Source organism: Spermophilus citellus (assembly GCF_964194105.1).
Source record: "Spermophilus citellus genome assembly, chromosome: 3".
Taxonomy (NCBI): Eukaryota; Metazoa; Chordata; class Mammalia; order Rodentia; family Sciuridae; genus Spermophilus; species Spermophilus citellus.
In genome coordinates, this window is record NC_138184.1 from 13,204,273 (window position 1) to 13,276,361 (window position 72,089).

At 39.6% G+C, this 72,089-nt stretch overlaps 5 protein-coding genes across 5 annotated transcripts; all 5 read left to right on the forward strand.

Moving 5' to 3' along the window:
- Positions 1–4,275: 4,275 nt before the first annotated feature.
- LOC308643281 (olfactory receptor 7A5-like) lies at positions 4,276–5,205 on the forward strand (the record flags this gene model as incomplete). The annotated part of the gene is made up of 1 exon (XM_081283188.1): positions 4,276–5,205. The coding sequence occupies one exon, from the start codon at positions 4,276–4,278 to the stop codon at positions 5,203–5,205; it is 930 nt and encodes a 309-aa protein (XP_081139314.1).
- Positions 5,206–15,475: 10,270 nt separating this feature from the next.
- Positions 15,476–24,956, forward strand: LOC308644085 (olfactory receptor 7A5-like; the record flags this gene model as incomplete). Its single annotated transcript, XM_081284780.1, has 2 exons — positions 15,476–15,761; positions 24,355–24,956. 2 exons carry the CDS (start codon positions 15,476–15,478, stop codon positions 24,954–24,956), a joined length of 888 nt encoding a protein of 295 aa, XP_081140906.1.
- An 11,331-nt stretch (positions 24,957–36,287) lies between these two features.
- LOC308643282 (olfactory receptor 7A10-like) lies at positions 36,288–37,253 on the forward strand (the record flags this gene model as incomplete). Its single annotated transcript, XM_081283189.1, has 1 exon — positions 36,288–37,253. One exon carries the CDS (start codon positions 36,288–36,290, stop codon positions 37,251–37,253), a length of 966 nt encoding a protein of 321 aa, XP_081139315.1.
- A 7,570-nt stretch (positions 37,254–44,823) lies between these two features.
- LOC308643283 (olfactory receptor 7A10-like) lies at positions 44,824–45,753 on the forward strand (the record flags this gene model as incomplete). Its single annotated transcript, XM_081283190.1, has 1 exon — positions 44,824–45,753. One exon carries the CDS (start codon positions 44,824–44,826, stop codon positions 45,751–45,753), a length of 930 nt encoding a protein of 309 aa, XP_081139316.1.
- Positions 45,754–61,608: 15,855 nt separating this feature from the next.
- On the forward strand, positions 61,609–62,538 carry LOC308643284 (olfactory receptor 7A10-like; the record flags this gene model as incomplete). The annotated part of the gene is made up of 1 exon (XM_081283191.1): positions 61,609–62,538. The coding sequence occupies one exon, from the start codon at positions 61,609–61,611 to the stop codon at positions 62,536–62,538; it is 930 nt and encodes a 309-aa protein (XP_081139317.1).
- Positions 62,539–72,089: the final 9,551 nt, after the last annotated feature.

The window sequence follows — 72,089 nt, forward strand, 5'->3', positions numbered from 1 at the left end:
CATATTGGTGAGAAATATCCAGATTTAGTAATTTCTATAAGTAAATTCCTTCAGTAGAAAATCATGATATAGATATTTTATGGAATCTTCTTCCTTTTTGGGTATCCACATGGAAAATGAACTAACTTAATAAGTGAAGACGAGTATGTCAAAGAGTTTTACATTGCAAGTATTTCACAACCTGTCAAGATTATGTCAACAGGATGGCCGTCGACCTCTCTATTTCAAATTATTAAGATCCTTTGCTAAGAATTGGAGTGTATTCCCTCTCATTCTATATTTTTTTAATTCTTTAGAGGTTTTTTTTTCACAGATTTTGCATGGTGTCCCTATTTTCATTTACATATGAACAGCACAAGTGGAGATGTATCTGTGGGGAGTCTCTGAAAGTCTACAGATTCTAATATTTTCCAATATACCAGAGTTTGTTATTGGGTTCCTGGAAGGTTTTTCATTCTAAAAGATGTGACTCAACAGTCGCACATTTCTTGACTTGTGAATCCTTGCTTTAAGCCAAAATGCTGGTGAAAGTACTTCTGCACTCCTTGCACTAATAAGTCAACTTTTCAACATATTTCCAACTTATTTTCCTATCTCTCTTACGTCTCTGTGCCTCTTGATTTTCCATGAAGTAGAAATGTAGCCATTGCTCCTCATCATTTTACTGGAGATCATATCCACCATACACAAGTATATTGGAGTTTGTTTATCTTTAGATAAGAAAGATTCAATCATAAGTTTTTACTCTAATTCCTTCTCTTTTATTTTCAATGCTCAAGCACTTTATTTTTACATTTTCTTGCTGGTACCCTTTTTTGATCATTGTGCAATATTCTCATGTATCAAAACATCACAATATGCCTCATAAATATATATAATTATTATGTCTAACAAAATAACATGTATAAAAAATTTTAAAAAGCCCCAAACCCAAGAACAATCATGAAATAATGCCACACAAAAAAACAAGCAAAGTAATGGTAAGAACTTAAGGAGATTGAAACACTAATTACCCTGATGTGATTGTCACACACCACATACATATATGTAATGATCATTTATGTACTCAGTGAACAGGCACAATGATTCTGTATGAATTTAAAAATAGTGAGAAAAGACCTGCCTTATCTGCGACATAACTAGGGACAAGCCAATAGTTCAGGTGAAAGGGGCAGAACTAGGGAAGACAGATCTGCTATTTCATATTAAAAATTCCCCACTTTGCTGTAGGTATCTTGGACATCTCCTCTTGTGATTTTCTGATTTTTGACCTTTGGTCATTTTTTTTTCTTTTGAAGTGTATGGTCTGTGAGGTGCCTTGACACAAGGAAGAGGAACAGTGGGAGGGAGGAGAGGAGGGAAAAGGGAGGTACTGGGGACTAACGTGGAGCAAAATAGATTCCATGTATGTGAGATTGTGTCAAAATGACCCTAACAAGACTGGGGCTGGGGCTGAGGGAAAGAGCGCTTGCCTAGCAGGAGTGGGCACTGGGTTCAATTCTGAGAAAAAATAAGTAAATAAAATACAGGTATTGTAACAATCTACAACTAAAAATATTTAATGACCCCCACACTATGCATCACTGTAATGCAATAATGAAAACATTTAAAATGTAGATTGAGAAAATGATGTCACTACTTTGGTGTTTTGGGCAAATTTATTTTGCTGCTTATCTTTTGTGCTGGGCACTCAGCCTGGGTCACTGGGTTTGGAATTCTGCCAGAACAAAGGCAGCCTTTCCCTCCTGGAGAAGAGAAACCTGGGTTTGCAAGGTCCTGTTCCCCTGGGTCCACATCAGCTCGCTCTCTGCCCTCACCTGTTCTTTTTCTGTCCACCCCATTGCTTTCTCTCTCCTTTTCTCTCACTCCTCACCCTTCTCTATTTCTCTTTTTCCCTCTGTTGGCTGCACAGATTTTCATGCTCCTTTTCAGACACAGGGAAGAAGAGGAGCAGCATTCTTGTTTTTATTTCTTTCATACATGACAATAGTGAAATGCATTAAATTCATAATTATCCATTCACAGTACAATTTTTCATAACTCGGTATACAAAGTATGTTCACACCTAATTATGCCATTATGCATGAGCTCTCATTGATTTTTTAATTACAATTCTTAATACACCTTTATACCACAATTTATCATATCTCTGTTTGTATATAAGGTGGCTTCACTCATGTGTTCATGGAAAGAGTGTCGAGTGGAATCTCCAGATACCTTTCCACATTCCTCAGAGAAAAGACAAACTCAGCTTGTTTTGTTGAAGCTCACCACCTTGTCAGGGTGACTGGGGCAGAGAGGCCATGGCAGAAATCAGGCTATGAGAGTGTGTGAGTGTGTGTGTTTGCCTCATGGAGGGCGCAGAAAAGGCGAACTGATGTTATATATTCCAGGGTGATTCTTAGCAGCTAGAGGCCAGAACTTAACCCTCAGGTGGTAGCAAGGGGAATACTTTTGCAATCCACAGAATGTGTTTGCAGCAAATCTAAGGGCAAGAGGTTCAGGGTGTGGATGAAGGACTCCCTGTACCTTGTAGCCTCAGAGAGCAGTGAGGCCAGCTCATTCCTTAATATTCTCTGACACCATCTCTCATCACTCTCCATCTTTTTCCTCCTCCTTGGCAACAGCTTTCTTTCATGCCTCAGTTTTTTGAAACAAGCATGTTCCCTGGGACCTGTGAACTCACTGCCCTCCCAGTGAAAACCACTCCACTGAGGATGACTTGTGGTTCTGCCCTGCCTTCCTTGTGGTCTCTGCTTGGATGACCCTCTTCCTGCTGGCTTTACCTGCATTGGTATAAAAGTACACTACCTCTTACTCTTCCTTTTTCCTTTTAGTACCCATCACCATGGGACATATCAGGTGATTTTAACCATTTTTTCTTATGTTCTTTCCCTCTCTTTGGATAATGGGGACTTCTTTGTTTTATCTCATACAGATTACTCATCCAATGTGTGGAACATACCTGGTACTCAGTAATTAGTTATTGCTTTATTTTTAATTGACATATGATTATACATGTTCACAAAATTTACCTTATAAATACAAACATGTATAAGTTGAATAATAATTGAAGAAGTAAGATTGGCTTAATTTTCTGAAACATTTATCATTTCTCTGTGAGAAACATTCAAAGTCCTCCCCTCTATCTATTTTAAAACCGGTAACATGTTATTTTTAACTATAGTTAGCTTACTGTGCAATACATCACCATAAGCTATTCCTCCTCTCTTGTAATTTTTTTCCTATTGAGGAGCTTCTCCTCATCCATTTGGGCCCAGAATGCACCTCAGCTTCTGTGACCATCATGCTATGCTGACATTCTGTGAGATCAAATTTCTCAGAATCCACACAGGAATGATATCATACAGCTGTAGTGTTCCTGTACCTGGCTGATTTCACTTCGTAAGTGTCCCCCAGGTTCATCTATGTTGACCCCAATGATAAGATTCATTATTTTATTAATAGTTGAATATTATGCCTCTGTGTATCTGAACCAATAATATTCCACTGTGTATCTGTATGGCCAATAGTCTTAAGAAATATGCTCAAAATTGCTAACTATCTGGGAAATGCTAATGAAAGCCTAATTCCAGTTGGAAGGGCTATTATCAAAAAGATCAAGAATATCAAGGGCCAGTCAGTATGTGTAGAAAAAAAGGAATCCTGACCTAGAGTTGGCAGGAATGCAAGTTATTGAAGCCATTATGGAAAACACTATGGAGAATCCACAAAATTTAAAATACAGTTATCACATGATGCAGCAATCCTATTACTGGGTATGTGACCAAAAAATAAAATGTGTATTTTGAAGAGATCTGCCCTTCCATGTTGACTGGTGCACAATTCACTGTAGCCAAGACACAGAAACAACCAAAGTGTTCATGAGGGGTGCTCAAATTACTCTTCTCAAAGGCCTGAATAACTTTCTCATTAGAATTCTGAAATGCATGACTTCCTAGTGAAACATTCAGAATGAAACAGGAATTCCTCTTCAGAGGTGGCACAGGACACTTAGAGGACTAGAGCCCACGCATGTTATATAGAAGTTGTTTATTTCCCTTCCTCTTGGCTTTTCCTTTTCTTTTTGAGGTATATGGATGGTACCCAGGGCCTTGCATATGTTAGGCAACCACTGCAACATGAGCTACACACCCATCACGAAAATTATTATTTACAGCACAATATGTATTGTTTCCTTTCAATGATGTGAGAAATACCTGACTATGGGAAAATTAGCTATGCTCTTTTTCTCATTTCTGTAGTCACATGCACATGGAACCAGGGAATGATACTCTACATTTAGAATTCCTTCTTCTGGGACTTGCAGAGGACCCAGAACTGCAGCCCCTCATCTTTGGCATTTTCCTGTCCATGTACCTGGTCACTGTGCTGGGGAACTTGCTCATCATCCTGGCCACCATCTCAGACTCCCACCTGCACACGCCCATGTACTTCTTCCTCTCCAACCTGTCCTTTGTGGATGCCTGCTTAATCTCCACCACCATCCCCAAGATGCTGGTGAACGTCCAGACACAGAGCAAGGTCATTACCTACAGAAGTTGCACCACCCAGATTTATTTTTTTGTACTCTTTGCTGGATTGGATGACTTCCTTTTGACTGTGATGGCCTATGACCGGTTTGTGGCCATCTGTCACCCCCTGCACTATATGGTCATCATGAACCGCAGGCTCTGTGGATTGCTAGTTCTGGTGTCCTGGATTGTGAGTGTCCTACATGCATTGTTACAAAGCTTAATGATATTGCGGCTGTCCTTCTGCACAGACTTGGAAATCCCACACTTTTTCTGTGAATTTAACCAGGTGGTTCAGCGTGCCTGCTCTGACACCTTTCTCAATGATCTGGTGATATATTTTGGTGCTCTCTTGCTGGGAGGTGTCCCCCTCACTGGCATCCTTTACTCTTACTGCAAGATAGTGTCCTCCATCTCATCAATCTCTTCAGCTCAGGGCAAGTACAAAGCCTTCTCCACCTGTGCATCTCACCTCTGTGTGGTCTCCTTATTTTATGGCACAAGCCTAGGTGTGTACCTCAGTTCTGCTGTGACCCAAAATTCACGCTCAATTGCAACTGCTTCAGTGATGTACACTGTGGTCACCCCCATGCTGAACCCCTTCATCTACAGTCTGAGGAACAAGGACATCAAGAGTGCTCTGAGAAGACTCTGTGACACAGGAAGATAAAAGCGTCAATTCTTCGGAGACGGAATAATTGCCCATGACTGCAGGGCTCAGAGCCTCACAACCAGGATCCGGGATTCTTCACCGGAATGTGGAAGCAGTACTGGGTTCTTCTACTAACACAGAGTTTCCATGTTTTGATTTCAACTTCGACATACAATCCCACTACACCATTCACATTATTGCACTCTATGATCACTATGAAATCCAACCCTTTCCCTTGTCATTTCCACGCTTGCCCCAAATTATTCCCATTTTTGATGAGAAATCCTTGAAAATTCTGATTTGTCCCAAAAGGTATATTTTTAGAAATAATCTCCAATGACTTATGTAATGCTAAATAATTGTTCATTTTGCTTAAAATATGCATAATTACTATTCACATGTGAAAAAATGAATATAACAACTAAAGGTAATTTTAATAATTTTATTCTGGAAGTAAATCTGAGAAAATAAAATTTGATACTGTGGATTGAACCCAAGGCTGTTTACATTGAGCCATAGGCACAGCCCCCCCTTTTTTTTTTTTTTTTTTTTTGAGAGAGTGTCTTGCTATGTTGCTTAGGGCCTTACTACATTGCTGAGTAAGGCTTTGATATGTGATCCTCCGGCCTCAGACTTCTGAGTCACTGGGATTGCAAGTGTGCACCATGCATGGATGAGAATTGATATTCAGTTTCGTATTTTTGTTTTTTTCCTATATTAATTCCAAAACTTTCATTTCTGATAAGGTAGGCTTTAATTTACCAAGGTATTACCTGGTCATTAGGTTTTATTCTCACTTTTGGATTGTGTTTCTATTTCGGCATGGTGTCCACAGTGCCAAATATAGTCATGGGCAAAACAGGTCATGTCCCCAGAGATATCTACTCCACCATTTTCCCAGGTGCATATTTTTATGTGCTAGACAACACTTTTGAAATGCTAGCAATATATCAATGTTGAGCAGTTTGATGGTTCTGGGGGGCCAGGTACTGGGCAGGGAGAAAGGTGGATGGGATTGTAATAGGGAAAAACATGGGATCCTTGACTGCTGGAAAATGTTCCATATGTTATTTTTATGAGCATAAATAACTGTAAATATTAAGGAGGTTCAGTGTGATATTCCTACACATGACCATGGTGTACACTCTTCAAATATCGCCATCCATTATCCACCCTCTCCAACCTGATGTATAGTAATCTGTATTCTATATTCAAGTTAGCATTTATTTTATTTTATTTTTATCTTCCTCATTTGAGAGAGACCATGAAGTACTTTTCTTTTCGTATCTGCCTTATTCACTTAGCACAAAGTGGTCTGGTTCCATCCACATTGGCCCAAATGACAGGATTTCATCCTACATAAGGATAAATGGTGATCCATGTTGTATATATGCCACATTTTTTCCCTTCACTTCTCTGGTGATGGGCACTTAGATAGACTCCGTATCTGAGCCTGTGTGAATGATGTAGTAAGACATGAGCTGTGTGCTTCCCCTTGCTCTGTGTGTTCATTTCCTTGTTATCAGCATTGATAACTTGCCTGTGATATTTTGCTCAGTGTTACCATGGTGGAAACTGACTAAAGGGTCTTTGGATTTCTCTCTGTCGTTTTTTTTACTACCACATGTTAATCCACAACTTTCTCCCAAACCAAGTTTCATTAAGAATCATATATAAAAAGGGAAAGCAGAGCAAGCCATTTGTAAATAGTTTAAATGTTGATGTGTTCTCCTTTCATCCTGAACTCATGATTGTTGTTCACTTTCTCCCATGGAATTGCAAGCTGTCATTGCTGTCCTGTTGCATCCTAGGCTTCAAATTACCCTGATGTGCTTTCTTCTAATGAGAGCTGGTAAATGAAAGACAACACCATCTTGATGACAATGTCAACCCAGACACAAAATGTACAAAGACTGTGGTAAAGTCCGCTTTTCATTTGGTGTAAAAATATTGGCTATTGAAATAAACAGATTTGGGACAAAAAGAAATGTTGGCGTATAACATTTCATTGATCTTGATCTCTGCTACATAGATACGAGACATGACATTACTGATAAATATTTCATTTAGAATATGGCTTTTACTTAAGTAAACCTCTTCTACTGCCCCCCCTTCTCCACAAACATAGGAACCACACACTGTTCTGGACTTGCCAGAATCCTGAGTTATCCTATTCTAGCAACCTCATGATTAACATAGCAGTGTCCTTAGCTTCTATCATTCTAGAATTTTGAGTCAGCTACCAGTCCAAAGCCTTTTCTGCATGTGGGTCTAAACTATTGGTAATGTCTTTGCATCATGCCCTGGTTATGCAAGTAAGAATTCTGTTACTATGACACAGTACCTGAGATAATTGATTTATAAGGAGAGAACATTTGTTTTGGATCATAGTTTTCATTATTCCAATCTGTTTTGGATTGGCCCCATGGCATGGCCCTATTGCCATGAGCACATGAAGAGGGGTGGGAAGAATGTGGCCAAGGAAAGCTGCTGACCTCATGGCCTGGAGTTGGAAGAGATAGAGGAAAAGATGGGGGTCCTACAATCCCTTTCAGGGGCAATTCCCAAATGAACTAAGATTTCCCACTAGATCTTCCTCTTAGTATTTCTACCATCTTCCAATAGCACCAAGTTCGGGACCAAGCTTTAACACAGGGCATTTGAGTGACACTTAAGATTGAAACTCTAGCACTGGTCTTGAGGTCTTCCTCAGTTCTGCGGGCACTTTGTTGTCTACATGACCTTGATGTGGCCTTGGTGTCAGCCACATATTGAGCTTCTTTGTCTATAGTCTGTGGAGCAGGGAGTTGGAGGGGTCAGATGGATGGTGCCCCAGTGAAGGCCCTGGCAGGACTCTCCTGAGCAGCAGTGGGCACCACATCAAGGGCCCAAAAGCCAGGCCTCTTCCATCCAGCCCTTGACGACTTCAGCTTTCACAGGTTTTAAATCCATTCTTCCCTGGGGTCTCACTTCAGGAGCTCCCTGTCCCCAGGACTGTTCCTGAGGTTCCACATTGGATCAGCCTTTTAACGTTCACCAGGAAACCTCAGTTGTGTGAACAGAACAGGGCACTTTCCCAGTTATCTACAATAAGGGATTGTCTTCAATTTTAACAAACAAAATTATACCTTTAACACGGAAACTCACAAGTGATGCTCTTGGTGCCTTTTAATCCTGGAAACTCTCTTGCAGAGAGGTGTTCTGAGGTGATGCAAATGAGACAAACTCTGAGGATTTTCTGCCTTTTTGTTGGATCCTCTTTCCTTCCCATCATCTTCAACTTACAGAACATTTCCAATCACACACATTATGAATTCCTAGAAATTCTGAACCCTACCTCATCTGTGCCTGCAACCGTGATGTCTAGTCCAGTTCCTGATAAAGAGTTTGTCCTGTGTGAATTTTAGTTGAATAGAATGAAAATTAGCAGATGGTTGAAGAGAAAGAAGAGAGTGTCTGAGCCACAAAACTACAGATGTGCATATTAGCTTGGATGCAGAAAAATAAATCCAGACTCATGGAGGTAGATCTTGATAACAACAAAATAGAGGGGATGAAATTAGCTTCCAAAGATGTACCTTCACTTCCCAATGTTCCTGGGGCACTATTCACAGTAGTCAAATGTGGTATATTTATAACTGAGTGCTCTTCAGCCTTCAAGAAGAATGAAATCCTCTTATTTACAAGAGAATAATGGTAACAGTTTCTTGTGTCCCATGAAAGAAGCCAGACAGAAGCAAACACTGCATGTGCTCCTATGTGGAGGTGAAGGGAGCCTCAATCTACATACAGAATAGTGGCCCTGGAGGCTGGGAAGGAGGCAGGAGGAGGAGGAGGAGGAGGGAGGCTGGATAACAGGTAGAGGAACACAGGTGAATAGGAAGAACCAGTCCTAGTGTGCCACAGTGAGTGGGGGTGGGTGGGGGCTGCAGTGCCCAGATCTTGTCATGAGTTTTATGAAGATCTGAAGTGAGGAGCGCAAACCTGGAATCATAAGGTAATGATATGGGAAGAGAAATTTCCCATGTACATGTGCTAAAGACATCACGTTCACCCTATGGATATGTACAATCACTTGTCCATAAATATTAAATTAAGATTTTAAAACTCCACTCAGCATTTGCCACTTTGTTGGACCATCTGATACACACTGTCTCTGGAGGTTCCTGGTCACTCCTTTACCAGGTAGCAGGACCTTATGATCACCAGGCAATGAAGTTGAGGTCACCGAGGGCAGGCTATGGTCCCAGGCCTCATGTTAAGATGGCTCTAGAGAAGCTTTACTAAAGTATAAATTAAGCTCAGAGGAAACAAGAGCTTCAGATACAGACTCCTGCTTCTGGGATTCTCCCCAGCAAAGAATCGCTCTGTCTCTGGGTGTTGCAGATTTAGGACTACAGCAAACACCAAGGTAAAATATTCAAAGTCCCCTTGATGATTTTAATGTGATTTTCTCTGTGTACTTATGAAATTGAGCACATTGTCATGTTCCTTAGCCATTTGTATCTATTCTTTTAGGTCACTGACTCAGGCACATTGACCAATTTTTCTTGCATTTCAAAAATTGTAATTGTTTTGAAATAATTTGTATATGTCTATTTTGATATTTGGGATTTCATTTAAATTTAAATTTAAATTTATTTTAGAGTAAATTCTATTGTTCATATTTGAGGTTTGTTATAGGTTAAATGTAGGTAGTAAATCATTACAATAATGAGACAAATATCCACAGCATAAAAATTTTTCCCCTAATTTTTAAAAATTTCTTAACAATTATTTAAATGTATTTCTAAGGAACTTGTTCCAATTCATTATACAAGACATTTGACTGCATGTTGACACATTATACATAAATGGAGTATGACTTCACATTCTTCTGGTTTCAATGATGTAGAGTAGTAATATAGGTCATATAATCATGTATGCACATAAGGTAATAATGTCTGATTCATTCTATTATCTTATCATTTTTTACATGCATAATTTAAAATGATTTATTCAATAGTTATTTTCTTTATTGTACAAATAGAGGATGGCATATTAATTCAATTCATGTATACAGTGTGTAATGATCATGACAGGACAGTCAACATTTCTATTTTCTTATACAATTTCAGAAACATGTGTAATTTACATGCAATAATTGCATGTAGGAATGGGTAAAGTGTAATACTTTAATACTTGTGTGCATTAAATAATGATAAAATGAAGATAATATTGCTTCCATCTCCTCCTAACAACCACTGCTCTGGAGACTTTGACCTCCTCTTTCCTGGTTATTCATAAAAAGATAGAAAACGTTACTATGACCTGTTCCCCTCATGTGCTCAACTGAAGAAGTGTTAATTAATGGTTAACTGTTTTTAAATATAATTGTTATAAAATTGGCATCCTTGATCCTATGGGAGAACCTGAGGTCACTGTGTGCTGGGCAATAAGCCAGGCACAGAGAGACAAGTACGGCAGGACCTCACTCACATGTAGAAGGCACAGAAGTTGCTCTCACAGGAGCTCAGAGCAGAATTCTGGTTCCCAGAGGCTGGAAAGGGTAAGGGAGCAGGAGGGACAGAAGAAGATTGGCCCCAGGATACTGTGTTGTAGTCAGGTATGTGGAATTGGTTCTGCTGTTCTGTCGCAAAGTACGGTCATGATAAGGTCTTGCATATTTCAAAAATGATGGAATCCAATATCCTTTGCAATTAGTGCTTTATAATTATACATAAATTTGGGATTCATTTTGCCATAATAATAAAGCATGGAATACAATTGGCTCCAACTTAACCTCAGTACCTCTCCTTTCTCTTCCTTCTCCTTCCCCTATTTCACTTTCTTTTTTTCTACCAGTCTGGAGTGTGTTCACCACAAAGAAAAGATAAATCTTGAGGAGGTAAATATGCTCACCTTGATCTGGTCATTACCCAGTGTATAAATTTATGGAAACATCATATAATGCACTAAAATATGTGGCATCAAAATGGCACCATTAATTTAATATCAAGAAAGTTAACACCCCCAGTGCCCTTTATTCTGAAATTAATAGAGGGAAACAAGCATGATGTTAGAACAATGTTGTGAGGAATAAATGAAGTTTGTGGAAATACTTTGTGGGTCCACAGAAAGTGGTCATGGTACCAGGTGTGAATACAACATGTATGCCTGTGGATTTCTAATTTTCTTAAGAGTTGAGTCATCCACCCACACATATCTGCAAGTACATACAGAATCACATTTCATTTTGAAATATGAGAGAAGAGATATGAAAAGAGCCAACTGTGAATGAGCATGAAATGAGAAGGGAGCTCAAGTCTTGGAGCCTGAAGAGATTCTTATCTCTTCAAAACCATACTCACATCCTAAAGTAAGAGCCATCATTTGATCCCTCTTTAGAAATATGTGAGTCTATCAGGTGCATGACATTGCAGGTATTGTTGGCAAAGTGTGAGGTGTTGTCTTATGGATTCGCATTTTATACAAAAAAAGAGCTCACTCCTCTGTTAAAGAGGGATAGAAAAAATTTCTGGAGACACCAGAGACTGTGTACCTATGATGAGTCAGGGTTTTGAGGACATAAGATAACTCACCAGGGCAGGTTTCTTAGTTTCACATGTGGAAGAAAACTATAACTCACAGGAGGGGTATGGTGGAAGGAGGTCTGAACTTTGGTAAGATGGGTCCTGTAGATTGGTGGTAATATGCACCTGATTTTACTCTGCTCTCAGGGGAATCTATGCAAACTCTTCCTTTCCTGATTATAGACCAGAGTCCTGCAGGGAATTCAGGTGCTTAGTGGTTGCAGAATAAAGAAGGATATGTGCTTAGTGAGAAGATAGAGAAAGCTGTAGGCTGTGATTGCTCCTGCTCTGAGTGCATGCCCATGGGACATAATTCATTATTCAAGGTCTTCAAATCTGACTTGAGGACCAAAGCTGGACCCATTTCTGTTCTCTTTTCAGGGGTCAGAGCCTCGCTCTGCACCTTCAACATCCAGGGAAGAACTGGTGCATGTTCATGACGACCTTCCCACCAGAGATGCCATCAAGGTGAGTCTGAGAACACAGCAAACACTGCAGGAGAGGACTGAAGAGAATGGAAGCCAGAGCTTTTACCTGAGGTTCCCTGAGAGCCCAACTAGCCTTTCCTGCAGCCCAGACATGGTGGTGTCCTTTTCTAGATTAATTAATTTATTGATGGATTTATAAGATACTAAAAGTGCCCAGAAATCAGCAACACTGGGTCATTGTTGACCATGAACTTATGGTTACAGAATCTCATTTAGAAGATGGATGGGAGGTATGAAGGGTCAAATCAAAGTAAATGTAAGCCTGAGTACCTTTGCAAGGAAGGGGAATAGATCAATCCAGAATGAACAGCAGAGGGATGTACACTGGGGGGAGATCCTTTTTAAAAAAATTACAATGGAACATATTTCAGCACATTTTTAATATTTGTGAGAAAGATCCAGTTTTAGGATATTTTTGTAAAAAAAAACTCTGCATCAGAAATTCTTAATATAGATATATCACAGAATCTTCTTCCTCTATTGGTATTATCCACATGAAAAATAAATTTACTTAATTGGTGAAAAATAGGAATGCTAAAGGGTTTTATATTGTAATTATTTCATAGCCTGTCAAGTAAGTGCATTGGAGTGATTTAGACTTCTCTATTTAAGAGTTTTAAAACTCTTTGCTTTCAGTTGGAGGGTATTCCTTCCCATTTTTTCTTTCTCTTTTATTTTGGCATTTTATTTTTTCAAACAGAATGTTTTTCACTGATTTTGATGTTGTACTTGTTTCTTTTCCATGAGCACAGCACCCATGTGGAGATGTATCTGTGGAGAGTGTCTGAAAGTCTACAGACTTTAATATCTTCCAACAGATGAGTGTTTGTTATTGGGCTCCTATCAGGGCTCTTCATTCTGAAGGATCTGACTCAACAATGTGATATTTCTTTTCTTGTGAATCCCCACTTTATTGAAAATGCCAGTGAAAGTTATTCTGCACTGATAAGTCAACTTTTCTACATATTTCCAAATTATTTTCATATCTCTCTTATGTCTCTGTGCCTCTTGATTTCCTCACTTTGACACAGGTGTATATCCAGAAGCCTCATCACCTTTGGCCAGCTGTTGGAAGGTGCTCCTCTTCATCATTTCACTAAAGATCATGTCCATCATCCACAAGTAAATTTGAATTTATTTTTCTTTAGATAAATCAACGTTATATCTGACTTCCAGTTCTTTTATTTCTAAGAGTCTAGCAATTTATTTTACATTTTATTCCTAGTACCCTGATCTGATCACTATAAAATATTTTCATGTATCAAAACATCACAATATACCCAATAAACTTATACAGTTATTAGGTGTCTAATAAAATAACACTTAAAGAAAATAAAAAAAAAAACAAGATCAACCAGGAATTGATGTCACATACGAAAAAAATGGAATCAATGAACTGGTGATTGATAAAGGAAAGGAGATTGAAAGCTCCTTATCCTGATTTGATCATGGTACAGCACTCACATATATTGGATTATCACCTATAGACTCTGAACAGGCACAATGATGCTATGAGAATTTTAAAACAAGGAGAAAGAGGCCTGCCATATCTGCTGAGAATCTAGGGAAAAGTCAATAGGTCAGGTGCAAGGAACAGCCACCAGGAAGACAGATCTGCTGGTTCCTATTAAAAGTTCCCCACTTTGCTGTAGGTACTTTGGATATCTCCTGTTGTCAATTGTTGATCTTTGACCTTGGGTCATTTTTTCAAATGTGTATGAACTGTAGACACCTTGACATGAGGAAGAGGAAGAGTGGGAGGGAGGAGGGGAAGGAGGGATAGTACTGGGGACTGAAGGGGAGCAAAACAGATTCCCTGCATGTGAGATTGTGTCAGAATGACACCAACAGGGCTTGGGCTGGGGCTCAGGGGCAGAGCGCTTGCCTCTCATGTGTGAGGCCACAGTATTGGATCTTCAGCACCACAAAAAATAAGTAAATAGAATACAGGTATTGTGTCTACCTACAGATATAAATACTTTCAAAAAATAGCCCCAAACTTAATTATCACAGCAAAGCAATAATAAAACATTTAAAAACTAGGTCAAAAAAGAGTCACAACTTTGGTCTTTTAGAAAACATACTTTTATTGTTATGTTTTCTGCTGAACACCCAGCAAGGGTTACAGGGTTTGGAACGCTGCCAGGACAAAGGAAGTCTTTTCCTCCTGGAGAAGAGACACCTGGGCTTGCAAGGTCCTGTTCCCCTGGGTCCAAATAGCTCACTCTCTCTCTGCCCTCACCTCTTCATGTTCCATCCACCCCTTTGCCTTCTCTCTCCTTCTCTCTCTCTCCCCATTCTTCTCTATTTCTCTTCCTCCCTCTGTTGACTGCACAGATTTTCATGCTCCTTTTTAAACACAGGGAAGAGGAGCAGCATTCTTAAGTGGGTCTGCTCATTTGTTCATGGAAAGTGTGTTGAGTGGGCTCTGCAGGTGCCCTGTCCACATTCTGTAGTGAAAAGGTCATTTCAGCTGTGGTGTCGACACTCAGAGCCTTGTCAAGGTGATTAGTGCTGAGAGCCATGGCAGAAATACGACAAGTTATTCCAGTTAGAAAGTCTATTATACAATATTCAAAGATAATAAGGGCCAGTGAGTATGTAGAGGAAAAAAAAACTCCTTATCCAGAGTTCTTTGGAATGTAAATTAATGAAACCATTCTGAACGTAGGTTCTATAAAAATTAAAATTCAGTTATCGCATGATGCAGCAATCACAATATTGGGAATATAGTCAGAAGAAATGAAATGTGTGTAGTAGGAGATATCTGTCCTTCCATGTTTCCTGATGCACTATTCGCTGTATCCAAGTTACAGTAACAACCAGAGTGCACATCAGGAGCGCTCTTTTTATACTTCTCAAAAGCACTATTAATTTTCCCTTTAGAATTTTGAAATACATGACTTCCGAGTGAAACCCTGGGAGTGAAAGAGGAATTCATCAACAGAGATGGCACAGCATCCTTTAGGGGGACATGACAGACACATGCACGTTCTATAGAAGTTAATTACTTTCCATTCCATTGTTTTTTTTTTCTTTTTGTGGGGAAAATGATGGAATCCTGGGCCTTGATCATGTTAGATAAGCACTCCTCCACTGAGCTGCATACCCATATGTAAAATTTAGTTTCTTTCCAGTAAAATATGCATTGTCTCACCTCAATGATGTAATACCTGTCTATGGGAAAATTAGCTATGCTCTTTTTCTCATTTCTGTAGTCACATGCATATGGACCCAGGGAATGATACTCAACATCTAGAATTCCTTCTTCTGGGACTGGAAGAGGACCCAGACCTGCAGCCCCTAATCTTTGGATTCTTCCTCTCCATGTACCTGGTCACTGTGCTGGGGAACCTACTCATCATCATGGCCACCATCTCAGACTCCCACCTGCACACGCCCATGTACTTCTTCCTCTCCAACCTGTCCTTTGTGGACATCTGCTTCACCTCCACCACCATCCCCAAGATGCTGGTGAACATCCAGACACAGAGCAAGGCCATTTCCTATGCAGGCTGCATCACCCAGATTCACTTTTTTCTACTCTTTGTTGGGTTGGATGACTTTCTTTTGGCTGTGATGGCCTATGATCCATATGTGGCCATCTGTCTTCCCCTGCACTACATGGTCATTATGAACCACAGACTCTGTGGATTGCTAGTTCTGGCATCCTGGTTTGTGAGTTTTTTACATGCATTGTTACAAAGCTTAATGATGTTGCGGCTGTCCTTCTGCACAGACTTGGAAATCCCACACTTTTTCTGTGAACTTAATCAGACAATTCAATGTGCCTGCTCTGACACCTTTCTTAATGACCTGGTGATATATATTACGGCTGTCTTCCTGGGAGGAGGCCCCCTCACAGGCATCCTTTACTCTTACTGCAAGATAGTGTCTTCCATCCGTGCAATATCTTCAGCTCAGGGCAAGTACAAAGCCTTCTCCACCTGTGCATCTCACCTCTCTGTGGTCTCCTTATTTTATGGCACAAGCCTAGGTGTGTACCTCAGTTCTGATGTGACCCAAAACTCACACTCCATTGCAACTGCTTCTGTGATGTACACTGTGGTCACTCCCATGCTGAACCCCTTCATCTACAGTCTGAGAAACAGGGACATCAAGAGCGCTCTGAGGAGACTCTGTGAGAGAGATTAAAGTGTCAATTCTACTAAAACTGAATAAGTGCCTGTGATTGCAGGGCTCAGTGCCGCAGAGCCTCAGAGCTCAGAACTGATTTTCTGTATCAGAACCTGGAAACAGAACTTGCTCCTTCTCCTTTACTCCTGCGTTTCCATTTCTTTGATTTCCAGTTCCTCATACAATTCCACTGAGTCATTATTTATATTGCGCATTGTGATCTCTATGAAATTCGATCCTTTTCATTTGTCATTTGTGAACTTACCCAAAATCATTCCCATCTTTGGATGAGAAATACTTGAAAATCCTCATTAGTTAAATAAGATATAATTTTAGAAATAATTTTTATCTCAAATGACATACACCATGTTACTTAATTGTATATTTTGCTAAAAAGAGTACTAGTTTGTATTCACATGTCAAAATAATATTTATCAATTGAGGCTATTTTCATGACTGTGTGTGGAAGGAAGGATGAGAAAAAAATATTTGGAGTACTATGGATTGGACCAAAGGTTGCTTAACCACTGAGCTATATCCATGGACATTTTTGGGTTTTGTTTGATATAGTGTCTTGCTAAGTACTTAGGTCCTCATTAAATTGCTGAGGCTGACCTTCATCTTTCATCCTCCTGCCTCAGCCTCCTGAGTCACTGGGATTGCAAGCATGCACCACCCTGCCCAACAGAGAATAGATCTTCAATTGTGTGTTCATGATTTATTTCCTGGAAGACTTCCAGAATTTCCAGTCTTCATAAGGTAGCCTTTAACATACCATGGTGTTAGCTGGTCATTAGGTCTTATTCTCTACTTTTTGAACCCTGTTTCTTTTTCAGCATGGTGTCCACAGTTCTAACATAGTCATGGGCAAACAGGTCCCCAGAGGTAACTATTTCACCATTTTCCCAGGCACACATTTCTATGTGCTAGACAACACTTTTGAAATGCTAGCAATATATAAGTGGTCAATAGATTAATGGTTTGAAGGTCCAGGCTCTGAGAAGGGAGGGGAGTAGATGGGTTATAACAGGACAAATCTCGGGACCCTTGACTTATGCGAGCTATTCTGTATTTTTTTTATGATCATGAATTATTGTAAATGTGAGGTTCAGCATGACATTTCCACACCTGCCCATAGTGTGCACTGATCAAATCAGGCCTCCCTTTATCCACCCTCTCCAACCCCTTCCCAACATCTATAAATCCCTATCCTTTGTTCAGGGTGACATTTTACTTTTTTTTCAAACCTCTTCTTGAGCCACCATGAAGTACTTGTCTTTCGGTATCTGCCTTCTTCACTTAGCACAATATCCTCCAGGTCCATTCACAGTGCCCCAAATAACATGATTTCATCCTTACATGTGGCTGAGTATGTTCAAGTTGTGTATATGCCACGTTTCTTTCCTCCTCTCATCAGGTGATGGGCACTTATGTGACTTCACAGAGTAGCTATTGTGAATGAAGCTATAATAAATATGGCCATGGACAATTCTCTTTGCTGTGATTTCATTTCCTTGTTATCAGTGTAAATACCTGGCTGTGATATTTTGCTCATGTTACCATGGTGTAAGCTCACAAAAGGGGCCTTGGATCTTTTCCTGTCAGTATTTACTACTGCCTATTAATCTACAATTTTCTCCAATGAAAAGTTCAATTAAAATTATAAATTTAAAAAAGTGATGTACATCTGAGGAAGCCGTTTATAAACTGTTCACATTTTGATGTGTTTCCCTTTCCTCTTGAACCTGTGATTGCTGTTCACTTTCTCCCATGTGACTGTAAGCTGTCATTGCTGTCATGGTGCATCCTGTGCTTAAAATTACCCTGTGTACATTCTTCAAACAAGAGCAGGAAAATGAAAGAGAACACTGACTTGTTGATAATGTGCTTTGGCTTCCTGTTAATCCAGACATAAAATGTACAGAAGACTGTGGTGAAGTTTGCTTTTTGATTGGGGTAAAAGTGTTGGATATTGAACTATACACATTTGGGACAATAAGAAATGTTGGCATCTGATGTTTCATTGTTCTTACTCTCTGCTGTGTAGAGAAGAGGGAAGACGGTACAGATGGAAGTGTGATTTACACTGTGGCTTTTACTATTTAAGAACCTCTCCTACTGACTCACTACTGCGCACACATGGGAAGCCCACACTGTTCTGAGATCTTGCCAGAGTCCTGAGTTCCTCAGTTCAGGCAACCACATTAATAACATAGCAGGGTACTTAGTTTCTATCATTCTAGGTTTTTATCTCTTCAAACTCATTCTCACATCTGAAATCAAGAACCATTATTTGGTTCCTCATTATAGAAATATAAGTTCATTACCAGCATGAAATTTCTGGTATCATCAGCAAAGTGTGATGAGAGCAGGAGGTGCTGTCTTATGTTTTCACATTTCACAAACAAACAAACAAACAAACAAAAACAGCTCACTCCTCTGATTAAAGATGGAATGGAAAACTTCTGAGATGCCAGAGTCTGTGTCCCCAATGTGAGTCAGTGTTTGGAGGACACAAGATACCTAACCAGGGTAGATTTCTTAGTTTTAGACATGGGAAGAAAAGTGGAACACAAAGGGTGGATGTGGTGATGGATGGTGGGACATTGGGATGTGAGGCTCTTGGAATGGTGGTAAAAAGGGACAGATTAATAGCACTCCACTCTGATCTCAGGGGAATCTATGAAAACTCTCACTTTACTTATTATAGACCAGAGTCCTGCAGGGAAATCTGGTGCTTAGAGGTTGGCATAAAAAGAAGGACATGTGCCTAATGAGCAGATACAGAATTCTATAGGCTGTGATTGCTCCTGTCTCCCTGAGTGCACACCCTGGGGCACATTGATTCTTCAGGATCTTGAAATCTGACTTGAGGAACAAAGCTGGATCCATTTCTGTTCTCTTGTCTGGGGTCAGAGCCTCATTCTGCACCTTCAACATCCAGGGAAGAACTGAAGCCTGTGCATGAAGACCCTCCCATCCGAGATGCCGCCCAGGTGAGCCTGAGGACCCAGCAGACACTGCAGGAGGGGACTGAAGAGAAGGAAGGCAGGAGCTTTCACCCAAGGTTTCCTGAGAGCCCAACTAGCCTTGCCTGCAGCCCAGAGATGGTGGTGTCCTTTGCTAGCTTAAGTAACTTATTAATGGATTTATAAGATACTAAAAAGGAGAAGTGACCAAGAAATCAGCAACACGGGGTCACTCTCGACCATTAACTTATGGTGACAGAATCTCAATTAGAAGAGGGATTGGAGGCACTAAGTGATTCAAATAAAGTAAAATGTAAGTCTGCTTACCTTTGCAATAAAGGGGAATGGATAAATCCAGTATGAAGTGTGGAGAGACATGCACTGGAGCGAGCTCATTTAAAAAAAAATTATAATGCAACATGTTTCAACCTATTTTCATATTGGTGAGAAAGATCTAGATTTAGGAGTTTCTATAAATAAATTTCTGCAGGAGAAAATCATGATATAGATATTTCATTGAACCCTCTTCCTCTCTGGGTATCCACATGGAAAATGAACTAACTTAATAAGTGAAGATGAATATGCCAAAGAGTTTTACATTGCAAGTATTTCACAACCTGTAAGATGAAGTCAACAGGATGGCTGTCGACATATTTCAATTTGTTAAGACCCTTTGCTTAGGGTTTGAGTCTATTCCCTCTCATTCTATTTTTTTTTTTATTTTTTATTTTACTTATTTTGCATGCTGTCTCTAGTTTCATTTACATAAGCACAGCACATAAGTGGAGCTGTATCTGCGGGGAGTCTCTGAAAGTCTAGAGATTCTAATGTTTTCCAATAGGCCAGTGTTTGTTATTTGGCTCCTGACAGAGTTTTTCATTCTGAAAGATGTGACTCAATACAAATTTCTTGACTTGTGAATCCTTGCTTTAAACAAAAATGCTGGTGAAAGTTCTTCTGCACTCCTTGCATTCAGATATTTCTTGACTTGTGAATCCTTGCTTTAAAAGAAAATTATGCACTCCTTGCACTAATAAGTCAACTTTTCAACATATTTCCGACTTATTTTCATGTCTCTCTTAGGTCTCTGTGCCTCTTGATTTTCCATGATTCATTGTAGGCATTGCTCCTCATCATTTTACTGGAGATTACATCCACCATCCACAAGTATATTGGAGTTTGTTTCTCTATAGATAAGGAAGATTCAATCATAACTTTTTACTCTACTTTCTTATCTTTTATTTCCAAGGCTTTAGCAATTTATTTTTACATTTTCTTGCTAGTACCCTTTTTGATCATTATGCAACATTTTCATGTATCAAAACATCAAAATATGCCCCATAATCATATAATTATTATGTCTAACATGCACAAAAAATTTTTAAAAGCCCCAAAACCAAGAACAATCATGAAATGACACACACAAAACAAGCAAAGTAAAAAGATAAGGAAGTAGAGTAAGGACTTAAGGAGATTGAAAGGCTAATTACCCTGATGTGATCAACACACAACACATACAAATATGGAATGATCACATATATACTCAGTGAACCGGCACAATGATTCTGTAATAATTTTACAATAGTGAGAAAAGGCTGCCTTATCTGCAACATAACTAGGGACAAGCCAATAGGTCAGGTGAAAGGGGCAGAACTAGGGAAGACAGATCTGCTATTTCATATTCAATGTTCCCCACTTTGCTGTATATATCTTGCATATCTCCTCTTGTGAGTTGCTGATATTTGACATTTGGTCATTTTCTTTCTTTTGAAGTGTATGGTCTGTTGGGTGCCTTGACACAAGGAAGAGGAACAGTGGAAGGGAGGAGAGGAGGGAAAAGGGAGGTACTGGGGACAAAAGTGGAGCAAAGTATATTCCCTGCATGAGAGTCTGTGTCAAAATGATCCCGACAGGGCTGGGGCTAGGGCTCAGGGACAGAGCACTTGCCTAGCATGTGTGGGCACTGGGTTCAATTCTCAGAAAAAATAAGTAAATAAAATACAGGTATTGTGACCATCTACAACTAAAAATATTTAATGACCCCAACATTATGTATCACTGCAATGCAATAATGAAAACATTTAAAATCTAGATTGAGAAAATGATGTCAATACTTTGGTGTTTTGGGCAAATGTATTTTGCTGCTTAAGGTTTTTGCTGGGCACTCAGTGAGGGTCACTGGGATTGGAATACTGCCAGGACCAAGGCAGCCATTTCCTCCTGGAGAAGAGAAACCTGGACTTTCAAGGTCCTGTTCCACTTTGTCCACATCAGCTCACTCGGTCTCTGCCCTCACCTCTTCAGGTTCTGTCCACCACTTTGCCTTCTCTCTCCTTTTCTATCACTCCCCCTATTATATTCTATTTCTCTTTCTCCCTCTGTTAACTGAACAGCTTTTCATGTTCCTTTTTAAATAGAGAGAAGAAGAGAAGCATTCTTTTTTTTATTTCTTTCATACATGACAATAGTGGAATGCATTACATTCATAATTACCAATTCACAGCACAATTTTTCATAACTCTGTATATAAAGTATGTTCATGACAAATTATGCCATTATACATGAGCTCTCTTATTGATATTTTTTTGCATTACACTTCTTAATACACCTTTATACCACAATTTGTCATACCTGTGTTTGCATATTAGGTGGGTTCACTCATTTGTTCATGGAAAGAGTGTCAAGTGGACTCTCCAGGTACCCTGTCCACATTCTTCAGAGAAAAGACAAACTCAGCTTGTTTTGTGGAAGCTCACAAGCTTGTCAGGGTGACTGGGGCAGAGAGGCCATGGCAGAAATCAAGCTATGAGAGTGTCTGAGTGTGTGTGTTTGCCTCATGGAGGTCTCAGAAAAGGCGACCTGATGTTATATATTCCATGGTGATTCTTAGCAGCTAGAGGACAGAACTTAACCCTCAAGTGGTAGCAAGGAGGGAATCCTTTTGCAATCCACAGAATGTGTTTGCAGCAAATCTAAGGGCAAGAGGTTCAAGCAGTGAGGCCAGCTCACACTTTAATATTCTCTGACACCATCTCTCATCACTCTCGGCCTTTTTCCTTCGCCTTGCCAACAGCTTTCTTTTATGCCTCATTTTTTTGAAACAAGCATGTTCCTTAGGACCTGTGCACTGACTGTCCCCCAATGAAGACCACTCCACTGAGGATGACTTGTGGCTCCTGCCCTGCCTTCCTTGTGGTCTTTCTTTGGATGCCCCTCTTTCTGCTAGTTTTCCCTGCATTGCTGTAAAACTACAAGTTCCTCTGCTCTTTCTTTTTCCTCTTAGTACCCATCACCATGAGACATATTAAGTGATTTTACCCATTTTTGCTTATGTGCTTTCCCTCTCTTTGGATAATGTGGACTTCTGTGTTTTAACTCATACAGATTACTCATCCAATGCATGGAACATACTTGGTAATCAGTAATTAGTAATTCATTTATTTTTAATTGACATATAATTATACACATTCACAAAAATAACTTTATATCTACATACATGTATAAATTGTATAATAATTGAACAGGTATGATTGGCTTAATTTTCTGAATCATTTATCATTTCTCTGTGACAAACATTCAAAGTCCTCCCCTATATCTATTTAAAATAGGGAACATGTTATTTTTAACTATAATTACTCTACTGTGCAATACACCACCAGAAGCTATTCCTCTTCTCTTACTGTAATTGTTTCCCCTTGAGGAGCTTCTCCTCATCCATTTGGGCCCAGAATGCACCTCAGCTTCTGTGACCATCATGCCATGCTGACATTCTGTGAGATCAAATTTCTCAGAATCCACACAGGAATGATATCATGCAGCTATAGTGTTCCTGTACCTGGCTGATTTGACTTCATAAATGTCCCCAGGTTCATCTCTGTTGTCTCCAATGATAAGATTCATCGTTTCATTAATAGATGTTATTATTCCACTGTGTATCTGTACCACTTACAAATGGCCAATAGCTGTATTAAATGTGCTCAAAATTGCTAATTATCTGGTAAATGCTAATCAAAACTATGGTAGACTGTGGACTAACTGCAGTTGGAAGGGCTACTATCAAAAAGACAAGGATATCAAGGGCCTATGATTATGGGGGAGAAAAAGAATCCTGACCTGGTGTTGGTAGGAATGCAAGTTATTGAAGCCATTATGGAAAACATAATAGAGAATCCACAAAATTAAAATACAGTTATCACTTGATGTAGCAATCCTATTCCTGGGTATGTGGCCAAAGAAAATGAAATGGGTATTTTGAAGAGATCTGCCCTTCCACATTGACTGATGCACAATTCACTGTAGCCAAAACACAGAAACAACCAAAGTGCTCAGGAGGGGTGCTCCATTTACACTTCTCAAAGGCCTGAATAACTTTCTTATTAGAATTCTGAAATGCATGACTTCCTAGTCAAACCTTCAGAATGAAACAGGAATTCCTTTTCAGAGGTGACACAAGATCCCTTAGGGGACAAGAACCACGCATGTTCTATAGAAGTTACCTTTTTCCCCATTCTCATGGCATTTCTCTATTTTTATGAGGTATGTGGATTGTAAACAGGGCCTTGCATATGTTAGGCAACCACTCCAACATGACCTACACACACATCACTAAAATTATTTATAGCAAAAATATGTATTGTTTCATTTCAATGATGTAAGTAATACCTGTCTGTAAAAAATGGTTATGCTCTTTTTCTCATTTCTGTAGCCACATGCATTTGGAACCAGGGAATGATACTCAACATCTAGAATTCCTTCTTCTGGGACTTACAGAGGATCCAGAACTGCTGCCCCTCCTCTTTGGCCTTTTCCTGTTCATGTATCTGGTCACTGTGCTGGGGAACCTGCTCATCATCCTGGCCACCATCTCAGACTCCCACCTGCACACACCCATGTACTTCTTCCTCTCCAACCTGTCCTTTGTGGATGCCTGCTTCACCTCCAACACTATCCCAAAGATGCTGGTGAACATCCAGACACAGAGCAAGGCCATTACCTATGCAGGCTGCATCACCCAGATTCACTTTTTTGTACTCTTTGCTGGGTTGGATGATTTCCTTTTGACTGTGATGGCCTACGACCGGTATGTGGCCATCTGTCACCCCCTGCACTACATGGTCATCATGAACCGCAGGCTCTGTGGATTGCTAGTTCTGGTGTCCTGGATTGTGAGTGTCCTACATGCATTGTTACATAGCTTAATGATATTGCGGCTGTCCTTCTGCACAGACTTGGAAATAATCCCGCACTTTTTCTGTGAACTTAACCAGGTGGTTCAGCGTGCCTGCTCTGACACCTTTCTCAATGAGGTGGTGATATATATTGCTTCTTTCTTGCTGGCTCTTGGCCCCCTCATTGGCATCCTTTACTCTTACTTCAAAATAGTGTCCTCCATCTGTGCAATCTCATCAGCTCAGGGCAAGTACAAAGCCTTCTCCACCTGTGCATCTCACCTCTCTGTGGTCTCCTTATTTTATGGCACAACCCTAGGTGTGTATCTCAGCTCTGCTGTGACCCAAAACTCACACTCTACTGCAACAGCCTCAGTGATGTACACTGTGGTCACCCCCATGCTGAACCCCTTCATCTACAGTCTGAGAAACTAGGACATCAAGAGCGCTCTGAGAAAAATTTGTGACACAGGAAGATAAAAGTGTTAATTGTGCTGAGACTGAATAAGTGCCCATGATTCCAGGGATCAGAGCCTCAGTAGAAGAATCCACAATTATTCACTGGAATGTGGAAGCAGGACTGGATCCTTCTATGTTAACACAGAGTTTCCATTTCTTTGATATCAACTTTGACATACAATCCCACTACACCTTTCACTTTATTGCACACTGTGATCACTATGAAATTCAACCCTTTCCCCTGTCATTTCCAACTTGCCCCAAATTATTCCCACTTTGGATGAGAAATAATTGAAAATTCTCATTTATCCCCAAAGATATATTTTTAGAAATAATCTCAAATGACTTATGTCATGCTAAGGAATTGTTCATTTTGCTTAAGATATGCATAATTACTATTCACATGTGAAAAGTTAATTTTAATAATTTTATTGTGTAAGTAAATCTGAGAAAATAAAATTTGATACTGTGGATTGAACCCAAGGCTGTTTAACCACTAAGCCATAGGCACAGCTCTTTCTGTTTTTTGTTTGAGACAGTGTCTTTCTATGTTGCTTAGGGCCTTACTACATTGCTGAGGATGGTTTGATATATGATCCCCCTGCCTCAGACTCCTGAGTCACTGGGATTGCAAGTTTGCACTATGCATGGATGAGAATAGATACTCAATTCTCTATTTTTGATTTTTTTCTATATTATTTCCAAATTTCCATTTTTGACAAGGTAACCTTTAACTTCCCAAGGTATTAGCCGGTCTTTAGGTTTTATTCTAACTTTTGAATTGTGTTTCTATTTCAGCATGGTGTCCACAGTGCCTAACATAGCCATGGGCACAACAGGTCATGTCCCCAGAGGTATCTACTCCACCATTTTTATGTGCTAGACAACACTTTTGAAATTCTAGCAATATATAAATGGTGAGCAGATTGATGGTTCTGGGGGCCAGGCACTGGGCAGGGAGAAAGGTGGATGGGGCTGTAACAGGGCAAAACTTGGGATCCTTGACTTCTGGCAACTTTTCTGTTTGTTATTTCATGAGCATAAATAACTGTAAATATTAAGGAGGTTCAGTGTGATATTTCCATACATGCCCATGGTGAACACTCATCAAATATAGCCATCCATTATCCACCCTCTCCAACCTGATGTATAGTAATCTCTATTCTATATTCAAGTTAGCATTTATTTTATTTTATTTTTATCTTCTTCAGTTGAGAGAGACCATGAAGTACTTTTCTTTTGGTATCTGCCTTATTCACTTAGCACAATGTGCTCCAGTTCCATCCAAATTGGTCTAAATGACAGGATTTCATCCTACATAAGGATAAATAGTATTCCATGTTGTATATATGCCACGTTTTTTTTCACTTCACTCCTCTGGTGATGGGCACTTAGATTGACTCTGTATCTGAGCCTGTGTGAATGATGTAGTAAGACATGAGCATGGAGCTTCTCCTTGCTCTGTGTGTTCATTTCCTTGTTATCAGCACTGATAAGCTGCCTGTGATATTTTGCTCAGTGTTACCATGGTGGAATCTTACTAAAGGGTCTGTGGATTTATCTCTGTCTTTTTTTTTACTACAACTTGTTAATCCACAATGTACTCCAAATGGAAAGTTCCATTAAGAATTATAAATAAAAAGGGAAACAGAGCAAGCCATTTGTAAATAGTTTAAATGTTAATGTGTTCTCCTTTCCTCCTGAACTCATCATTGCTGTTCACTTTCTCCCATGGAATCCCAAGCTGTCATTGCTGTCCAGGTGCATCCTAGGCTTCAAATTCCCCTCATGTGCTTTCTTCTAATGAGAGCTGGTAAATGAATGAGAACACCATCTTGATGACCATGTCAACCCAGACACAATATTTACAAAGACTGGTGAAGTCTGCTTTTCAGGTTGATGTAAAAACGTGGAATATTGAAATAAACAGATTTGGGACCAAAAGAAATGTTGGCATATGACAATTCATTGATCTTGATCTCTGCTACATAGAGATGAGAGAAGACAGTAATGATGAATATTTCATTTAAAATAAGGCTTTTACTTAAGGAAACCTCTTCTACTGCCCTCCTTCTCCACAAACATTGGATCCCCACACTGTTCTGGACTTGCCAGAATCCTGAATTCCCCTATTCAGACAACCTCATCAATAACATAGCAGTGTCCTTAGCTTCTATCATTCTAGAATTTTGACAGTCAGGAACCAGTTCAAAGCTTTTTCTGCAAGTGGTCTAAACTATTGTTAATGTCCTTGCATTTTGCACTTTCTATGCGAGTCAGCATTCTGTTACTCTAAACAACAGCTGAGATAATTGATTTATAAGGAGAGAACATTTATTTTGGCTCACAGTTTTCAAGATTCCAATCTGTTTTGGATTAGCCCCATGGCTTGGCCCTATTGGAATGAGCACATGACCAGGGGTGGCAAGAATGTGGCAAAAGAAAACCCCTGACCTCATGGCCTGTAAGTTGAAGAAATTGAGGAACAGATGTGGGTCCTACAAGCCTTTTCAAGGGCAATTCCCAAATGAAATAAGATTTCCCACTAGACCTTCCTCTTAGTATTTCTACCATTTTCCAATAGCTCCAAGCTGGGGACCAATCTTTAACAAAGGGCCTTTGGGTGACACTTAAGATTGAGACTGTAGCACTGGCCTTGAGGTCTTCCTCAGTTCTGTAGTCACTTTGTTGTCTAGATGACCTTGATGTGGCTTTGGTGTCACCCACATATAGAGACTCTTTGTCTACAGTCTGTGGAGCAGCGAGTTGGAGGGGTCAGGTGGATGGTGTCCCAGTGAAGGCCCTGGCAGGACTCTCCTGAGCAACAGTGGGCACCACATCAAGGGCCCAAGAGCCTGGCCTCCTCCATCCAGCCCTTTGACGACTTCAGCTTTCACAGGTTTTAAAGCCACTCTTCCCTGGGGTCTCCCTTCAGGAGCTCCCTGTCCCCAGGACTCTTTCTAAGGTTCCACATTGGATCAGCCTTTTAACTTTCACCAGGAAATCTCAGTTGTGTGAATATAATGGGGCACTTTCCCAGTTATTTACAATAAGGGATTGTCTTTAATTTTAACAAACCAAATCTTACACCTTTAACAAGTGACCTCACAAGTGATGCCTTGTTGCCCTGGAAACTCTTGCAGAGATGCATTCTGAGGTGATGTAAATGAGAATAATTCTGAAGATTTCCTGCCTTTTTGTTGGATCCTCTTTCGTTCCCATCATCCTCTACTTACTGAAATTTTCCACTCATTCACTATGAATTCCTAGAAATATGAACCCTATGTCATCTGTGCCTGCAACTATGATGTATCACACAGTTCCTGGTAAGGAGTTTGTCCTGTGTGAATTTTAGTTAAATAGAATGAAAATTAAGAGATGATTGAAGAGAAAGAAGGGAGAGTCTGAGCCAAAAAACAATACATGGGCTGATGATCTAAGAGGCTTTGAGGCAGAAAAATAATCCAGACTCATGGAGGTAGATCTTGATAATAAAGCAAGAGAGGGAGTGAACTCAGCACCCAAAGACTATCTGCACTCCCCAACTTCTTCACAGTAGTCAAAGTATGGAAGCAGCCGAGCTTCCTGTCTGTGGATGCATAGAAAAGGAAATGAGGTATATCCATAACTGAGCTCTTCAGTCTTTAAGAAGAATAAAATACTGTCATTTACAACACAATGAAGGGGACAGGCCATTGTGTCCCATGAAAGAAGCCAGACAGAAGCAAACACTGCATGTACTCCTATGGGGAGGTCAAAGGAGCCTCAATCTACATACAGAATAGTGACACTGGAGGCTGGGAAGGAGGCAGGAGGAGGAGGAGCAGGGGAGGCTGGATAACAGGTACAGGAACACAGGTGAATAGGAAGACCCAGTCCTGGTGTTTCACAATGAGTGTGTTGGGTGGGGGCTGCAGTGCCCAGATCTTGACATGTGTTTTATGAAGATCTGAAGTGAGGAGCACAAACCTGGAATCATAAGGTAATGATATGGGGAGGGAAATTTTCCTTAAGCAGTTTCATTCAGCACACACCATAGTATATGCTAAAATGCCACAATCACCCCTGTTGATATGTACAATCACATGTAAGTAAACATTAAATTAAAGATTTTATAACTCCACTCAGCATTTGCCGGTTGTTTGGACCATCTGATACACACTGTCTCTGGAGGTTCCTGGTCACTCCTTCATGAGGTAACAGGACCTTATGGTCACCAGGCAACGAGCTTGAGGTCACAGGGGATGATGAGCCCCCCACCCACAAGCTGTGTGGACCAGGCCCGGCTCCCAGACCTGATGTCCAGCTGGCTCTGGAGAAGCTCTCCAATGTTAAAGCTCAAGGTCAAAGAAAAGAGAAGCTTCTGATACAAACTCCTTCTGCAGGGATTCTCCCCAACAAAGAAGTGCTCTATCTCTGGGTGTTGAGTTTTAGGACTAAAGTGAACACCAAGGTAAGGTATTTAAAGTTCCCTTGATGACTTTAATGTGACTTTCTCTGTGTATTCATGAAGTTGAGCATAGGTTCATGTTCCTAAACCATTTGTATTTAATCTTTTGGTCACTGGCTCAGGCACATTGATCATTTCTTCTTGAGTTTTTAAGATTTTAAATGTTTTGAAATAATCTGTACATGTCAATTTTGCTACTTTGGATTTAATTTACTTTATTTTTAGGGTAAATTTTATTGTCCATATTTGAGGTTTAAAACTTGATGTTATAGGGGTAACATCATAGGTAGGTAAATTATTAGTAGTAATGAGGCAAATTTACACAGTACACAATACATCATATGTTTCCCTAGTTTTTTATTTTCTTATCAGTGTTTCTTTTAATTTATTTTTTTTTAAATATTTCAATTAGTTATACATGACAGAAGAATGCATTTTGATGCATCATACATAAATGGAGTATAACTTTTCATTCATGGGGTTATACATGATGTAGAGTAATACACGTCTTATAAACATGTATGCACATAGGGTAATATGTCTGATTTATTCTATTATCTTATCAATTTATTGATATGCATAATTTAAGATATTTCATTCCAAATTATTTTCTTAATTCTACAAATTAATAGAGAGTGGCATATTAATTAAATTCATGTATACAGTGTGTAATGATCATTTTAGGATAGTCAACTAGTCTATTTTCTTAAACAATTTCAGAAACATGTGTAATTGACATGTAATAATTGTATGTAGGTATGGGTACAGTGCAATACTTTAATACTTGTGCACAGTAAGTATTAATAAAAATGAAGATAATTATTGCTTCCATCTGTTCCTAACTACCTCTGCTCTGGAGAATTTGACCTCCACTTTCCTAGATATTCATAAAGTATATAAAGTGTTACTATGAACATTTCCCCACTTGTGCTCAATTGAAGAATGTGTTCAATAAGGTTTAACTGTTTTATATATAATTGTTATAAAATTGTCATCCTTGATCCTATGGAGAGAACTGGATGTCACCGTGTGAAGGGCAATAAGCCAGGCACAGAGAGACAAGTACAGCAGGACCTCACTCACATGTAGAAGGTACAGAAGTTGCTCTCACAGCAGAACAGAACAGAATGTGGGTTCCCAGAGGCTGGAACGGGTAAGGAATCATGAGGGACAGAGAAAGTTGGCCCCAGGGTACTAAGTTGTAGTCAGGTAGGAGGAATTGGTTCTGCTCTTCTGTCACAGAGTACAGTCATGATAAGGTCCTGCATATTTCAAAAATGATGGAATCCAATATCCTTTGCAATTAGTGCTTTATAATTATACATAATTTTGGGATTCATTTTGACATAATCATAAAGCATGGAATATAATTTGCTCCAACTTAGTCCCCATTACTTCCCCTTTTCCTCCTCTCCCCCTTCCCTTTTTCACTTTCCTTATTTTTTAAACCACTCTTGAGTGTTTTCACCACAAAGAAATGATAAATCTTGGGGAGGTATATATGCTTACCTTGATCTGGACATTACCCAATTTATACCAGTATGGAAACACCACATGGTGCCCTAAAAATATGTGACACTTATATGGCTCCATTAAAATTCTAATTCAAGAAAATTAATCTCCCCAATGCTACTTTTTTCTGAAGGTAATCTTGGGAAATAAGCATAAATTCAGACCAATGTTGTGAGGAATAAATGAAATGTGTGGAAAATACCACAGAAAGTGGTCATGGTACAGGGTGTGAGTAAGACCATGTGTGCCTCTGGGTTTGGAAGACATTTTGCTTAAAAGTTGAATTGTCAACCCAAATGGATACACATGTACATACAAATGTCCATTTCTTCATCTTTTATGTGAGAGATGGGATATGAAAAGAGCCAACTTTGAATGAGCATGAAATGGGAAGACAGCTCAGGTCATGGTGCCTGAAGAGAACTTTATTCATCCCTTCAAACTCAACTCACATCTGAAGTCAAGAGCCATAATTGGTCCCTTATTAGAAACATGAGTTTATTAGAAGCATGACACTCTAGGTATGATTGGCAAAGTGTGATGAATATAGGATGGCTTGTCTTATGGCTTCATATTAAAAAACCAACCAACCAACCAACAAACAAACAAAAACAGTGCATGCTTTTCTGATAAAAGGGAAATAGGAAAATTCTGGAGACATCAGAGGCTGTCTTCCCAATGTGAGTCAGTGTTTTGAAGACATACGATTCCTAAGCAAAGCAAGTTTCCTAGCTTCAAACATGGAAGTAAACTATATGTCAGACGAGGGATATGGTGATGGGAGGTTGGGACTTTGGGAAGGTGGCATTGATAGATTGGTGGTAATAAGGGGAGGATTTGCCTGATTCCACTCTGATCTCAGGGGAATCTATGCAAACTCTTCCTTTCCTGTATACACCAGAGTCCTGCAGGGAAATCAGGTGCTTGGAGGTTAGAGTAAAAAGAAGGTCATGTGCCTAATGAGCAGATAGAGAAAGCTGTAAACTATGATTTCTCCAGTCTCCCTGAGTGCACACCCTATGGCACACTTGATTCTTCAGGATCTTGAAATCTGACTTGAGGACCAAAGCTGGACCCATTTCTGTTCCCTTGTCTTGGGCCAGAGCCTCACTCTGCACCTTCAACATCCAGGGAAGAACTGAAGCCTGTGCATGAAGACCCTCCCATCAGAGATGCCACCCAGGTGAGAGTGGGGACCCAGCAGACACTGCAGGAGGGGACTGAAGAGAATGAAGGCAGGAGCTTTCACCTGAGGTTCCCTGAGAGCCCAACTAGCCTGGACTGCAGCCCAGAGATGGTGGTGTCCTTTACTAGATTAAGTAATTTATTAATGGATTTATAAGGTACTAAAAAGAGAAGTCACTAAGAAATCAGCAACACAGGGTCACTGTTGACCATTTACTTATGGTCACAGAAGCTCAATTAGAAGAGGGATGGGAGGCATGAAGTGGCTCAAATTAAAGTGAAATGTAAGTCTGCGTACCTTTGCAAGGAAGGGGAATGGGTAAATCCAGAATTAAGTATGAAGAGATATGCACTGGGGGGAGCTCGTTTAATAAAAATTACAAAGGAGCATATTTCAGCACATTTTCATATTTGTAAGAAAGATCCAGGTTTAAGATTTTTTTTCACAAATAAATCCCTGTAGGAGAAACTCTTGATACAGATATTTCACAGAATCTTGTTTCATTCTGAGTATTATCCAAATGAAAAATAAATTTACATAATAAGTGAAAATGGGCATGCCATAGAGTTTTATTTTGCAATTATTTCATAAACAGTCAAGATGAAGTAAATTGGAAAGCTGTTGAATTCTCTATTTCAAATTATTAAAACCCTTATCTTTGGGTAGGAGTGTATTCCTTCCCCTTCTTTCTTTTTCCATTTTGTTCTTTCAGACAGAATATTTTTCACTGATTTTGATGTTGCCACTTGTTTCTTTTACATAAGCACAGCACATATGTGGAGATGTGTCTGTGAAGAGTGTCTGCAAATCTACAGATTTTAATGTCTTCCAATAGATGAGTGTTTGTTACTGAGTTCCTGCCAGGGCTCTTCATTCTGAAATATCTGACTCAATAATCTGATATTTCTTCACTTGGGAATCCTCAGTTTAAATAGCAATGCTGATGAAAGTTTTTCTGCACTTTTTGTGCTAATAAGTCACCTTTTCAGCACATTTCCAATTTATTTTCTGTTGTGTCTCTGTGTCTTGATTTTGCACAGTTAGATGTAGGTGCATTTCCAAAAGCCTCGTCATCTTGGCCAGCAGTTGGAAGGCATTCCCCTTCATCATTTCACTAAAGATCAGCTCCATCCTCCACAAATAAATGTGAGTTTATATATCTTTAGATAAGATGCAATCATAACTTTATGTTCTACTTTCTAATCTTTTATTTCCAAGTCTCTAGCAATTTATTCTTACATTTTATTCCTAGTACCCTGATCTGATCATTATACAATAGTGTATTCATGTATCAAAACATTTTTGAAAATACCTGATAAAAATACCTATACATTATTATGTGTCTAACAAAATAACACTTATAAAAAGTAACATACCCTCAAGCCCAAGAACATCCATGAATTGATTCCACAATTCATGGAATAAAATAAATGGTGTCTAAGGAGAATGAAATGCTAATCACCCTGATTTGATCAACACACAACACATATATATATATTGAATTATCACATGTATATTCAAAAACAGGTACAATAATTCTGTGTGAATTTTAAAACAGAAAGAGTCCTGCCTTATCTGCTATGAATCTAGGGAAAAGCCAATAGGTTCGGTGAGCAGGGAAGACAGATGTGCCATTTCATATTGAAAGTTCTCAACTTTCTATACGTACTTTGGCATCTGCTGTTGTGTATTGTTGATTTTTGACTTAGGTCATTTTATTATTTGAAGTGTATAATCTGTCAGGTGCCTTGACATCAGGAAGGGTTAGGGTTAGTGGGTGGGAGGAGAGGAGGGAATGAGAATGTACTGGGGACCAAGGTGGACCCAATTATATTCCATGTATGTGTGATTGTGTCAATAGGACCCCAACATTAGGTTTCACTGCAATGCACTACTAAAAACATTAAACAGTAGGTTAAAAAATGTTACTACTTTGGTCTTTTGGCTAATTTACTTTTGCTGCTTAGGTTTTTTGCTGAGCACCTAGTAAGGATCACTGGGTTTGGAATGCTGCTAAATCCAAGGCAGCCTTTTCCTCCTGGAGAAGAGACACCTGGGTTTGCAAGGTCCTGTTCCTCTGGGTCCACGTCAGCTCACTATCTGCCCTCACCTCTTCATGTTCCTCTCACCCCTTTGCCTTCACTCTCCTTTTCTCTCACTCCCCATCCTTCTCTATTTCTCTTCCTCCCTCTGTTTACTGCACAGATTTTCATGCTCCTTTGTAAACACAGGGAAGAAGAGCAGCATTCTTAAGTGGATCTCCTCATTTGTTCATGGAAACTGTGTTGAGTGGACTCTCCAGGTGCCCTGTCCACATTCTGTAGGGAACTGATCATCTCAGCTGTGGTGTCGACACTCACAGCCTTGTCAGGGTGATTGGGACTGAGAGGCCATGCAGAAATAAAACCATGAGCCCAGGGTGTGTTGTGTGTTTGTGTGTGTGTGTGTGTGTGTGTGTGTGTGTGTGTTCATGTGCCTCATGGAGGGCTCGGAGAAGGGGTACCTGAGCTTATATATTCCAGGGTGACTCTTAGCAGCTAGAGGTCAGAACAGAACTTAACCCTCAGGTGGTAGCAAGGAGGGAATCCTTTGCAATTCACAGAATATCTTTGCAGCAAATCTAAGGAAAGAGATTCAGGATGTGGATGAAGTTCTCCTTTTACCTTGTAGCCTCAGAGAGCAGTGAGGCCAGCTCATTCCTCAACATTCTCTGACACCATCTCTCATCTCTCCCCCTCCTATTCCTTCTCCTTGCCAAGGCCTTTGTTTTAAGCCTCGGTTTCCTGAAACAATCACATTTCTGAGGACCTTTGCACTTACTATTCCCCTCTTGAAGACCACACTGCTGAGGATCATTTGGGGCTCCTGCCCTGCCTTCCTTGTGGTCTCTCTTTGGATGCCCCTCTTCCTGCTGGTTTTCCCTGCATTGCTGTAAAAGTACAAATACCTCTCTACTCTTTTTTTTTCTTCATAGTACCCATCACCATTGGACATATTAAGTGATCTTAAAATATTTTTCTTATGTTCTCTCCCTCTCACTGGGTAATGGAGATTTTTGTCCTTATACATATTACTGATGCAATAGAGTTGATACTTAATAATTAGTTATTGTTTATTATTAATTAACATAATTGTACAACTTTATAGGTATAACTATATGTTTCCATACTTGTGTAAATATTGTAATAATTGCATAAGGGTAATCAGCTTAATTACCTGAAACATTTATCATTTCTCTATGGTGGAATACTCAAAATCCTCCCCTTTAGCTATTTTAAAATATGTAATATATTAGTTTTAACTATAATTATGTACTGAGTAATACAGCATTAAGTTGTCCCCCGTGACAGGATTCAAGCTTTCATTAATAATGAATATTATTCCACTGTGTATCTCTACCACATACAAACAACCAATAGTCATATGAAAAATGCTTAAGATTGCCAATTACCAGGGAAATGCTTATTAAGACTGCACTAGAATATCACCTCACACCAGTTAGGAGGGATGTTATCAAAATGACCAAAGATATCAGTGAGAGGGCCAGTGAGAATGTGGAGAAAAGGGGAATCCTTATTCAGAGTTGGTAGAAATGCAAATTAATGAAGTCATTGTGGAAAAAGTTAGGGAGCTTCCACAAAAGTAAAACAGAGTCACCATGTGAACCAGATATCCTACAGCTGGCTATGTAGCCAAAGAAATAAAATGAGTATGTTGTGGAGATATCTGACCTTCCTAGTTTACTATGCATAATTCACAGTAGCCAAGACACAAAGTGTTCATCAGGGGTGTTTGATTTGTATTTCTGAAATGCATGAAAATCTTTACAATTCTGAATATATGACTTTTTAGTGAACCACGCAGTGAAGTAGAAATTCATTATAGAGATGGCACGATATCCCTTAGGGGATAAGACACACAGATCTTCTATGGAAGTTAATTTCTCTCCTTTCCCTTGTTTTTTTTCTTTTTCTCTTTCTGTGGGGCTAAGGTTGAAACCCAGGACCTTGCACATGTTAGGCAATATCTCCACCACTGAGCTACTCCCTAAATTAATTCTTTTCAGAAAAATATGTATCGTTTCACTTCAATGATGTGAATAATACCTATCTAGGGAAAATAGTTATGCTCTTTTTCTCATTTCTGTAGTCACATGCATATGGAACCAGGGAATGATACTCTGCATTTAGAATTCCTTCTTCTGGGACTTGCAGAGGATCCAGAACTGCTGCCCCTCATCTTTGGCCTTTTCCTGTCCATGCACCTGGTCACTGTGCTGGGGAACCTGCTCATCATCCTGGCCACCATCTCAGACTCCCACCTGCACACGCCCATGTACTTCTTCCTCTCCAACCTGTCCTTTGTGGACATCTGCTTCACCTCCACCACCATCCCCAAGATGCTGGTGAACATCCAGACACAGAGCAAGGCCATTTCCTATGCAGGCTGCATCACCCAGATTCACTTTTTTGTACTCTTCGTTGTGTTGGATGACTTTCTTTTGGCTGTGATGGCCTATGACCGGTATGTGGCCATCTGTCACCCCCTGCACTACATGGTAATCATGAACCGCAGGCTCTGTGGATTGCTAGTACTGGTATCCTGGGTTGTGAGTTTCCTACATGCATTGTTACAAAGCTTAATGATGTTGTGCCTATCCTTCTGCACAGACATGGAAATCCCACATTTTTTCTGTGAACTTAACCAGGTGATTCAGCGTGCCTGCTCTGACACCTTTCTTAATGAGGTGGTGATATATTTTGCTGCTCTCTTGCTGGCTGTTGGCCCCCTCATTGGCATCCTTTACTCTTACTGCAAGATAGTGTCCTCCATCCGTGCAATCTCATCAGCTCAGGGCAAGTTCAAAGCCTTCTCCACCTGTGTGTCTCACCTCTCTGTGGTCTCCTTATTTTATGGCACAAGCCTAGGTGTGTACCTCAGTTCTGCTGTGACTCAAAACACACACTCTACTGCAACAGCCTCAGTGATGTACACTGTGGTCACCCCCATGCTGAACCCCTTCATCTACAGTCTGAGGAACAAGGACATCAAGAGTGCTCTGAGAAGACTCTGCGAGAGAAAGATAAAAGTGTCAATTGTTTTGAGACTGAATAAGTGCCCCTGATTGCAGGGCTCAGAGCCTCCAAGTCAGAATGTGGGATTCTTTATCAGATTCTGGAAGCAAAACTTGCTCCTTCTGCTTTATTCTTGCATTTCAATTTCTTTGATTTTGAATTCTGCATACAATTCCACCGAATCATTATTTTTTTGCACACTCTGATCTCTATGAAATTCAATCCTTTTCATTTGTCATTTCTGAACTTTCTCAAAATATTCCCATCTTTGGATGAGAAATTCTTGAGAATTCTTATATGTTCCATGAGATATAATTTTAGAAATCAGTTAATCTCAAATGGCATGTGTCATGATATTTAATTATTTATTTTGCTAAAAATAGTCATAATTTATATTCATTGTGAAAATATTTATCAAATAAAATTGTTTTCAATATTTTATTCTGGAGGCAAATCTCAGAAAAAAAATTAGTACTATGGATTGAACGCAAGTGTGCTTAACCACTGAGACATACCCATGGACATTTATGGTTTTTGTTTGAGATAGTGTCTACCTATGTACTTAGGCCTCACTAAATTACTGAGGCTGACCTTCATCTTTGATCCTCCAGCCTCAGCCTCCTGAGTCACTGAGATTACAAGCATGCGCCACCATGCCCAACAGAGAATAAATTTTCAATTGTGTGTTCATTTTTTTTCATGTATTACTTCCAGAACTTCCAATCTTCATAAGGTGCTTTTAACATACCATGGTGTTAGCTGGTCATTAGGTCTTATTCTCAACTTTTTTGATCCTGTTTCTTTTTCAGCATGGTGTCCACAGTCCTAACATAGTCATGGGCAAAAGAGGTCCCCAGAGGTACCTACTTCACCATTTTCCCCGGCACATATTTCTATGTGCTAGACAGCACTTTTGAAATGCTAGCAATATATAAATGGTGAATAGATTAGTGGTTTGAAGGTCCAGGCTCTGGGCAGGGAGGGGAGCAGATGGGGCTGTACCAGGGCAAAACTCAGGACATGTGACTGATGGGAGCTATTCTGTTTTTTATTTTGAATATTATCAATTGTTGTAAATGTTAGGTTCAGCCTGACATTTCCACACCTGCCCACAGTCTGCATGATCAAATCCAGCCTCGCTTTATCCACCCTCTCTAACCCCTTCCCAACATCTATAAATCTCTATCCTTTGTTCAGGGTGACATTTTACTTTTTTTTTTAATCTCTTCTTGAGACACCATGAAGTGCTTGTCTTTTGGTATCTGCCTTCTTCACTTAGCACAATATCCTCCAGGTCCATCCACATTGCCCCAAGTAACAGGATTTCATCCTTACATATGGCTGAGTATGTTCAAGTTGTTTATATGCCATGCTTCTTTCCTCTTCTCATCAGGTGATGGGCACTTAGGTGACCTAATAGCATAGCTATTGTGAATGATGCTACAATAAACATGGCCATGGACGATTCTCTTTGCTGTGATTTCATTTCCTTGTTATCAGTGTAAATACCTGGCTGTGATATTTTGCTCAGTGTTCCCATGGTGGAAACTCATGAAAGGGGCCTTGGATCTCTCCCTGTCAGTTTTTACTACTGCCCATTAATCTACAATTTTCTCCAATTAAAAGTTCCATTAAAATTATAAATAAAAAGTGATGGACATATGAAGAAGCCATTCATAAACTGTTCACATTTTGATGTGTTTCCCTTTCCTCTTGAACCTGTGATTGCTGTTCACTTTCTCTCATGTGACTGTAAGCTGTCATTGCTGTCATGGTGCATCCTGTGCTTAAAATTACCCTGTGTACTTTCTTCAAACAAGAGCAGGAAAATGAAGAGAACATTGACATGTTTATAATATGCTGTGGCTGTCTGTCAATCCAGACATAAAATGTACAGAAGACTGTGGTGAAGTTTGCTTTCTGATTGGTAAAAATGTTGGATACTGAAGTAAACACATTTGGGACAATAAGAAATGTTGGCATCTGACATTTCATTGTTCTCACTCTCTGCTGTGTAGAGACTAGGGGAGATGGTACAGAAGGACGTGCGATTTACATTGTGGCTTTTACTACTTAATAACCTCTCCTATTGCTTCCCTTCTGCACACACATGGGAAGCCCACACTCTTCTGTTATTGCCAGAGTCCTGAGTTCCTCGGTTCAGGCAACCTCATCAATAACATACCAGGTTATTTAGTTTCCATCATTCTAGGTCTTTATCTCTTCCAATTCATACTCACATCTGTAATCAAGAACCATCCTTTGGTCCCTCATTATAGAAATGTAAGATCATTACCAGCATGAAATTTCTGGTATTGTCAGCAAAGTGGGATGAGTGCAGGTGGTGCCATCCTGTGGTGTCACATGTCAAAAAACAAACAAACAAACAAACAAACAAAAAACAGCTCACTCCTCTGTTAAAGAGGGAAAGAGAAAACATATGAAGATGCCAGAGACTGTGTCCCCAATGTGGGTCAGTGTTTTGTGGACACAAGATACCTAACCAGGGCAGGTTTCTTAGTTTTAGACAAGGGAAGAAAAGTGGAACACAAAGGGTGGATGTGGTGATGGGTGGCGGGATATCGGGAAGGTGAGGTCATGGATTGGTGGTAAAAAGGGGCAGATCAATAGCACTCCACTCTGATCTCAGGGGAATCTATGCAAACTCTTCCTTTCCTGATTATACACCAGAGCCCTGCAGGGAATTCAGGTGCTTAGAGGTTGGATTAAAAAGAAGGACATGTGCCTACTGAGCAGATAGAGGAAGCTGTAGACTATGATTGCTCCTGCTCTCCCTGAGTGCACACCCTGGGGCACATTGATTCTTCAGAATCTTGAAATCTGACTTGAGGACCAAAGCTGGACCCATTTCTCTTCTCTTGTCTGGGGTCAGAGCCTCGCTCTGCACCTTCAATATCCAGGGAAGAACTGAAGCCTGTGCATGAAGTCCCTCCCATCACAGATGACACCCAGGTGAGCCTGAGGACCCAGTGACACTGCAGGAGAGGACTGAAGAGAATGAAGGCAGGAGCTTTCACCTGAGGTTCCCTGAGAGCCCAACTAGCCTGGCCTGCAGCCCAGAGATGGTGGTGTCCTTTGCTAGCTTAATTTATTTATTAATGGATTTATAAGATACTAAAAAGGAGAAGTGACCAAGATATCAGCAACATGGGGTCACTCTTGACAATTAACTTATGGTAACAGAATCTCAATTAGAAGAGGGATGGGAGCACAAAGTGGTTCAAATAAAGTAAAATGTAAGTCTGCTTACCTTTGCAATGAGGAATGGGTAAGTCCAGTATTAAGTATGGAGAGATATGCACTGGAGGGAGCACATTTAAAAAAAAATTATAGTGGAACATATTTAAGCCCATTTTCATATTGGTGAGAAAGATCTGATTTAGGAATTTCTGTAAATAAATTCCTGCAGGAGAAACTCATGATATAGATATTTCAGTGAATCCTCTTCCTCTCTGGGTATCCACATGGAAAATGAACTAAATTAATAAGTGAAGATGAGTATGACAAAGAGTTTTTCATTGCAAATATTTCACAACCTGTCAAGATGAAGTCAGCAGGATGGCCGTCGACCTCTCTATTTCAAATTATTAAGACCCTTTGATTAGGTTTAGAGTTTATTCCTTCTCATTCTATTATTTTTTAATTCTTCAGGTTTTTTTTCACTTTTTGCATATTGCCCCTTGTTTCATTTACATATGCACAGCACATAAGTGGACATGTATCTGTGGGGAGTCTCTGAAAGTCTACAGATTCTAATGTTTTCCAATAGACCAGTGTTTGTTATTGAGATCCTGGCAGGGTTTTTCATTCTGAAAGATGTGACTCAAAATCGGATATTTCGTGACTTCTGAATCCTTGCTTTAAGCCAAAATGCTGGTGAAAGTACTTCTGCACTCCTTGCACTAATAAGTTAACTTTTCAACATATTTCCAACTTATTTTCCTATCTCTCTTAGGTCTCTGTGCCTCTTGATTTTCCACGAAGTAGAAATGTAGCCATTGCTCCTCATCATTTTACTGGAGATCATATCCACCATACACAAGTATATTGGAGTTTGTTTATCTTTAGATAAGAAAGATTCAATCATAACTTTTTACTCTAATTCCTTCTCTTTTATTTTCAATGCTCAAGCACTTTATTTTTACATTTTCTTGCTGGTACCATTTTTTGATCATTATGCAATGTATCAAAACATCACAATATGCCCCATAAACATATATAATTATTATGTCTAACAAAATAACATGTATAAAAATTTTTTAAAAGCCCCAAACCCAAGAACAATCATGAAATGATGCCACACACACACACACAAAAAAAAAAAAAAAAACAAAACAAGCAAAGTAATGTTAAGGACGTAAGGCGATTGAAAGGCTAATTACTCTGATGTGATTTTCAAACAGCATATACATATATGGAATGATCACATATATACTCAGTAAACAGGAACAATGATTCTGTAGGAATTTTAAAATAGTGAGAAAGGCGTGCCTTATCTGCAACATACCTAGGGCAAGACAATAGGTCAGGAGAAAGGGCAGAACTAGAGAAGACACATCTGCTATTTCATATTAAAAATTCCCCACTTGGCTGTAGGTACATTGGATAGCTCCTCTTGTGAATTGCTGATTTTTGACCTTTGGTCTTTTTTTTTCCTTTTGAAGTGTATGGTCTGTGAGGTGCCTTGACACAAGGAAGAGGAACAGTGGGAGGGAGGAGAGGAGGGAAAAGGGAGGTATAGGGAACTAAAGTGGAGCAAAATAGATTCCCTGTATGTGAGATTGTGTCAAAATGACCCTAACAGTGCTGGGGCTGGGGCTTAGAGACAGAGTGCTTGCCTGGCAGGTGTGGGCACTGGGTTCGATTCTCAGAAAAAAAAATAAGTAAATAAAATACAGGTATTGTGACCATCTACAACTAAAAATATTTAATGACCCCAACAACTATGCATCACTGCAATGCAATAATTACAACATTAAAAATGTAGATTAAGAACATGATATCACAACTTTGGTGTTTTGGGCAAATGTATTTTGCTGCTTATGGTTTGTGCTGGGCACTCAGCGAGGGTCACTGGGCTTGGAATACTGCTAGGACAAAGGCTAGCCTTTTCCTCCTGGAGAAAAGACACCTGGGCTTGCAAGGTCCTGTTCCCCTGGATTCACGTCAGCTCAGTCTCTGCCCTCACCTCTTCATGTTCCTTCCACCCCTTTGCCTTATCTCTTGTTTTCTCTCACTCCCCATCCTTCTCTATTTCGTTTTTCCCCTGTGTTGACTGCACAGATTTTCATGCTCCTTTTCAAACACCGGGAAAAAGAGAGGCATTTTTTTTATTTCTTTCTTAATGACAATAGTGGGATGCATTACATTCATAATTATCCATTCACAGCACAATTTTTCATATCTCTGTATATAAAGTATGTTCAAGCCAAATTATGCGATTATATATAAATTCTTATTGATTTTTTTTTGCATTACAATTCTTAATACCCCTTTATACCACAATTTATCATATCTATGTTTGTATATTAGGTGGGTTCACTCATTTATTCATGAAAAGAGTGTCTAGTGGAATCTCCAGGTACCCTGTCCACATTCTTCAGAGAAAAGACAAACTCAGCTGGTTTTGTTGAAGCTCACTACCTTGTCAGGGTGACTGGTGCTGAGAGGCCATGGCAGAAATCAGGGCTATGAGAGTGTGTGAGTGTGTGTGTGGGTGTGTGCCTCATGTAGGGCTCAGAAAAGGTGACCTGATCTTATATATTCCAGGTTGATTCTTAGCAGCTAGAGGACAGAACTTATCCCTCAGGTGGTAGCAAGGAGGGAATCCTTTTGCAATCCACAGAAAGTGTTTGCTGCAAATCTAAGGGCAAGAAGTTCATGGTGTGGATTAAGGATGCCCTGTACTTTGTAGCCTCAGAGAGCAGTGAGGCCAACTCATTCTTTAATATTCTCTGACACCATCTCTCATCACTCTCCATCTTTTTCCTCCTCCTTGGCAACAGATTTCATTTGTGCCTCAGTTTTTTGGAAGAAGCATGTTCCTTAGGACCTGTGTACTGACTGTCCCCCCAGTGAAGACCACACCACTGAGGTTGACTTGTTGTCTCTGTTTGGATGCACCTTTTCCTGCTAGTTTTCCCTGCATTGAAAGTACAACTACCTTTCACTCTTCCTTTTCCCTCTTAGTACCCATCACCATGGGAATTATTAGGTGATTTTAACCATTTATGCTTATGTTCTTTCCCTCTCTTTGGATAATGGGGACTTCTTTGTTTTAACTCAAACCAATTTCTGATCCAATGTGTGAAACATATTTGGTACTCAGTAATTAGTTATTGCTTTATTTTTAATTGACATATAATTATACAAGTTCACAAAAATAACTTTATATTTACATGCATGTATAAATTGTATAATAATTGAACAAGTATGATTGGCTTAATTTTCAGAAACATTTATCATTTCTCTGTGACAAACATTCAAAATCCTCCCCTCTATTTTAAAATAGGTAATATATTATTTTTAACTACAATTAACCTACTGTGCAACACATCACCAGAAGCTATTCCTCTTGTCTTACTGTATATTTTCCCCTTGAGGAGCTTCTCCTCATTCCTTTGGGCCCAAAATGTACCTCAGCTTGTGGTGTCCCTCATGCTACGCTGACATTCTATGAGATCAAATATCTCAGAATCCACACAGGAATGATATCATGCAGCTTTAGTGTTCCTGTACCTGGATGATTTCACTTCATAAATGTCCGCCAGGTTCATCTGTATTGTCTCCAATGCTAAGATTCATCATTTTATTAATAGTCAAATATTATTCCACTGTGTATCTGTATAGCCAATAGCCATCTGCAATGAGCCAAAGTTGCTATTCATCTGGGAAATGCTAATCAAAGCTATGGTAGAATATTGCCTCACTCCAGTTGGAAGGGCTATTATCAAAAAAGACCAAGGATATCAAGGGCCAGTGTGTATGTGGAAAAAAAAAAGGAATCCTGTCCTAGAGTTGCCAGGAATGCAAGTTAATGAAGCCATTATGGAAAACAATATGGATAATCCAGAAAATTTATGCAGCAATACTACTATGGGTGTGTAGCCAAAGAAAATGAAATGGGTATTTTGAAGAGATCTGCCCTTCCATATTGACTGATGCACAATTCACTGTAGCCAAGACACAGAAACAACCAAAGTGTTCATAATAGGGGCTCAATTTACAATACTCAAAGGTCTGGATAATTTTTCTTTAGAATTCTGAAATGCATGACTTCCTAGTGAAAACTTGAGAATGAAACAGGAATTTGCCATACGAGGTGGCTCAGATCCCTTAGGGGACAAGAGCCGCACATGTTCTGTAGAAGTTAATTTCATTCCTTTCCTTTGGCTTTTGTTTTTCTTTTGTGAGGTAAATGGATGGTAACCAGGTCCTTGCATATGTTAGGCAACCACTCCAACATGAGCTACACACCGGTCGGTCACTGAAATTATGATATACAGCAAAATATGTAGTGTTTCATTTCAATGATATAAGTAATATTTGTCTAGGGAAAATTAGTTATGCTCTTTTTCTCATTTCTGTAGTCACATGCATATGGAACTAGAGAATGATACTCAACATTTAGAATTCCTTCTTCTGGGACTTGCAGAGGACCCAGAACTGCAGCCCCTCATCTGTGGCATTTTCCTGTCCATGTACCTGGTCACTGTGCTGGGGAACCTGCTCATCATCCTGGCCACCATCTCAGACTCCCAACTGCACACACCCATGTATTTCTTCCTCTCCAACCTGTCCTTTGTGGACATCTGCTTCACCTCCACCACCATCCCCAAGATGCTGGTGAACATCCAAACACAGAGCAAGGCTATTACCTACGCAGACTGCATCACCCAGATTCACTTTTTTGTACTCTTTGTTGTGTTGGATGACTTCGTTTTGACTGTCATGGCCTATGACCGGTTTGTGGCCATCTGTCACCCCCTGCACTACATGGTCATCATGAACCACTGGCTCTGTGGATTGCTAGTTCTGGTGTCCTGGGTTGTGAGTGTCCTACATGCATTGTTACAAAGCTTAATGATATTGAAGCTGTCCTTCTGCACAGACTTGGAAATCCCCCATTTTTTCTGTGAACTTAACCAGGTGGTTCAGCGTGCCTGCTCTGACACCTTTCTCAATCAGGTGGTGATATATATTGCTGCTGTCTTGTTGGCTGGTGCCCCCCTGACTGGCATCCTTTACTCTTACCACAAGATCGTGTCCTCCATCCGTGCAATCTCATCAGCTCAGGGCAAGTACAAAGCCTTCTCCACCTGTGTGTCTCACCTCTCTGTGGTCTGCTTATTCTATGGCACAAGCATAGGTGTGTACCTCAGTTCTGCTGTGACCCAAAATTCACACTCCATTTCAATGGCTTCAGTGATGTACACTGTGGTCACCCCCATGCTGAACCCCTTCATCTACAGTCTGAGGAACAAGGACATCAAGAGTGCTCTGAGGAGACTCTGTGGCATAGGAAGATAAAAATGTTAATTGTGCTGAGACTGAATTAGTGCCCATGATTGCAGGGTTCAGAGCCTCAGAACCAGAATCCCAGATTGTTCACTGGAATGTGGAATCAGGAATCGGTCCTTCAAAATTAATACAGAGTTTCCATTTCTTTGATTTCAACTTCGACACATAATCCCCTACACCTTTCATTTTATTGCACACTGTGATCACTATGAAATGCACCCCTTTCCCTTGTCATTTTCCAGCTTGCCTCAAATTATTCCCACTTTGGATGAGAAATACTTGAAAATTCTCATTTATCCCATAAGATATATTTTTTAGAAATAATCTCAAATGACATATGTCATGCTAAGGAATTTTTCATTTAGCTTAAAATATGTATAATTGCTATTCCCATGTTTAAAACTGCATATAACAACTAAAGTTAATTTTCATAAATTTATTGTGGAAGTAAATCTTAGAAAAATAAATTTTTGATACTGTGGATTGAAATCAAGGTGGTTTAACCACTGAGCCATAGGCACAGCCCTATGATTATTTTCTTAATTGAACAAATAGAGTATGGCATATTAATTCAATTTATGTATACAGTGTGTAATGATCATGTCAGGATAGTCAACAATTCTATTTACTTTATTAATTTTAGAAACATGTATAATTAACATGTAATAATTACATGTAGGTATAGGTACACCATCATACTTTAATACTTGTGTGCATTAAATGCTGATAATATGAAGATAATTAATGCTTGCATATCTTTCCTAACGACGTCTGCTCTGGAGAGTTTGAGCTCTTCTTTCCCAGTTATTCATAAAAAGATATAAAACATTACTATGAACAGTTCCCCTCATGTGCTCAATTGAAGAACGTGTTCAATAAGGTTTAACTGTTTTATATATAATTGTTATAAAATTGGCATCCTTGATCCTATGGAGAGAATAGGAGGTCACCGTGTGTTGGGCAATAAGCCAGGCACAGAGAGACAAGTATGGCAGGACCTCACACACATGTAGAAAGTACAGAAGTTGCTCTCACAGGAGCGCAGAGCAGAATGTTGGTTCCCAGAGGCTGGAAAGGGTAAGGGAGCAGGAGGGACAGAAGAAGGTTGGCCCGAGGGTACTAAGTTGTAGTCAGGTAGAAGAAATTTGTTCTGCTGTTCTGTTGCACAGTACAGTCATGATAAGGTCCTGCATATTTCAAAAATGTTGGAATCCAATATCCTTTGCAATTAGTGCTTTATAATTATACATATTGGGGATTCATTTTGACATAATCATAAAGCATGGAATACAATTGGCTCCAACTTAACCCCCAGTACCTCTCCTTTCCCTTCTCTCTCCTTGCCCTTTTTCAATTTCCTTTTTTCTACCAGTCTGGAGTGTGTTCACCACAAAGAAATGATAAATCCTGAGGAGGTTAATATGCTTACCTTGATCTGGTCATTACCCAGTGTATACAAGTATAGAAACATCACATCGTGCCCTAAAAATATCTGACACTAAAAATGGAACCATTAAAAATTTAATATCAATAAAGTTAACACGCCTTAGTGCCCTTTATTCTGAAGTTAATCTGGGGAAACAAGCATAACGTTAGAACAATGTTTTGAGGAATAAATAAAGTATGTGGAAATACTTTGTGGATCCACAAAATTGGTCATGGTACTGGGTGTGAATATGACATGTGTGCCTGTGGATCTGTAATTTTCTTAAAAGTTGAGTCATCCACCCACACAAATCTGCATGTACATACAAAAATCACATTTCATTGTGAAATATGAGAGAAGAGACATGAAAACAGACAACTTTGAATGAGCATGAGATGAGAAGGAAGCTCAAGTCATGGATCCTGAAGGGATTCTTATCTCTTCAAACTCATACTCACATCCTAAGGTGAGAGTCATCATTTGGTCCCTCATTAGAAACATGTGACTTTATCAGATGCATGACATTGCAGGAATTGTTGGCAAAGTATGATGAATACAGGAGGTGTTGTCTTATGGATTAGCATTTTATACAAAAACAGCTCACTCCTCTATTAAAAAAGGATAAAGAAAATTTCTGTAGACACCAGTGACTGTGTCCCCACATGAGTCGGTTTTTTGAGCACACAAGATAACTAACAGGGGCAGGTTCTTATTTTCAAATGTGGAAGAAAACTATAACTCATAGGAGGGATATGGTGGTAGGAGATCTGGAATTTGGGAAGATGGGGCCTGTAGATTGGTGGAAATATGGGCTAATGCACCTGACTCCACTCTGATATCAGGGGAATCTATGCAAACTCCTCCTTTCCTGATTATAGACCAAAGTCCTGCAGGGAAACCAATGTGCTTAGAGTTGCAGTATAAAGAAAGACATGTGCCTAGTCAGAAGATAGAGAACACTGTTGGCTGTGATTGCTCCTGCTCTCCCTGAGTGCACACCCTTTGGACTTAATTCATTCTTCAGGATCTTCAAATCTGCCTTGAGAACCAAAGCTGGACCCATTTCTGTTCTCTTGTCTGGGGTCACAGTCTCAATCTGCACCTTCAACATCCAGGAAAGAACTGATGTATGTGCCTGAAGACCCGCCCATCAGAGATGCCACCCAGGTGAGCCTGAGGATCCAGCAGACACTGCAGGAGAGGACTGAAGAGATGGAAGCCAGAGCTTTCACCTGAGTTTCCTTGAGAGCCCAACTATCCTGGCCTGCAGCCAAGAGATGGTGGTGTCCTTTGCTAGTTTAATTAATTTATTAATGGATCTATAAGATACTAAAAGTGTCCCAGAAATCAGCAACACAGGGTCATTTTTGACCATCAACTTATGGTTAGAGAAGCTCAGTTAGAAGATGGATGGGAGGTATGAAGTTTCAAATCAAAGTAAATGTAAGTCTGAGTACCTTTGCAAAGAAGGGAAATGGATCAACCCACAGTGAACAGCAGAGGGATGTACACTGGTGGGAGATACTTTAAAAAAAATTGCAATGGAGCATATTTCAGCCGATTTTTAATATTTGTGAGAAAGATCCAGATTTAGGATTTTTTGTAAATAAATATCTGCATCAGAAACTCTCAATATAGATATATCACAGAATCTTCTTTCACTCTTGGTATTATCCACATGAAAAATAAATTTACTTAAGTGAAAATAGGTATGCTAAAGAGTTTTATATTACAATTATTTCATAACCTGTCAAGTGAGTGCATTGGAGGGATGTTGAATTCTCTATTTCAGATTTTTAAAACTCTTTGCTTTGAAATGGAGAGTATTCCTTCCCATTTTTTCTTTCTTTTTTGTTTTGGCATTTTATTATTTCAAACAGAATAATTCTCACTTATATTGACGTTGCCACTTGTTCCTTTTCCATGAGCACAGCACCCATGTGGAGATGTATCTGTGGGGAGTGTCTGAATGTCTATAGATTTTAATGTCTTCCAACAGATGAGTGTTTGTTATTGGGCTCCTACCAGGGCTTTTCATTCTGAAGGATCTGACTCAACAATGTGATATTTCTTCTTGTGAATCCCCACTTTATCAAAAATGCCAGTGAAAGATCTTCTGTACAATAAGACAACTTTTCTACATATCTCCAAATTATTTTCATATCCCTCTTATTTCTCTGTGCCTCTTGATTTTCCTTACTTTGACACAGGTGTATTTCCAGGAGTCTTGTCACCTTTGGCCAGCTGTTGGAAGGTGCTCCTCTTCATCATTTCACTAAAGATCATGTCCATCATCCACAAATAAATTTGAATTTACTTTTCTTTAGATACATCATAACATTATATCTGACTTCCTGATCTTTTATTTCTAAGAGTCTAGCAATTTATTTTTATATTTTATTCCTAGTACCCCGATCTGATCACTATCAAAACATCACAATATACCCAATAAACCCTTTACAGTTATTAGGTGTCTAACAAAGTAATACTTACCAGAAAATTAAAAAAAAAACAAAATCAACCAGAAATTGATATCACATACAAAAAAACGCAATCAACGAACTGGTCATTGATAAAGGAGATGAAAGCTCCTTATCCTGATTTGATCATGGTACAGCACACACATATAGTGGATTATCACCTATAGACTCAGTGAACAGACACAATGATGCTGTGAGAATTCTAAAACAGGGAGAAAGAGCCCTGCCGTATCTGCTGAGAAATCTAGGGAAAACTCAATAGGTCAGGTGAAAGGAACAGCAACAGGAAGACAGATCTGCTGTTTCCTATGAAAAGTTCCCCACTTTGCTGTACTTTGGATATCTCCTGTTGTCAATTGTTGAATTTTGACTTTTGGTCATTTTTTTCTAATGTGTATGGACTGTCAGACACCTTGACATGAGGAAGAGGATGAGTGGGAGGGAGGAGGGTAAGGATGAAAAGTACTGGGGACTGAAAGGGAGAAATCATATTCCCTGCATGTGAGATTGTGTCAAAATGACCCCAACAGGGCTGGATCTGTGGCTCAGGGGAAGATCGCTTGCCTGGCATGTGTGAGGCACTGGGTTGGATCCTCAGCACCACCAAAAAATAAGTAAATAGAATATAGGTAGTATGTCCACCTACAAAAAAAAATACTTTCAAAAATAGTTTCAACATTATGTATCATTGCAATGTAATAATATAAACATTTGAAAACTAGGTTAAAAAAACAATGTCACTACTTTGGTCCTTTAGAAAACATACTTTTATTGTTTATGGGTTTTTTTTTCTGTTTTTTATTTTTTATTTTTTTTTATTTTTTATTGGATGTTCACAACATTACAAAGCTCATGACAAATCATATTTCATAGATTAGAATCAATTGGGTTATGAACTCCCATTTTTACCCCAAATACAGATTGCAGAATCACATCGGCTACACATCACATTTTTACATACAGCCATATTAGTGACTGTTGTATTCTGCTACCTTTACTATCCTCTAATATCCCCCCTCCCCTTCCCTCCCATCTTCTCTCTCTACCCCATCTATTGAAATTCATTTCCTTCCATGTTTGTTAACCCATTCCCCTCGTAAACTCTTATATATAATTTTGTATAACAATGAGGGTCTCCCTCCATGTCCATGTGATTTCCCCCTTTTTTTTTTCTCCCTTTCCCTCCCGCCTCATGTCTCTGTTTAATGCTAATCTTTTCTTCCTGCTCAGCCTCACTGTTCTGCTCTTAGTTGCTCTCATTATATCAAAGAAGACATTTGGTATTTGTTTTTTAGGGATTGGCTAGCTTCACTAACCATAATCTGCTCTAGCACTCAGCTAGAGTCACTGGGTTTGGAAGGCTGCCAGGACCAAGGCAGCCTTTCCATCCTGGAGAAGAGACACCTGGGCTTGCAAGGTCCTGTTCCCCTGGGTCCACTTCAGCTCACCCTGTCTCTGCCCTCACCTCTTCATGTTCATTCTACCCCTCTTCTCTCAGTCCTTTTCTCATTCACCCATCCTTATCCATTTCTCTTTCTGCATGTGTTGACTGCACAGCTTTCCACACTCCTTTTTAAACACAGGGAAGAAGTGTGTTCTTATTTGTGTGTGTGTGTGTGTGTGTGTGTGTGTGTGTGTGTGTGTCTTTATGTTCCTCATGGAGGGCTCAGAGAAGGGGTACCTGAACTTATATATTGCAGGGTAACTCTCATCAGCTAGATGGTGGAACTTAACCCTCAGGTGGTAGTAAGGAAGGAATCCTTTGCAATTCAAAGAATGTGTTTGCAGGAAATTTAAGGGGGTAAGAGGTTCAGGGTGTGGATGAAGGGCTCCCTGTACCTTGTAGCCTCAGAGAGCAATGAGGACACCTCATTCCTCAACATTCTCTGACACCATTTCTCATCACTCTCCTACTTGATCCTTCTCTGGCCAAGGGCTTTCTTTTAAGCCTTAGTTTTCCAAAACAAACATGTTCCTCAGGAATGACTGTCCCCCTGTGAAGTCCACATCACTGAGGATGCCTTGTGGTTCTGCCCTGCCTTCCTTGTGGTCTCTCTTTGGATGCCCCTCTTCCTGCTGGTTTTTCCTGCATTGCTATAAAAGTAAAACTACATCTCATTCTTTCTTTTTTCTCTCAGTACCCATCACGATGTGGCATATTAAGTGATTTTAACCATTTTTTATTATGTTCTTTCCCTCTCTTTGGATAATGGATAACTTATACAGACTACTGATACAAAGCCTGAAATATAGTTGGTACTCAATAATTAGTTATTGCTTTATATTTAATCAACATATAATTACACAACTTTATTAGTATAACTTTATGTTTTCAGGCATGTATAAATTGTGTGATTATTGCACAAGGGTAATTAATCACCTGAAACATTTATCATTTCTCTGTGATGGAACATTCTGAATCCTCCACTCTAACTATTTTAAAATATGTAACATATTATTGTTAATTATACTTCCCTACAGTGCAGTACAACTCCAGAAGTCATTCCTCTTCTCTAATTGTGTGTTTGCTTGCCTTGAGAAGCTTCTCTAAATCCCTTTGTCCCCACCATGCTCCTCAGCTTCTGGTGACCATATGCTGTGCTGCACTTCTGTGACATCAGCTTTTACAGAATCGGCCTATGGATGATGTCCTGCATCTTTAGTGTTTTTCTACCTCGCTTATTTCAGTTCAATAATGTCCCCCAGGTTCATCCAGGTTGTCCCCAATGACAGGATTCAATCTTTTGTCAACAGCTGAGTATTATTCCACTGTGTACTATATACATACAAATGGCCAATAGCCATATGAAAAATGCTCAATTGCCAGTTTTCAGGAAAAGGCTAATCAAGACTGCCGTAGAATATTTTCTCATTCCATTTGGAATGGCTATTAAAAAAAGACCAAAAATAACAGGGCTAGTGATTATGTGGATAAAAAAAACCTCCTTACCAAAGCTGTTTGGAATGCAAATTCACAAAGCCATTATTGAAAATATACAGAGGTTCCATAAAAATTAAAATGCAGTTATCGCATGATGCAGCAATCACAATATTGGGAATATAGTCAGGAATAAATAAATGGGTGTAGTAGGAGATGTCTGTCCTTCCATGTTTACTGATGCCAAGTTCACTGTAGCCAAGTTACAGAAACAACCAGAGTGCACATCAGGGGTGCTCCTTTTATACTTCTCAATGCCACTATTAATTTTCCATGTAGAATTATGAAATACAAGACTTCCTAGTAAAATCCTGAGAAGAAGAATTCATCATCAGAGATGGCACAGCATCCCTTAGGGGACCACAATACATACAGGTTCTATAGAAGTTAATTACTTTCCCTTCCATTGGTTATTTCTTTTTTGTCTAAAATGGGGCTAATGATTAAATCATGGGCCTTATAGATGTTAGACAAGCAGTCCTCCACTGAGCTACACATCCATTCCTAAAATTAATTTCTTTACAGCAAAATATGTATTGTTTCCTTTCAATGATGTGAGAAATATCCGTCTATGGGAAAATTAGTTATGCTCTTTTTCTCATTTCTGTAGTCACATGCACATGGAACCAGGGAATGATACTCAATGTTTAGAATTCCTTCTTCTGGGACTTGCACAGGACCCAGAACTGCAGCCCCTCATCTTTGGATTTTTCCTCTCCATGTGCCTGGTCACTGTGCTGGGGAACCTGCTCATCATCCTGGCCAGCATCTCAGACTCCCACCTGCACACCCATGTACTTTTTCCTCTCCAACCTGTCCTTTGTGGACACCTGCTTCACCTCCACCACCATTCCCAAGATGCTGGTGAACATCCAGACACAGAGCAAGGCCATTTCCAATGCAGGCTGCATCACTCAGATGAACTTTTTTATACACTTTGCAGGATTGGACATTTTTCTGTTGACTTTGATGGCCTATGACTGGTATGTGGTGTCCTAGGTTGTGAGTGTCCTACATGCATTGTTACAAAGCTTAATGATGTTGTGGCTGTCCTTCTGCACAGACTTGGAAATCCCCCACTTTTTCTGTGAACTTAACCAGGTGGTTCAGTGTGCCTGCTCTGACACCTTTCTCAATGAGGTGGTGATATATTTTGCTGCTCTCTTGCTGGCTGTTGGCCCCCTCATTGGTGTCCTTTACTCTTACTGCAAGATAGTGTCCTCCATCCATGCAATCTCATCAGCTCAGGGCAAGTACAAAGCCTTCTCCACCTGTGCATCTCACCTCTCTATGGACTCCTTATTTTAAGGCACAGGCCTTGTTGTATACCTCAGTTCTGCTGTGACCCAAAACTCATGCTCCATTGCGACAGCCTCAGTGATGTACACTGTGGTCACTCCCATGCTGAACCCCTTCATCTACAGTCTGAGGAACAAGGACATCAAGAGTGCTCTGAGAAGACTCTGAGAGAGAAAGTTTAAAATGTCAATTCTAGTAAAACCAAATAAGTGCCCATGATTGCAGGGCTCAGAGCCTCCAAGTCAGAATCTGGGTTTCCTTCTTAGATTCTAGAAGCAGAACTTGCTCCTTCTCCTTTATTCCTGCTTTTCCATTTCTTTGATTTTGACTTCTGCATCCAATTCCACTGAGTCATTATTTTTATTGCACATTCTGATCTATATGAAATTTCAATCCTTTTCATTTGTCAATTCCAAATTTTCCCCAAATCATTCCCATCTTAGGAAGAGAAATACTTGAAAATTCTTCTTAGTCCCATAAGATATAATTTTAGAAATAATTTAATCTCAAATGATATATGTCATGCTATTTAATTATTTGTTTTACTAAAAATAGCCATAATTTTTATTCACGTGTGTAAATAATATTTATCAAATTAGGCTATTTTCATAAATTTATTGTGGAAGCATATCTCAGAAAAAAATATTATTAATACTATGGATGGGTCCCTGTGAGCCATATCCATGGACATTTCTGGTTTTTATTTGATATAGTATCTTGCTAAGTACTTAGGGCCTGACTAAATTGCTGAGGCTGACCTTCATCTTTGATCCTCCTGCCTCAGCCTCCTGAGTCACTGGGATTACAAGCATGCACCACCATGCCCCACAGAGAATACATTTTAATTGTGTGTTCATGATTCATTTCCTGTATTACTACCAGAACTTCCAATCTTTATAAGGTAGCTTTTAACATACCATGGCTTTAGCTAGTCGTTAGGTTTTATTCTCATCTTTTTGGATCCTGTTTCTTTTTCAGCATGGTATCCACAGTGTCTAACATAGTCATGGGCAAAACAGGTCTCCAGAGGTATCTACTCCGCCATTTTTCCCAAGCACATATTTCTATGTGCTACACAACACTTTTGAAATGCTAGCAATATATAAATGGTGGATAGATTAATGGTTTGAAGTTCCAGGCTCTGGGTAGGGAGGGGAGTAGATGGGGCTATAACAGGGCAAATCTTCAGACCCTTGACTGATGGGAGCTATGTTGTATTTTTTTGATGATAATAAATTATTGTAAATGTTAGGCTCAGCATGATATTTCCACACCTGCCCACACGGTGCACTGATGAAATCCAACCTCCCTTATCCACCCTCTCCAACAACTTCCCAACATCTAGTAATCTCTATCCTTTTTTCAGGGTGATATTTTACTTTTTTTAACTTCCTCTTGAGACACCATGAAGTACTTGTCTTTCGGTATCTGCCTTCTTCACTTCGCACAATATCCTCCAGTTCCATCCACATTGCCCCAAATAACAGGATTTCATCCTTACATATGGCGGAATATGTTTAGGTTGTATATATGCCACGTTTCTTTCTCTTTGCTTTTATTTCATTTCCTTGTTATCAGTGTAAACACCTGGCTTGATATTTTGCTCAGTGTTACCATGATGGAAGCTCACAGAAGGGGCCTTGGCTCTCTCCCTGTCAGTTATTACTACTGCCCATTAATGTACAATTTTCTCCAATTAAAAAGTTCAATTAACAATTATGAATAAAAAGTAATGGACATCTGAGGAAGGCGTTTATAAACTGTTCGCCTTTTGATGTGTTCCCTTTCCTCTTGAACCTGTGATTGCTGTTCACTTTCTCCCATGTAACTGTAAGCTGTCATTCCTTTCATGGAGCATCTTGTGCTTAAAATTACCCTGTGTACTTTCTTCAAACAAGAGCAGGTAAATGAAAGAGAACACCGACTTGTTGATAATGAGCTGTGGCTTTATGTCAATCCAGACATAAAATGTACAGAAGACTGTGGTGAAGTTTGCTTTCTGATTGGGTAAAAATTTTAGATATTGAAATAAACAGATTTGAGACTATAAAGAAATGTTGGCATCTGACGTTTCATTGCCCTCACACTCTGCTCTGTAGAGACTAGGGAAGATGGTACAGATGGACGTGTGATTTACACTGTGGCTTTAACTACTTAAGAACCTCTCCTACTGCCTCCCCTCTGCACACACATGGGGACCCCACACTCTTCTGTTCTTGCCAGAGTCCTGAGTTCCTCCGTTCAGGCATCCTCATCAATAACATAGCAGGGTATTTAGTTTTTAATCATTCTAGGTCTTTATCTCTTCCAACTCATACTCACATCCAAAATCAAGAACCAACATTTGCTCCCTCATTATAGAAATGTAAGTTTATCACCAGCATGAAATTTCTGTATCATCAACAAACTGTGATGAGTGCAGGAGGCGGTGTCTTACATTTTCACATTTCACAAACAAACAAACAACAACAACAACAAAAAAAAAAACACAACTCACTCCTCTGATTAAAGATGGAATGGAAAATTTCTGGAGATGCCAGAGTCTATGTCCCAAATGTGAGTCAGTATTTTGTGGGCACAAGATACATGACCAGGGCAGGTTTCTTAGTTTTAGACATGGGAAGGAAAGTGGAACACAAAGGGTGGATGTGGTGATGGGTGGTGGGACATTGGGAAGGTGAGGCTCATGGATTGGTGGTAAAAAAGGGATGGATTAATAGCTCTCCACTCTGATCTCAGGGGAATCTATGCAAACTCTTCCTTTCCTGATTATACACCAGAGCCCTGCAGGGAGATCAGGTGCTTAGAGGTTGGAGTAAAAAAAGGACATGTGCCTAATGAGCAGATAGAGAAAGCTATAGGCTGTGATTCCTCCTGCTCTCCCTGAGTGCATACCCTGGGGCACATTGATTCTTCAGAATCTTGAAATCTGACCTGGGGACCAAAGCTGGACCCATTTCTATTCTCCTGTCTGGGGTCAGAGCCTCACTCTGCCCCTTCAACATCCAGGGAAGAACTGAAGCCTGTGCATGAAGACCCTCCCATCACAGATGCCACCCAGGTGAGCCTGAGGACCCAGCAGACACTGCAGGAGGGGACTGAAGAGAATGAAGGCAGGAGCTTTCACCTGAGGTTCCCTGAGAGTCCAACTAGCCTGGCCTGCATCCCAGAGATGGTGGTGTCCTTTTCTAGATTAAGTAATTTATTAATGGATTTATAACATACTAAAAAGGAGAAGTGACCAAGAAATCAGCAACAAGAGGTCACTGTTGACCATTAACTTATGGTGACAGAATCTCAATTAGAAGAGGGATGGGAACACCAAGTGATTCAAATAAAGTAAAATGTAAGTCTGCTTACCTTTGCAATGAAGGGGAATGGGTAAATCCAGTATTAAGTATGGAGAGACATGCACTGGAGGGAGCTCATTTAAAAAAAGTTATAATGGAACATATTTCAGCCCATTTTCATATTGGTGAGAAATATCCAGATTTAGTAATTTCTATAAGTAAATTCCTTCAGTAGAAAATCATGATATAGATATTTTATGGAATCTTCTTCCTTTTTGGGTATCCACATGGAAAATGAACTAACTTAATAAGTGAAGATGAGTATGCCAAAGAGTTTTACGTTGCAAGTATTTCACAACCTGTCAAGATTAAGTCAACAGGATGGCTGTCGACCTCTCTATTTCAAATTGTTAAAATCCTTTGCTTAGAGTTGGAGTGTATTCCCTCTCATTCTATATTTTTTTAAATTCTTTAGAGTTTTTTTCACAGATTTTGCATGGTGTCCCTATTTTCATTTACATATGAACAGCACATAAGTGGAGATGTATCTGTGGGGAGTCTCTGAAAGTCTACAGATTCTAATATTGTCCAATATACCAGAGTTTGTTATTGGGTTCCTGGAAGGTTTTTCATTCTAAAAGATGTGACTCAACAGTCGCACATTTCTTGACTTGTGAATCCTTGCTTTAAGCCAGAATGCTGGTGAAAGTACTTCTGCACTCCTTGCACTAATAAGTCAACTTTTCAAGATATTTCCAACTTATTTTCCTATCTCTCTTACATCTCTGTGCCTCTTGATTTTCCATGAAGTAGAAATGTAGCCATTGCTCCTCATCATTTTACTGGAGATCATATCCAACATACACAAGTATATTGGAGTTTGTTTATCTTTAGATAAGAAAGATTCAATCATAACTTTTTACTCTAATTTCTTCTCTTTTATTTTCAATGCTCAAGCACTTTATTTTTACATTTTCTTGCTGGTACCCTTTTTTGATCATTGTGCAATATTCTCATGTATCAAAACATCACAATATTCCTCATAAATATATATAATTATTATGTCTAACAAAATAACATGTATAAAAAATTTTAAAAAGCCCCACACCCAAGAACAATCATGAAATAATGCCACACAAAAAAACAAGCAAAGTAATGGTAAGAACTTAAGGAGATTGAAACACTAATTACCCTGATGTGATCGTCACACAGCACATACATATATGGAATGATCACTTATATACTCAGTGAACAGGCACAATGATTCTGTATGAATTTTAAAATAGTGAGAAAAGACCTGCCTTATCTGTGACATAACTAGGGACAAGCCAATAGTTCAGGTGAAAGGGGCAGAACTAGGGAAGACAGATCTGCTATTTCATATTAAAAATTCCCCACTTTGCTGTAGGTATCTTGGACATCTCCTCTTGTGATTTTCTGATTTTTGACCTTTGGTCATTTTTTTTTCTTTTGAAGTGTATGGTCTGTGAGGTGCCTTGACACAAGGAAGAGGAACAGTGGGAGGGAGGAGAGGAGGGAAAGGGAGGTACTGGGGACTAAAGTGGAGCAAAATAGATTCCCTGTATGTGAGATTGTGTCAAAATGACCCTAACAAGACTGGGGCTGGGGCTGAGGGAAAGAGCGCTTGCCTAGCAGGAGTGGGCACTGGGTTCAATTCTGAGAAAAAATAAGTAAATAAAATACAGGTATTGTAACAATCTACAACTAAAAATATTTAATGACCCCAACACTATGCATCACTGTAATGCAATAATGAAAACATTTAAAATGTAGATTGAGAAAATGATGTCACTACTTTGGTGTTTTGGGCAAATTTATTTTGGTGCTTATCTTTTGTGCTGGGCACTCAGCCTGGGTCACTGGGTTTGGAATTCTGCCAGAACCAAGGCAGACTTTCCCTCCTGGAGAAGAGAAACCTGGGCTGGAAAGGTCCTGTTACCCTGGGTCCACATCAGCTCGCTCTCTGCCCTCACCTGTTCTTTTTCTGTCCACCCCTTTGCTTTCTCTCTCCTTTTCTCTCACTCCTCACCCTTCTCTTTTTCCCTCTGTTGGCTGAACAGATTTTCATACTCCTTTTCAGACACAGGGAATAAGAGGAACAGCATTCTTGTTTTTATTTCTTTCATACATGACAATAGTGAAATGCATTTAATTCATAATTATCCATTCATAACTCGGTATACAAAGTATGTTTATGCCTAATTATGCCATCATGCATGAGCTCTCATTGATTTTTTAATTACAATTCTTAATACACCTTTATACCACAATTTATCATATCTCTGTTTGTATATAAGGTGGCTTCACTCATGTGTTCATGGAAAGAGTGTAGAGTGGAATCTCCAGGTACCCTGTCCACATTCTTCAGAGAAAAGACAAACTCAGCTTGTTTTGATGAAGCTCACCACCTTGTCAGGGTGACTGGGGAAGAGAGGCCATGGCAGAAATCAGGCTATGAGAGTGTCTGAGTGTGTGTGTTTGCCTCATGGAGGGCGCAGAAAAGGCGATCTGATGTTATATATTCCAGGGTGATTCTCATCAGCTAGAGGCCAGAACTTAACCCTCAGGTGGTAGCAAGGAGGGAATCCTTTTGCAACCCACAGAATGTGTTTGCAGCAAATCTAAGGGCAAGAGGTTCAGGGTGTGGATGAAGGACTCCCTGTACCTTGTAGCCTCAGAGAGCAGTGAGGCCAGCTCATTCTTTAATATTCTCTGACACCATCTCTCATCACTCTCCATCTTTTTCCTCCTCCTTGCCAACAGCTTTCTTTCATGCCTCAGTTTTTGAAACAAGCATGTTCCCTGGGACCTGTGAACTGACTGTCCTCCCAGTGAAAACCACCCCACTGAGGATGACTTGTGGTTCTGCCCTGCCTTCCTTGTGGTCTCTGCTTGGATCACCTCTTCCTGCTGGCTTTCCCTGCATTGCTATAAAAGTACAACTACCTCTTACTCTTCCTTTTTCCTTTTAGTACCCATCACCATGGGACATATCAGGTGATTTTAACCATTTTTTCTTATGTTCTTTCCCTCTCTTTGGATAATGAGGACTTCTTTCTTTTAACTCATAGAGATTACTCATCCAATGTGTGGAACATAGCTGGGCCTCAGTAATTACTTATTGCTTTATTTTTAATTGACATATGATTATACAAGTTCACAAAATTTACTTATAATTACAAACATGTATAAATTGTATAATAATTGAAGAAGTAAGATTGGCTTAATTTTCTGAAACATTTATCATTTCTCTATGAGAAACATTCAAAGTCATCCCCTCTATCTATTTTAAAATCGGTAACATGTTATTTTTAACTATAATTACCCTACTGTGCAATACATTGCCAGAAGCTATTCCTCCTCTCTTGTAATTTTTTTCCCCTTGAGGAGCTTCTCCTCATCCATTTGGGCCCAGAATGCACCTCAGCTTCTGTGACCATCATGCTATGGTGACATTCTGTGAGATCAAATTTCTCAGAATCCACACAGGAATGATATCATGCAGCTGTATTATCCTGTACCTGGCTGATTTCACTTCATAAGTGTCCCCCAGGTTTATCTATGTTGGCCCCAATGATAAGGTTCATTATTTTATTAATAGTTGAATATTATTCCTCTGTGTATCTGAACCAAAAATATTCCACTGTGTAACTGTATGGCCAATAACCTTAAGAAATATGCTCAAAATTGCTAACTCTCTGGGAAATGCTAATGTAAGCCTAATTCCAGTTGGAAGTGCTATTATCAAAAAGATCAAGAATATCAAGGGCCAGTCAGTCTGTGGAGAAAAGAAGGAATACTGACCTAGAGTTGGCAGGAATGCAAGTTATTGAAGTCATTATGGAAAACATTATGGAGAATCCACAAAATTTAAAATACAGTTATCACATGATGCAGCAATCCTATAACTGGGTATGTGACCAAAAAAATAAAATGTGTATTTTGATGAGATCTGCCCTTCCACGTTGACTGATGCACAATTCACTGTAGGCAAGACACAGAAACAGCCAAAGTGTTCATGAGGGGTGCTCAAGTTACTCTTCTCAAAGGCCTGAATAACTTTCTCATTAGAATTCTGAAATGCATGACTTCCTAGTGAAACATTCAGAATGAAACAGGAATTACTCTTCAGAGGTGGCACAGGATCACTTAGGGGACTAGAGCCCACACATGTTCTATAGAAGTTGTTTATTTCCCTTCCTCTTGGATTTTATCTTTCTTTTTTGAGGTATATGGATGGTAACCAGGGCCTTGCATATGTTAGGCAACCACTGCAACATGAGATACACACCCATCACAAAAATTATTATTTACAACAAAATATGTATTGTTTCATTTCAATGATGTAAGTAATATTTGTCTAGGGAAAATTAGTTATGCTCTTTTTCTCATTTCTGTAGTCACATGCATATGGAATCAGGGAATGGTACTCAACATTTAGAATTCCTTCTTCTGGGACTTGCAGAGGACCCAGAACTGCTGCCCCTCCTCTTTGGCCTTTTCCTGTCCATGTATCTGGTCACTGTGCTGGGGAACCTGCTCATTATCCTGGCCACCATCTCAGATTCACACCTGCACACGCCCATGTACTTCTTCCTCTCCAACCTGTCCTTTGTGGATGCCTGCTTAATCTCCACCACCGTCCCCAAGATGCTAGTGAACGTCCAGACACAGAGCAAGGCCATTACCTACAGAAGTTGCACCACCCAGATTTACTTTTTTTTACTCTTTGCTGGATTGGATGACTTCCTTTTGACTGTGATGGCCTATGACCGGTTTGTGGCCATCTGTCACCCCCTGCACTACATGATCATCATGAACCGCAGGCTGTGTGGATTGCTAGTTCTGGTGTCCTGGATTGTGAGTGTCTCCCATGCATCGTTACAAAGCTTAATGCTATTGCAGCTGTCCTTCTGCACAGACTTGGAAATCCCCCATTTTTTCTGTGAACTTAACCAGGTGGTTCAGCGTGCCTGCTCTGACACATTTCTTAATGACCTGGTGATATATATTATGACTGTCTTCCTGGGAGGTGGCCCTCTCACTGGCATCCTTTACACTTACTGCAAGATTGTGTCCTCCATCTCATCAATCTCTTCAGCTCAGGGCAAGTACAAAGCCTTCTCCACCTGTGCATCTCACCTCTCTGTGGTCTCCTTATTTTATGGCACAATCTTAGGTGTGTACCTCAGTTCTGCTGTGACCCAAAATTCACGCTCAATTGCAACTGCTTCAGTGATGTACACTGTGGTCACCCCCATGCTGAACCCCTTCATCTACAGCCTGAGGAACAAGGACATCAAGAGTGCTCTGAGAAGACTCTGTAACACAGGAAGATAAAAGTGTTAATTGTGCTGAGACTGAATAAGTGCCCATGATTGCAGGGCTCAGAGCCTCATAACCAGGATCCGGGATTCTTCACCGGAATGTGGAAGCAGTACTGGATTCTTCTACTAACACAGAGTTTCCATTTTTTCATTTCAACTTCGACATACAATCCCACTACACCATTCACATTATTGCACACTGTGATCACTATGAAATCCAACCCTTTCCCTTGTCATTTCCACGCTTGCCCCAAATTATTCCCATTTTGGATGAGAAATACTTGAAAATTCTCATTTATCTAAAAAGGTATATTTTTAAAAATAATCTCCAATGACGTATGTCATGTTAAATAATTGTTCATTTTGCTTAAAACATGCAAAATTACTATTCACATGTGAAAAAATGTATATAACAACTAAAGTTAATTTTAATAATTTTATTGTGGAAGTAAATCTGAGAAAATAAAATCTGATACTGTGGATTGAACCCAAGGCTGTTTAACCACTGAGCCATAGGCACAGTCCTTTCTTTTTTTTGTTTGAGACAGTGTCTTGCTATGTTGCTTAGGGGCTTACTACATTGCTGAGGATGGCTTTGATATGTGATCCTCCGGCCTCAGACTCCTGAGTCACTGGGATTGCAAGTTTGCACCATGCATGGATGAGAATTGATATTCAGTTTCATATTTTTGGTTTTTTCCTATATTAATTCCAAAACTTCCATTTCTGATAAGGTAGGCTTTAAATTACCAAGGTATTATCTGATCATTAGGTTTTATTCTCACTCTTGGATTGTGTTTCTATTTCAGCATGGTGTCCACAGTGCCTAACATAGTCATGGGCAAAACAGGTCATGTCCCCAGAGTTATCTACTCCACCATTTTCCCAGGTGCATATTTTTATGTGCTAGACAACACTTTTGAAATGCTAGCAATATATAAATGTTGAGCAGATTGATGATTCTGGGGGGCCAGACACTGGGCAGGGAGAAAGGTGGATGGGATTGTAACAGGGAAGATCATGGGATCCTTGACTGCTGGAAAATGTTCTGTATGTTATTTTAGATGAGCATAAATAACTGTAAATATTAAGGAGGTTCAGTGTGATATTTCCACACATGACCACGGTATATACTCATCAAATATAGCCATCCATTATCCACCCTCTCCAACCTGATGTATAGTAATCTCTATTCTATATTCAAGTTAGCATTTATTTTATTTTATTTTTATCTTCCTCATTTGAGAGAGACCATGAAGTACTTTTCTTTTGGTATCTGCCTTATTCACTTAGCACAATGTGCTCCGGTTCCATCCACATTGGCCCAAATGACAGCATTTCATCCCTACATAAGGATAAATGGTGTTCCATGTTTTATATATCCCACATTTTTTTCACTTCACTCCTCTGGTGATGGGCACTTAGATGGACTCTGTATCTGAGCCTGTGTGAATGATGTGGTAAGACATGAGCAGGGAGCTTCTCCTTGCTCTGTGTGTTCACTTCCTTGTTATCAGCACTGATAAGCTGCCTGTGATATTTTGCTCAGTGTTACCATGGTGGAATCTTACTAAAGGTACTTTGGATTTCTCTCTGTCTTTTTTTTTACTACAATATGTTAATCCACATCTTTTTCCAAATGGAAAGTTCCACTAAGAATTATAAATAAAAAGGGAAAGCAGAGCAAGCCATTTGTAAATAGTTTAAATGTTGATGCATTCTCCTTTCCTCCTGAACTCATAATTGCAGTTCACTTTCTCCCATGGAATTGCAAGCTGTCATTACTGTCCTGGTGCATCCTAGGCTTCAAATTCCCCTCATGTACTTTCTTCTAATGAGAGCTGGTAAATGAAAGACAACACCATCTTGATGACAATTTCAACCCATACACAAAATGCACAAAGACTGTGGTGAAGTCTGCTTTTTAGGTTGGTGTAAAAATGTTGGATATTGAAATAAACAGATTTGGGCAAAAAGAAATGTTGGCATATGGCATTTCATTGATGTTGATCTCTGCTACGTAGAGATGAGAGAAGACAGTACTGATGAATATTTTGTTTAGAATATGGTTTTTACTTAAGTAAACCTCTTCTAATCCCCACTTCAGCACAAACATAGGCATCCACACTGTTTTTTACTTGCCAGAATCCTGAGTTCCCCTATTCAGGAAACCTCATCAATAACATAGCAGTGTCCTTAGCTTCTATCATTCTAGAATTTTGACAGTCAGCTAACAGTTCAAAGTCGTTTCTGTATGTGGGTCTAAACTATTTGTAATGTCTTTGCATTATGCAGTGGTTATGCAAGTCAGCATTCTGTTACTATAACACAACACCTAAGATAATTGATTTATAAGGGGAGAACATTTATTTTGGCTCACATTTTTCAATATTCCAATCTGTTATTTATTGGCCCCATGGCTTGGCCCTATTGCAATGAGCACATGATGAGGGGTGCCAAGAATGTAGCAGAGGAAATCTGCTAACCTCATGACCTGGAAGTGGAAGAGATAGAGGAACACATGTGGGTCCTACAATCTCTTACAAGAGTGATTTCCAAATGAACTAAGACTTCCACTAGACCTTCCTCTTACTATTTTTACAACCTTCCAATAGCTCCAAGCTGGGGACCAAGCTTTAACACAGGGCCTTTGGGTGACACTTAAGATTGAGACTGCAGTACTGGTCTTGAGGTCTTCCTCAGTTCTGCAGGCACTTTGTTGTCTAGGATGACCTTGATGTGGCCTTGGTGTCTCCCACATGTTGAGCCCCTTTGTCTACAGTCTGAGGAGCAGGGAGTTGGTGGGGTCAGGTGGATGGTGCCCCAGTGAAGGCCATGGCAGGACTCCCCTGAGCAGCAGTGGGCACCACATCAAGGGCCTAGAGCCTGGCCTCCTCCATCCAGCCCTTTGACGACTTCAGTTTTCACAGGTTTTAAAGCCACTCTTCCCTGGAGTCTCCCTTCAGGAGCTCCCTGTCCCCAGGACTGTTCCTGAGGTTCCACATTGGATCAGCCTTTTAACCTTCACCAGGAAATCTCAGTTGTGTGAATATAACAGGGTACTTTCCCAGTTATCTACAATAAGGGATTGTCTTTAATTTTAACAAACTAAATCTTGTACCTTTAACACGTAACCTTATAAGTGATGCTCAGCGTGCCTTTTTCCCTGGAAAAAAACAGAGCTGTGTTCTGAGATAATGCAAATGAGACCAACTCTGAAGATTTTCTGACTTTATGTTAGATCCTCTTTCCTTCCCATCATTGTCAGCTCACCGAAGTTTTAAACTCACACACTATGAATTCCTAGAAATTCTGAACCCTATCTCATCTGTGCCTGCAACCATGATGTCTAGTACAGTTCCTGGTAAGGAGTTTTTCCTCTGTGAATTTTAGTTGAATAGAATGAAAATTAGGAGATGATTGAAGAGAAAGAAAAGAGAGTCTGAACCTCAAAACTACACATGGGCAAATTAACTAAGAGTCTTTGGGGTAGAAAAAAATAAAAATCCAGACTCATGAAGGTAGATCTTGATTATAACAAAATAGAGGGATTGAAATTATCATCCAAAGAAATACCTGTACTTGCCAAAATTCCTGGGGCAGTCTTCACAGTAGTCGCATGTGGTATATTTATAACTGAGTGCTCTTCAGCCTTCAAGAAGAATGAAATCCTGTAATTTACAAGAGAATAAAGGGGACAGGCCCTTGTGTCCCATGAAAGAAGCCAGACAGAAGCAAACACTGTATGTGCTCCTATGTGGAGGTCAAAGAAGCATCATTCTACTTACAGAACAGTGGTCCTGGAGGCTGGGGAAGAGGCAGGAGGAGGAGGAGGAGGGAGGCTGGATAACAGGTACAGGAACACAGGTGAATAGGAAGACCCAGTCCTGGTGTTCCACAGTGAGTGTGGTGGGTGGGGGCTGCAGTGCCCAGATCTTGTCATGAGATTAATGAAGATCTGAAGTGAGGAGCACAGACCTGGAATCATAAGGTAATGATGTGGGGAGGGAAAGTTCCCTTAAGCTATTTTGTTCAGCACACATTGTGTGCCTGGGCTAAAAATATCACATTCACCCTATGGATATGTACAATCACTAGTCCATAAATATTAAATTAAGATATTAAAACTCCACTAAGCATTTGCCACTTTGTTGGGCCATCTGATACAATGGTCTCTGGAAGTTCCTGGTCACTCCTTCACTAGGTAGCAGGACCTTATGGTCACCAGGCAACGAGCTTGAGGTCACAGAGGGCAGGCCATGGTCCCTGATCTCATGTTAAGATGGCTCTAGAGAAGCTTTACTAAAGTATAAATTAAGCTCAGAGGAAACAAGAGCTTCAGATACAGACTCCTGCTTCTGGGATTCCCCCCCAACAAAGAATCGCTCTGTCTCTGGGTGTTGCAGATTTAGGACTACAGCAAACACCAAGGTAAGGTATTCAAAGTTCCCTTGATGATTTTACTGTGATTTTCTCTGTGTACTCATGAAATTGATCACATTTTCATGTTCCTAAGCCATTTGTATCTATTCTTTTAGGTCAATGTCTTAGGCAACTTGACAGTTTTTTATTGCATTTCAAAAATTGTAATTGTTTTGAAATAATTTGTATATGTCTACTTTGACATTTGGGATTTCGTTTAAATTTAAATTTAAATTTATTTAGAGTAAATCATATTGTTCATATTTGAGGTTTGTTATACGTTAAATATAGGTAGTAAATCTTTACAATAATGAGACAAATATCCACAGCATAAAAATATTTTCCCCTAATTTTTAAAAATTTCTTATCAATTCTTTAAATTTATATCAAAAAAATTTGTTTTGATTCATTATACAAGACATTAGACTGCATGTTGACACATTATACATAAATGGAGTATGACTTCACATTCATCAGGTTTAAATGATGTAGAGTAGTAATATAGGTCATATAATCATGTATGCATATAAGTTAATAATGTCTGATTTATTCTATTACCTTATCATTTTTGACAAGCATAATTTAAAATAATTTATTAAATAATTATTTTCTTTATTGTACAAATAGAGGATGGCATATTAATTCAATTCATGTATACAGTGTGTAATGATCATGACAAGACAGTCAACATTTCTATTTTCTTAAACAATTTCAGAAACGTAGGAATGGGTAAAATGTAATACTTTAATAATTGTGTGCCTTAAATAATGATAAATTGAAGATAATATTGCTTCCATCTCCTCCTAACAACCACTGCTCTGGAGACTTTGACCTCCTCTTTCCTAGTTATTCATAAAAAGATAGAAAACGTTACTATGACCAGTTCCCCTCATGTGCTCAACTGAAGAAGTGTTCATTAATGGTTAACTGTTTTTAAATATAATTGTTATAAAATTGGCATCCTTGATCCTATGGGAGAACCTGAGGTCACTGTGTGTCGGGCAGCAAGCCAGGCACAGAGAGACAAGTACGGCAGGACCTCACTCACATGTAGAAGGCACAGAAGTTGCTCTCACAGGCGTGCAGAGCAGAATTCTGGTTCCCAGAGGCTGGAAAGGGTAAGGGAGCAGGAGGGACAGAAGAAGGTTGGCCCCAGGGTACAAAGTTGTAGTCAATTATGTGGAATTGGTTCTGCTGATCCGTCACAAAGTACGGTCATGATAAGGTCTTGCATATTTCAAAAATGATGGAATCCAATATCCTTTGCAATTAGTGCTTTATAATTATACATAAATTTGGGATTCATTTTGCCATAATAATAAAGCATGGAATACAATTGGCTCCAACTTAACCCCAGTACCTCTCCTTTCCCTTCCTTCTCCTTCCCATATTTCACTTTCCTTTTTTCTACCAGTCTGGAGTGTGTTCACCACAAAGAAATGATAGATCTTGAGGAGGTAAATATGCTCACCTTGATCTGGTCATTACCCACTGTATAAAAGTATAGAAACATCACATCATGCCCTAAAATATGTGGCATCAAAATGGCACCATTAATTTAATATCAAGAAATTTAACACCCCCAGTGTCCTTTATTCTGAAATTAAACTGGGGAAACAAGCATGGTGTTAGAACAATGTTGTGAGGAATAAATGAAGTTTGTGGAAATACTTTGTGGGTCCACAGAAAGTGGTCATACTACCAGGTGTGAATACAATATGTGTGCCTGTGGATCTATAATTTTCTTAAGAGTTGAGTATTCCACCCACACAAATCTGCAAGTACAAACAAAATCATGTTTCATTTTGAAATATGAGAGAAGAGATCTGAAAAGAGCCAACTGTGAATGAGCATGAAATGAGATGGGAGCTCAAGTCTTGGAGCCTGAAGAGATTCTTATCTCTTCAAAATCATACTCACATCCTAAATTAAGAGCCATCATTTGGTCCCTCTTTAGAAATATGTGAGTTTATCAGATGCATGGCATTGCAGGTATTGTTGGCAAAGATGAGGTGTTGTCTTATGGATTCACATTTTATACAAAAAGAGCTCACTCCTCTGTTTAAGAGGGATAGAAAAAATTTCTAGAGACACCAGAGACTGTGTCCCCATTATGAGTCAGTGTTTTGAGGACATAAGATAACTCACCAGGGCAGGTTTCTTAGTTTCACATGTGGAAGAAAACTATAACTCACAGGAGGGGTATGGTGGCAGGAGGTCTGCACTTTGGTAAGATGGGGCCTGTAGATTGGTGGTAATATGCACCTGACTTTACTCTGCTCTCAGGGGAATCTATGCAAACTCTTCCTTTACTGATTATGGACCAGAGTCCTGCAGGGAATTCAGGTGCTTAGTGGTTTCAGAATAAAAAAGGACATGTGCCTAGTGAGAAGATAGAGAAAGCTGTAGGCTGTGATTGCTCCTGCTCTGAGCACATGCCCTTGGGACTTAACTTCATTCTTCAAGGTCTTCAAATCGGACTTGAGGACCAATGTTGGACCCATTTCTGTTCTCTTGTCAGGGGTCAGAGCCTCCCTCTGCACCTTCAACATCCAGGGAAGAACTGGTGCATGTTCATGACGACCTTCCCACCAGAGATGCCACCAAGGTGAGTCTGATAACACAGCAAACACTGCAGGAGAGGACTGAAGAGAATGGAAGCCAGAGCTTTTACCTGAGGTTCCCTGAGAGCCCAACTAGCCTTTCCTGCAGCCCAGACATGGTGGTGTACTTTGCTAGATTAATTAATTTATTGATGGATTTATAAGATACTAAAAGTGCCCAGAAATCAGCAACACTGGGTCATTGTTGACCATGAACTTATGGTTACAGAATCTCATTTAGAAGATGGATGAGTGGTGTGAAGGTTCAAATCAAAGTAAATGTAAGCCTGAGTACCTTTGCAAGGAAGGAGAAAGGATCAATCCAGAATTAACAGCAGAGGGATGTACACTGGGGGAGATCCTTTTAAAAAAATTACAATGGAGCATATTTCAGCACATCTTTAATATTTGTGAGAAAGATCCAGTTTTAGGATTTTTTTGTAAAAAAAACCCTCTGCATCAAAAATTCTTAATATAGATATATCACAGAATCTTCTTCCTCTCTTGGTATTATCCACAAAAAATAAATTTACTTAATAGGTGAAAAATAGGAATGCTAAAGAGTTTTATATTGTAATTATTTCATAGCCTGTCAAGTAATTGCATTGGAGTGATATAGATTTCTCTATTTCAGATTTTTACAACTCTTTGCTTTCAGTTGGAGGGTATTCCTTCCCATTTTTTCTTTCTCTTTTATTTTGGCATTTTATTTTTTCAAACAGAATGTTTTTCACTGATTTTGATGTTGTACTTGTTTCTTTTCCATGAGCACAGCAACTATGTGGAGATGTATCTGTGGAGAGTGTCTGAAAGTCTACAGACTTTAATATCTTCCAGCAGATGAGTGTTTGTTATTGAGCTCCTAACAGGGATATTCATTCTGAAGGATCTGCCTCAACAATGTGATATTTCTTCTCTTGTGAATCCCCACTTTATTGAAAATGCCAGTGAAAATTCTTCTGCACTAATAAGTCAACTTTTCTACATATTTCCAAATTATTTTTATATGTCTCTTATGTCTCTGTGCCTCTTGATTTCCTCACTTTGACACAGGTGTAACTCCAGAAGCCTCATCACATTTGGCCAGCTGTTGGAAGGTGCTCCTCTTCATCATTTCACTAAAGATCATGTCCATCATCCACAAGTAAATTTGAATTTATTTTTCTTTAGATAAATCATAACATTATATCTGACTTCCCGATCTTTTATTTCTAAGAGTCTAGCAATTTATTTTTACATTTTATTCCTAGTACCCTGATCTGATCACTATAAACTATATTCATGTATCAAAACATCACAATATACCCAATAACCTTATACAGTTATTAGGTGTCTAATAAGATAACACTTAAAGAAAATTAAAAAAAAAAAAAAACAAGATCAACCAGGAACTGATGTCACATACAAAAAAAATGAAATCAAAGCACTGGTCATTGATAAAGGAGTTTGAAAGCTCCTTATCCTGATTTGATTATAGCACAGCATGCACATACATTGAATTATCACCTATAGACTCAGTGAACAGGCACAATGATGCTATGAGAAGTTTAAAACAGGGAGAAAGAGCCCTGCTGTATCTGCTGGGAATCTAGGGAAAAGTCAATCATCAGGTGAAAGGAACAGCCACAGGGAAGACAGATCTGCTGTTTCCTATTAAAAGTTCCCCACTTTGCTGTAGGAACTTTGGATATCTCCTGTTGTCAATTGTTGATTTTTGACTTTTGATCATTTTTTCTAATGTGTACAGACTGTCAGACGCCTTGACATGAGGAAGAGAAAGAGTGGGAGGGAGGAGGGGAAGGAGGGAAAGTACTGGGGACTGAAGGGGAGAAAAACAGATTCCCTGCATGTGAGATTGTGTCAAAATGACCCCAACAGGGCTTGGGCTGGGGCTCAGGGGCAGAGCGCTTGCCTAGCCTGTGTGGGGAAAGGTATTGGATCCTCAGCACCACAAAAAAATAAGTAAATAGAATACAGGTATTGTGTCTTTCTACAGATAAAAATACTTTCAAAAAATAGTCCCAAACTTATGTATCACTGCAAAGCAATAATAAAACATTTAAAAACTATGTCAAAAAAAGAGTCACAACTTTGGTCTTTTAGAAAACATACTTTTATTGTTATGTTTTGTGCTGGGCACACAGCGAGGGTCACAGGGTCTGGAATGCTGCCAGGACAAAGGAAGTCTTTTCCTCCTGGAGAAGAGAAAGCTGGGCTTGCAAGGTCCCAGGTTCCCCTGGGTCCATGTCAGCTCTCTCTCTCTGCCCTCACCTCTTCATGTTCCATCCACCCCTTTCCCTTCTCTCTCCTTCTCTCTCTCTCCCCATTCTTCTCTATTTCTCTTCCTCCCTCTGTTGACTGCACAGATTTTCATGCTCCTTTTTAAACACAGGGAAGAGGAGCATCATTCTTAAGTGAGTCTGCTCATTTGTTCATGGAAAGTGTCTCGAGTGGGCTCTGCAGGTGCCCTGTCCACATTCTGTAGTGAAAAGGTCATTTCAGCTGTGGTGTCGACACTCAGAGCCTTGTCAGGGTGATT